Genomic DNA, 72,089 nt, shown 5'->3' on the forward strand with positions numbered 1-72,089 from the left:
ATTGGAGCTTCCAATATTGATTTGTAATGAAAGATCTGACTGCTAAAGAATCAAGAAAGCATACACACTACCATAGACACAGGGTATGTCATTGACACGAACACAGTGATGGAACCAAATTTGATATGTTGAGTTCTAACTTATAGTGTCATATAGTGATAATGCCATGTTGTGTATAACACGAGCGTCCGTATATTGATCCTGGGCAGGGCACTGTTTTCTATTGGCTGTACTTCATAGCAAAGAGATAAGGGGGTTTAAGAAGTGTGAACATTTTAGAGTGATTCTTTAGTGGACATGAATTGTCTCAGGACCTATCTAAGCGTGAATGGAAGGAATTATGTGAAGACTGATTCAAAAGATATTTAGTGCATAGCTGAATATGATGCTGAAGAAGAGACTGGAGAAGAGCGTCTGAAGGTGGGGGGTAAGAGCTTGTTCTAACATGTAAAAGAACTTGGTGAGCATTGATGTTAGTCACTAGCAAGCAGATTCTGCAATGTGTGGGAAAGAATACACAACAGACATAAATTGGCTGCTTTTCCTAAAACAACGCTACGACAGGGAAAGAGGTTGCATGATAAACTTCATTTCAGATGGTAAACCAAAATCCTTTATCATGAGATTTATATTGATACGTAGGGTTTTGCTCCTGGGGCTCCTTTCTAGTGTTCCTTGAAGTAGAGAATGTTATCTAAGGCATTAAGTTGGCCATTTTATGCTTCTTTGGCATGCATCTTCCCCTAAAGGCAAACATTTCTAAGAACTGTCTTAATTGGAAATGGGGATAGAAAAGTATTATCTTCTTGTTTAGATCAAAAGTTAGATTAGGTTGCTAATTGATGTATGATGATAATTCTGACTGATAGAGATTAGGAAAGAATAGAAGGAATTGAGAGAAGAACAGGGAAGGCAGGGGAGACAGAGAGAAATTAAGAGGAATAGGAATTAGAGAGATAGAAGAGAGGATATGCTGAATAGTGGGCAAGCTTCTACATTGATCAATCATAGAGTTCACTATTTGAGTTGTAGGGTATTTATTGGAATAGGAATAATACCCAACGGCTACTGATGGCCACACATATTAATGGTTATACAACTAACCAATGTCATTATTATAAAATCATAACACTAATGTTCTTTCTGTCTATTATTATCTCTAAAATTATGCTATTGTTCTGGCACTTTTAATTTTATGGGCATGAACAAAATCTAATCTAGAACACAATGAGGATTAGTCTGTAACCAAGAGCAGAGGTTATGTGAATGGAAATTGTCATTGAGGATTATAAGAAAAGCACCCAGCAACTAGTTGACGAGACGCTAGAGACTACAATAAACTTGTATAAAATTGAAAGTAGATCATGATATTTCCAGTTCAAATTTTTGTGTTCTTTCAAGGAACTTTAATTTTGGGCAAACTTATTATGAATATATCAATGATGCTGCATTTTAACTGTATGATCTATATTTTTTGCTTTCCCTCTTTTTATCATGTAAAGACATTTAGCCTTGATAGGAAAAAGATATTTGGAAAATGTGTGATTTCTTTTTGGCCAAGAAAAATGTGTGATGGCTAAAGTCACTATACCCTGAAATTGTGTTATGGATGACTTTGGAAAATGTTTAGGAAGGAGTTTGGTGATCATGACTGATGCAATACTCTGAAAATACTGCAATTCCGATCAACCAATCCCTACCATGATTTAATATTGTTGGACAGTATAGTGATGCTCTTTAGTCTGTTTGCCGTTTCCTGGTCATGTGGCTTTCCACTTCAGAAAGTTCTGATTCTATTAGGTTGATGATTCTTGCAGGTGTTTTAACATATTCATTGGGAGCAGATTTAGGTTTTTAGGAAATTGTGAAATGGAGAGAGAATTGTTCTGTTTTCTGAAAGAAACTATTTCTCATTCTGGTCTGATTTTTTTTTTATTTAATTAAACTGTCTCAATTAAATATTTTAATTTGTTAGGTATTCCTTATGCTTCTAGAGTCTTGTTCTTGTAGCAAGGTATGCTGAATAACTGATGGATTAAATTGAATCACATACATTTCCAAACTAAAAGAACTGAATCTGGCAAAAACCAGCCTATTTGTTTTTTTGGTGATTGAATTCACATACACACATTGTGGCATTCATATTCTATATGATTGTGGCATTCACATTTTGGAACATTTGTCTGGGTGGATTCGTTGATGGATTTGCTAGGCGTTAGCATCCTGGACTATGATGCTTCTGATGATTCACTGGGGCTTTTGTGGGATCTTTTAGCTTCTTGCTTTCTGATGCAATGATTGATCTTGGTTTGTTGCTTGCTTTCATGATTAGTCCATTCATACTTTGGGGCTTCTTTGCCACTCATTAATATACACTTTACTTATATTTCCTAACGTTTAAATAGTAGTTAAGCAATACTTGTTGGTTGCCTGATATCATTATAGGCTTCACATATTATTTGGCTTTAGGGTCTGTGATCAATGAAACTTATTTGTAGAGATAAAGGTTCCTTAGACTTAAGGCAAATTTTGAGTAGTACTTAGATATTTGCTATCAAGTCCTTAAATAGAAGCAAGACACGTGGAGGAACTCTGTTGAATATGTTGATAGAGGGATAATAAATTGTAAAGATGGAAAAATGTTAGTTTTTAGGAAAAATTAATCAGTTGGTCCTTATAGTTTTGACTCAATTATAGTTCAATTCCTAAACTTTGATTCGTTGTAACTCAATCCTTATAGTTTTAACTCGGTTGTAACTTAGTCCCTTAACTTTGCCTTTTACAATTTAGTCCCTATAGTTTCAACAACTTAAATATTGATCCCTAAAATATTAAAAATAAAATTATAAAAATTAAAAATATTTTGAACTTTTAATATTTATAAAGATTAAAAGGCTTTAATAATTTAAAAATTTAGTACTAATATTATAAATATTAAAAGTTCAAAATATTATAATTTTAATCTTTTAATCTTTAAATATTATAAGTATAAATATTAAAACTTCAAAATATTTTTAATCTTTATAATTTTTTTTAAATATAAGGACTAATATTTAAGTAGTTGAAACAATAGGGACTAAATTACAAGAGGTAGTTTAGAAACTAAGTTACAGCCAAGTTAAAACTATAAGAATTGAGTTACAACGAGTCAAAGTTCAGGGATTAAGTCACAACTTGGTCAAAACTATGGGGACCAAATGATTAATTTTTCCTATTTTTTATTAAACTTGATAACAGAGAGCTAATTAACTTCATAGGATAAGTCTTGTCCCAATCAAAATGCTCTTGAAAGCAATCCTTTAACTTAAACATAGATCTATAACATAGAAAATGGGGAAATGAAAAGCCTAGAAGAAAATCCTATTTTCATCCTTGATAAACTGGTGGACTTTCAATTCGGTACCCGACAAATTTTTGTTCTGGAATGTTTGCTTGTTGCCCTTCCAACCAAAATTTATCATCAGACCATGGTCTATTGACTTAAAAATTATTAGGAGGAAATTATTACCCCGGAGAAGATGGGAGGAGGATAACATAGCGGATTTTGGACGAAAATAGACTGGAAGGGCAATATTAAAACTGTTATAATAATTGAGAGACTAAATTAAAATAAATATATTTGGAAGTTTAGCCATACGTCAGGGGATTAAAAATTGGACTTCTTAAGTTTAAAGTTCCTTAATAAAGCATAGAAACACAAAGTTAGAAAACCAAATAAAAGAAAATGGGTCCAATATAAAAAACAGAAGAATTTATTCAAGAGAATATGGGAAGTCAGTGAAATTCCAGACAAGCATCCTTTAAGTGGATAGCAAGTTCAAGTCTTAATGGTAGCAACCTAGCACAGAAACATGGGTGCTCCTAAACTGCAATTGATAACACAGCAAAAATAACAGGTTGGCAATAATCGCAAATTCTGTAACAAAAGTTTTATGAAGTTGTATGTTTATCTGGCTTTATCTTAAGGAACAAAAAAGTTGTTTATGTTCTTGTATATGGTATCCTTGCTTTCAAGCTTTTATTAAGGTCTTATTATTTCTGATATTCCTAGTTTTAAAGCGTTTAATTGTGATAACAGACATGAAATGCATTGTGTTTCTTGGATTATTTTGATGGACCAAATATCTGTTGACTAGGAACAAGGAGTACGGAATCTGTTTGCTGTGAGATGCTTTGTATAAAGGGGCTTCCTATCAATCTCAATGCATCATATATAACAAAATGGTAGAAGCCAAATCTGAAAGATGGCTCATGGTGGCTCCTCACTTATTTCACTGTTCATAAAGCCATATTTACTGTTTATAGAGCCATGGCTCAGAGAAAATTTCAGGCTGCGTGCTACATGTTTGACTCCAGGAAAATTTTCCTCTTCTTTCTTCTTTTAAATTTCTAAACTGCATATTTTTAAAATTTCTTTTAAAAAAATAACACTGGCTGAGGTCAGTGTCTACATCTCACCTCTGCTTTCCCGTTTTTCCAGAGGACAGGAACATTTTTCCTCTCTCCTTTTTTCTCTTCCTCCCACCCCCTCTGTTCTCTCCTGCAGCTCTGCATTCAGCATTCCCAGCTTCATCTATTATGCTTTCACATCTTTTACTCCAATCATTGCTTCCTCCTCCATTTGTATTCAGATGCAAACACCATTGCTTGTGCTGTTGGCCAGCTTCTGGTGACTCTAGATCTACCAAGTGATTTTGATTTTTGGCTTCTTCGATTTTATGAGAATGTGTTTGTAGGAACAGCGTCATTGAGTGAAGACAAGCAGGTCACAGTGGAGAGATACGCATAAGTTTGTAGAGGCATTGTCAAGGATTTACAAGGCAAACAGAAATTGGGGGACTTGAGGGAGCTCGATGTGGAGGAGAAGAAGCTGCTGTTGGAAAGATTGATGAAGTGGCCGTATCTTACCTGATTGAAAGAAAAATTGTGTAGTTATAAGGTGAATTTCAGCAGAGTTTGATTTTATGTCAAATAATGGCTTCAATTTACTGAAAGTTATACATTTAATCGGGTGTTATGCCCTCTTTCTGTTTTGATCTCCTTCGCTTAGTTGAGTTTTTATTTGAGTTTGTTCTTTTTGTATTCTTTGGTAATTCATTTGTTTTGGTTGATTTCAACAAGAAACTAGCATCTTCTGAGTGATCCAGGTGTTCTTAGTTCCTGTTCTTCTGTACCAATGAAATATGAATATCCCCTGCTGAAGTGCTGCAGAATCTCACTCTATCTTTAAAGGGCCTTTTTGTCAAATTCATTTATTTAGTGATGATATGAATTTCATCTAGCCTAATATTTGTAAAATCAAAATTATCCTTTTTTTTTTCTTTCTTTTATTCCTCTTGCCAAGTTTGTGTGTTAGATATGGATTCTATTTTTTATTATGGGGCTTGCTTGTGCAGCGCTAGAAATTAGCGCTTTGCCTTCAGAAGACAACATGCGATATTTCAATGTGATGATCCTTTCCTCAGCACAGTCACGTTATAAAGGTAGTGATATATTCCTATATATATGCACTGCACTACAAGGCAATAATTTTTGATGGGCTAGAAATATGGAATGCATCTCTATATAATTTTGGTCTTTTTGGCGTTACATTGAAAACTGCTACAAACGTTTATGTTATATAATCAAATCTTATTAAGGAATGATCCTCCCAAAACCCTACTTTCTGTTTTTGCTTTGAAATATCCATTTTATCACTGCATTTATGGCTTAGTTGCATTTTGAATGTTTTAAGCTTTTAGACTCTTGATGAATTTCCAGTCAGAGTTTCAATCACACGTATTTTGAGCAATAGTGATCCTCTTTTATATTGTCCAGGCAAGAGAAGGTTGCAATCATCAATGGAAGAAACAACAAAAACATTGCGTAAGAAGAGGATGTTTATCTGCTACTGCTGATGGTTTTTTCGGTTGGCAAGTATGAGCTTCCAAAAGTAATCCTCTCAAACAGTTGTACAATGGTTTTCATATCATTCTTAATTACATAATTAGTTTATTCTCTTCCTCCCTCTCTCTTTTCTATTTACTTCCCACTTTCTCCTTTCCCCGTTTGCTCTATTGGTTCTAAATCAAGAAGCCTCTATAGCTTTCCATTGAATCCTAGAGAGTTTTTCTTTCTTTCTTTGTTTTTTCCCCCCTTTTGTCTTAGCCACATGCCATCCCGCATTGGTTTTATCAAAATCTATATAGTTAAACATAGCACCCTGACTTGGGTGTTGTCTTAGTGCATGCAGATTTAATTCATATTGCACTCATCAAAGGTTTGTGCCCATATGATCAGCATTCACTGGAAAGTAGTATTTTATGGTTTCTGCCATTGTCCTTGTATGCCCTCAAACTTAGGTTTTTCCTTTGGCAATATAGGCTCTTCATGAGTAAAAGTAAAACATTGAAACTGGGCTTAGATTGATACCTTATGTTATTTTGATATTCCTAGGAGTAATGCGATAGAAATAAGGTGCTGGGGTTGCAATATGAACTTTGATGTATGGGCTTCTCATTTTGCAAGATTGTCCAAGAACAAATTCTTATTGCATGCCGATTTAATTAGTATTGTACTCATCAAAGGTTTTGCCCATATGATTAGCATTCACTACAAAGCAGTATTTTATGGTTTGTGCCATTGTCCTTGTATGCCCTCAAACTTAAATTTTTTTCTTTGGCAATATAGGCTCTTCATGAGGGAAAGTAATATTGAAGCTGGGCTATGATTGATACTTTGTTATTTTAATGTTCCCAGTAATAATAGTATGATGGAAATAAGATGCTGGGGTTGCAATATGAACTTTGATGTATGGGCTTCTCATCTTGCAAGATTGTCCAAGAACAAAGGGAACTTTCTCAAGTTGCACTAAGGCAATCCTATATGAACAAATGCGTTTTTAGTGAATGCTTTGTTTTGGATGTTCATATGATAATTTTTCATGTGAGTTATGGCTTATAGAGTGCCATAATTTTTTCCTAATGATTATTAGTTGGCTTCACAGAACATAAATTGAAATTTGGCATAATATGCTGTAGCATAGGAATTATATGTTTCTTCAATGTCTAATGTATGATGGAAATAAGGTGCTGGGGCTGCAATATGAACTTAAAATTTGCAAGAACATTATGGATATAATGAACCTTAGATTTTATCATGCAGAATTGTTGACTTTATGAAGTAGCAGCAGAAATTGTTCTTAACTGCTCAGAGGTGTACATATTGGAATGCCTAGCTGCGGGGGTAAGTTGCCCATTTTCTATATTAATATAATTCTTTTTTTGTCTCATGCATGAGGCACTATGTTTACAAGTGTCTGTACTTGTATGAATTATTCTCTCTCTTTCCATGATTGATATTATTGGATATGGCACTTTGTTTTCTCTTATATAATATTGATGTAGGACTTACCAAAAAAATATTGATGTATCAAAATATGAAAATGGATCATCTACACAAGCTATCATGATTTCGGTGAAAGAGTATGTAGTTATGTATTAAGTCCTAATTCTCTAGCCCGGTGAAGTTAGATGATTTTTTTAAAAGGATTTTCTAATCTTGGTCGTGTTAGAGGGCTTGTGAGGTTTGCCATATCAGAACCACTTTGAGCTATAATGACTTGAGGTGAATTATTGAGTCTGTACGGTACCCATGGCCTAAAGATTTGTGTAGTATATTTTTTTTTCCCCCCTGTAATCTGCCATTTTTCAAGAGATTCAAGTTTCATTAGCTATGTATCTGCTACACATGTATTCTGGAATCCTACCTTTTATGAGATCCTTCTTACAAGGAGCGCTTTCTTTCAGCTTCCCGGGAGGCAAGAGTGTAAGGCCAATAGCTTGGAGTGTCCTGTGTGACTGTGTCTGTTGTTTTAGGTCATTATGTTTGTCTTAAATTATGGAACTACCTTTAGGTAGGAATTTTTTTGTATTTTATGTGGCTATGTAGTGCAAGAGCATGGGTTGTCCCCAATGGATGTAGAACTTTGGCACTCCAACCTTTTGAACAGTATGTATTAGGTGCACGAGCACCAGTGAAAATATTAATATAAGTTAACTTTAGTTATGTTTCCATATATCTTCTCTTTATCAGTCTTTATGTTATGTTTAAGTCATTTAAAATGGTATGTATGTGACTGCTTATTCTATCTCTTATGTGCCACAAAGGGCAATTGAATGGTCAACTATGATCTCTTGATTACAAATTCAATGGTAATTTGCATATTAGTTATTTTAACTTGTCTCACAGTTATTTATGCAAATCATTGTCTGCATGTAATTAAAGTTATCAGCTCCATCTTGGGTGTGTTTTTGTCTTGAATGAGGTAATCCAACTGTGTGGGTTTATCACTTTATCTTTTGTCATGTTGCTTTTTTATTTTTGTTTACTGTCAGAACAATGTTCAAAAGTGAATATTTCGACCAATGGGTGTTAAATTTTACATATATCCAGAATTTATGAGTAATTAAATATTTGCAGGGAACTGGAGTCGGTTTCCCTCAGCTCAGCGGAGGTGTAGAATCTGGACCCAGGCTTTTTTTTTTTTTTTTAACATTTCGTAAAATAGAAAATTACATAAATTGTAAAAAATTTTAATAAATTTCACCAATCTAGTTAGTTCAAAATTTATATGAATGATTCACATTTAATTTATAAAAATTATAAAAAAATTAATATTTAACCCACACTGTTCAGAGTACATCTAAAAAAGTCAATTTATGAAAAAATTAATACTAAATATAAATTATTTATATTAAATTTAAATTTTTTTGTAATTTATATAATTTTTTATTTTAAAAAAATATAAAATAAAATAATAAAAAATGTTAAATTTGAATGACTCAAAATAAATTTCCTTAAAAGGAAGCCGACTCCAACTATTCCTCAATAAATTATCAATTTACTAGACTGGTTGCAGTCGTTTATTGTCCTATCACATCAATCAAAGGGTCAACTTTGAAGAATTTTTTTGCAAGGATCATTTAATGTAGTTACATCAATTTTAGCCATAATATTTTTACACTCATCTATCTATGTTTTTCTGAATTTTATGAGTAGAGATCTTTATAAAAAGTTACGACAGTATGTTGAAGTCTGATAGTCTAGATAAAGTTGAAGACTTGATTAAAAAAAAAAATAATAGGCGGCAATTTAAAAGACTCCACATCTTTTGATTTATTATAACTTTTAATTCCTTAAAAAAAATGTTAAATCCTATTGTGGGGTCTAAATATTAAGTATGAATCTTAGTTTTAATCCTTTGGAATCCATTTTATATATTCTGTATCTTAATTGTGTTTCATTTAAGTATTGATTAAGATGTGGGAAAAATTTTGCCTTCTTATTTATGTTAGCATTATAAATTGTTTCCTCTGTTTCAAAAATTGCTTATATGTGAATTTTTAATACATCATTTTATCCTTTTTTTATCAGAAATAGAGTAATTATTTGGTCCATTAGTAGATCAGATCGATAATGAAATGTCATGTTAATATAGCATGTTTTGGGTGTCAGTTATCAATTCTACTACAGTTTTTGTTTAAAATTCAACTGCCACATTAAGAAAGAATACCAGAACATGTTTGATAGTTATTTGAATAACTGTCAAATATGCATATTATAATATACTAGAAATGGTCTTGGTACAAAGTTTGAAGGGCATATTAGATAATCATTTTATATAATTGTCAAATATACCATTATGTAAAATGTATAAAAAATGGTTCTAGTACAAAGTTTGAAGGGCATATTAGATAGCCATTTCATGTAACTGTCAAGTATGCCATTTTAGATAGCCATGAATGGCTATCTAAAATGGCATACTTGACAGTTACATGAAATGGCTATCTAATATGCCCTTCAAACTTTGTACTAGGATCATTTCTAATACATTATACTTGACATTTATTAATAACTATAATGGCATATTTGACAATTACATGAAATGACTATCTAATATACCCTTCAAATTTTGTTCTAGGATCATTTCTGATACATTATACTTGACATTTATTAATAACTATTAAGTATAGGGTCATATATTTGACACTTGTTTAATTGTCAAGTATATGATCATTGTATAAATGCCGGAAGTTTATTTGACTAACCATCAATATAGGAAAAAAATTACTGTCAAATATGCTCAATTTTGTAATAGTGATTCCTTTGAGCATTGGCTTAGTGTATGTTTTCTTAGTTTTAAAATGGACTATGGTGTATTTTGAGGAAAATGGTGATAACAGAGTTTCAATTATTCTTGTAGGAGGGAAGCATATCTCCCTCCTGAGCTAGACAAACATACCCTTACCTTGGATAATATTGAATATGTATCATTTTCGCATGATATTAATGGCTTTTTTAGTTTTGCAAGATATAATTTTATTTTAGGCAACCTAGGAGTATTATTTTTATCTCTTTATAATATTATCTAATCAAGTATTACACAACATACTTCTATAACTATTTTGGTTTGTTATAAAACAATTTTATGATTGCTTGCATAACTTGATGTCAGATTTTTTAAATATCATTTCCTTATTGATGGCTCTTTTAATTTCCCATTGTTCACATCTAAAGAAGCTATTTTTTAAATTTAATTCTTCATCTTTAACAACATTGTAAATATGTACGATAATATAATTTAGATGCCTGTTGGTGATGATTATTAAAAAAATTTCAATGATATTTAACTGTAAATGATGTTCTCTTAAATTGATTACAATGAAAGCATATGCTTCCTATGCACGAGAAAGTAAATGATATTTATGACAATAAGAGACACGATCTTCTATATGATGTTGTGTCAACAAATATGCTTCCCGTCCAATGCACGGAAGAATTGGTGCTAGTTGTGAATAAGAATAAGAAATACAAAAGCATGCATTAATATATTATCCTTCAAATTTTCGTGTATAAGATGGGAATTATATATAGATATATATGGTTCAATGTGCATGCCAAAAGTTATTTTCATAAACTACTTATTGCAAGTAAATATTCTAGAAAAAGATCTACTGTGACCTTTGCGGCACCATTAGGTGCAAAAATTGACATTTTCTTAAACAATTTTATTGAAAGGTCAGTAATGAAGGGGTTGCATTTTTTTTTACATAAAATAATTAATGGATTTTCACACAGAGACAGATTGATGAATAAAACAATTTTCTGGAGGAGATTGGAGTAAAGGAAAGATAATTTACAAATGTATTCCCAATTTGATTGTATCTAATTTAATTTTTTAAATTTTGTTGTCTTGATAATAACTTTTTTTTTTTTTGTTACAAGAGAGTTTGAATCGTGATTAGTAAATAACACACAATATTAATAATAATTCTAAATAATGCATCATTTTACTTCTAAACTCAGGATTACATGGCAATAAAAATAATTGAATTAGAACTAAATTAATGGTCAATTCAATTGCCTCACTGCCAAGTTGAACCCAAGACCTGAAAGATGAGAACAAAATGCTCCCACCAACAAGTCACTGAGCAACTATGCTAATAATAAATTGATTGTAATAAAATGTACAGAATTAAATCATTGTAGTATTAGCCATGTGAGTTTACTCCTAAAGAAAATCATCAATGCTTTTCTTGTTGCCCCTTCGTTCTTGTGAGCAGGATGCATTAAAATATTCCTTGGGGTCAAAATTACAAACCAAACCTCCGGATACCTTTTTAAATACATAAAACCCCTTGAACTTCCTGTCAGTCTCTGGCCCAACCTCTTCCTCCTTCCTCTCCTTTCTTTGTTGATTCACACTCTCCCACATGGCTTCCCATGGACCTTGTGTTCATGTCTCACTGAACCAGGTAGGAGCAGTTCCAAACCATGCAGATGAAAAAGGTCATGGTGAAGAGGCTGGAAGTAACAATTTTGATTACTCTCAAAGGGGACAATGGCTTCGAGCTGCAGTTTTGGGAGCCAACGACGGGCTGGTCTCGATTGCTTCATTGATGATGGGTGTAGGAGCTGTGAAGGAAGATGTGAGAGCCATGCTTCTTGCTGGTTTTGCAGGTACAGTTGCCGGAGCCTGCAGTATGGCCATAGGAGAGTTTGTGTCTGTGTACACTCAATATGACGTTGAGATTATGCAGATGGAGAGAGATCAGAATGATGTGAAAGAAAAGGGGTTGACAGAGAAGAAGAAGAAGAAATTACCAAATCCATTTCAGGCTGCTTTGGCTTCTGCATTCTCATTCTTTGTGGGAGCACTGGTGCCTTTGCTTGCTGCTGCATTCATCACAAACTACAAAGTGAGGCTCATGGTGATTGTGTTGGTGTCAAGCTCGGCTCTTGTGGTGTTTGGAGGGTTGGGTTCTATTCTGGGAAAGACTCCTGTGGTTAGGTCTTGTTTGAGGGTTCTGGTTGGAGGATGGATAGCCATGGCTATCACTTTTGGGTTAACCAAATCATTGGATTCTGGGGGAGTGCATTTATGAGCATGAACCTTGTACTGCTTTCTCTATACTCTCTTTTCATCCTCTCACAAATAATATTTTATAGTGTAACAGTGCAATTTCTTTGAGAATGTGAGTGAATAATACCCCCCCCCTCTTTCACTGAGAAATTTGTGATCATCTTAAGTTTACTGGCTCTTGGTTTCTCTGCTTCTACAATTTATTTTTTCCCCCCATGAAACAAAGCCTGGAATCGTTGACTAAGTGTGATTATATTGTGAGGAAATAATTACTAGTCAATACTCAAATTATCATCATTGATTACTGTTCTGTTCTGGCCAGTAAAATAACATGCAACACATATACTCTCGATCTATATAATATAAGTCTTTTTCTCTCTGTTTTACTTGGTTTAAAATATAAGTTGTTAGATGATATCTAGAGTATTTAATATTTTTCCCTATTTTGCCCTCCTGTACAATTAAATACTCTAAGTTATTAATTCATCATAATTAATGCAGTATTGACTTTTGATATGGGTAAAATTTATTAGATATTTTTTGAGGACATTTGGCATACCAAAATACAATATATTTAATAAAGATAAAGTTTAATTAATGATTTTTTCAATGTTACCCTTTCTATTATAGTCTTTCTCTTTTTAATATTCTTTTACAAATAAAAGATTAAATAAATGTCATTTTAAAAATTTATATTTTTATTTAAAAAATAGAGTTATAAAATATATTTAATAAACTTTATTGATATGCATTATTTTGTTTAAAATTATCTTATACATTGGGATGGATGAAGGGAGGGAATATTATAATTCCTTTACATTTGATGATGTAACTTCCATTTAGTTATCATTGAGCTATATCATATTTAATAGTTTTTGTTTCAAAGATTTCTTCTTGCAAATAAAGAGTAATGATTATGCAATGATAGAGGAAATTTTCTCAGTGAAGAAGGATCTTAGAAGTGTATGCAGTAACAAGGGAATCTCATGTTATGATCTTTCTGCTAATGAAGACGTTAATCAAAACACTGGTTGGTAGGGACGTGGTTTCTCTGTACTTCACATCTCAACTCTTGTATTTATTTTTAAATGGTTGAAATTTAACATTTTATGAAATTAATTTTTTTTATTTTTTTAATTATATTCCTAATTCTTGAATTGTAGTTTAAATGATATTAGTTATCTTTTAAATTTATTTATTTATTTTTCATGAATTTCACATTTTAATAGTGATTTTACAAAACATTAAATTTTAACTATCCAAAAATAAATTTAAAGGCTGAGATGAAAAGTGGAGAGAGGGGAAAGATAAAGAAGCCAAGTTTGATTGGTAGCTGCATCATATTTAATACTATCTTTGTTTTAAATTATAAAGCCCTTTTAGGAAATATTTGATATTCCAAAATATAATACATTTTCATAAAAATAAGATTTTATCAATGATGCTTTTTTAATATTAACCTTCATATTATATTCTCTTTAATATTTTTTTCATAAATAGAATATTAAATGGATGATATTTTTGGATGTTTATATTTTTATTTTTAAAAAAATAAAATTATAAGGTATATTTAATAAATTTTATTGGATGAAGGGAGTATTTATTTGGAGCAAAAATGAACATCAAAGCAATTTGTAGACCATTTTAATAATGTAATAGATTCTTGTGAAGTTATTCTTCAAACACAACGACGCACAGGAATTGATTAACATGCAGATCGAATAATGATTGTGCTTTTTATTCTAATTTTTTTCTCCGTAAATGATCCCAAGACATCAAGTCTTGAATTACACTTCCTTGAACATTTGGATTGTTGATTTCAAAATGGAAAAGGAAAAGGCAAGGAAAGTGGAGAAAGAAGACCCAAAATATACAATTCCTTGTAAATTCCATTAGTTTTTAACACTTTTCAAAAACCCCTTTACTCATTTATAAAGCAGTCAAACAATATCTTAAACCTTAAAATGAGACGCTACTTTTCAAAAGTTAAAGATAGAAATTTTAAGTAGATCTTTTATCTTTTACATTCACCAAATCCAGTTTCACTAACAGTTGGGATGTAATTTTTTAAAATTAATTTAGCTAAACTTAAATATTCAATCAACATCAAGCACTTCCCAAATGTTGGAGGTGACAAGACCAAACAAGCTTTCAGATTTTCTTGTAACTTAATTATTGATCGTTGTATCCTTTTACAAGTGTTTTATTTCCCATCTTGGATACATCTAGGTGGGATCTATCCTAGATATATCAGAGGGTTGTGATTTAAGTTAAGAAAAAAAAGGTTGTCCAAAAAGACGTAAAAAATATTAATATTTACTAAGATAAGATGTCTGCTAGCATTTTGTAAAAGCATTAGTCATGTCGGAGTTTGAGATCCAAAACAACAAAAGTTAGCTTAGATATCATCTTCACAGTTTCAGGCTTTCAGCACAAAAGAAACTCTGCGTGTCACGGTGAGATTGAGACATTTAGCTCTGAAAATCTGACACGTACACGAAAGCTCCATTCGTTGTTATTGGTAGTTTTGTTATGTCTCATAAGTCACAAGTCATTATCACTATCCAATAAGTAAAATGCCGTGAAATCAAATGTTACGGTTGATGCAGGGGAGGTGTTAGAAGACAATTTTATAAATATTTCTTCAAGTGTTTATTGAACTTGAAGACAATATCCAGATTTTGGTTAGTTTTTGAAACCTAATTCATCTAAATTTTTTTATACCAAATAATAATAATAATAATAAATCTATTCAGTGCTTACTCATGTTTTTATTAAAAAAAATAAAATTTTCTCAAATTATATAAATAACAATCTAATTTTTTAAAATGCTATAATTTTCTTGAAATCCTTAAAAATTTATGAGTCAATAAATTTTAAAGTAAAAAAATTATTTACCCTTGTTGAAAATAACTATCCCAAATCACAACTTTTATTTAAGAAATAATAATTTTTGTTCTATACATTGTAAGAGTTGAACAAAAAATTACAACTTGTGAAATATAATTTTTGTTATTGAAAAACAAGCTCCAATCACAACTTTTACTTAAAAAATAATAACTTTTATTTTATGAATTGTAAAAGTTGAATAAAAAATTAAAACTTATTAAATGTAATTTCTGTTATTGAAAAACAAACTCTCAAAATAACAAGCCACAAACATAACTTTTATTTAAAGAATAATAACTTTTATTTAAAGAATCGTATGAATTAAACAAGAAACTATAACTTATTAATAAAAGTAAAATAATTTTTTTAATTTAAAATTTATTGACATATAAGTTCCTAGAGACTTCAGTGAAATTATGATATTTTTAGAAATTAAATTATTATTTATATAATTTAAAATATTTTATTCTCATTTTCCCTTCTTATTATTACTCCATTTGTTAAAAAAAAATAAGATACCTTTTTTTTTAGGTTCAATCTCTAAAAATTTAAGATATTTTTAATTTTCAGTGTATAATACCTTTAATAAATAAAATAAAAGAGAGAATCATATTTAAAGACCTTTCAAAAGAATTATTCATATATAAAGATCAATACAGAATTTTTTATTGTTAAAATGATAATAGCCATTTGTTTATTTTTCAATGGTGACTTGTAATTGATCCTTATTTGTAAATAATTCTCTTAGGAGGTTTATTGATATAATTCTCCCATATATAAATAAACCACTCAACCATTCACCTTTAAGTGAGATATTCTATTAAATAAAGATAAACATAAAAAAGTAATATTAGTTTAAAGATAATTAACTAACTTATTAGAAGATCTAATTTGCTTTAAAAATATTTTTTAAACAGGAAAAGTATAAGTTACTTACAACTAACTCACAAATCTTAAAAAAAAAAATAGTTATATCATTGAAATTGTCTAAAAATTACTTTAATTTTTATTATTCATCCTAATTAATAGTTCCATAAATTTTAAAATCAAACGTGGTCTATTTTCTCGTTGGAAATTGAGATGAACAGGAATATATTCAGGAAAAATAATAATTAATGCTACATAAATTTTTTGCAAAGTAACTTACATTTAATACTGCTCCTTTTGGTTAAAAAATATAATATATTTTTTAAAAGGTTGAATATTAAAAAATATAAGATATTTTAAATATTTTTAAATATAAATATAAAATTTGGCCCAAAAAAAATGTAAATATGGAAACACCCTATTAAATTATTTTATATTTATTTTAAAGTAAAACAATTTATTAAATGAGGGTAAATATAAAAAGATGGTGTTAATTTAAAAATAATTAATAAATTTATTAAAATTAAGATTTAATTAAAAATATTTTATATTTTTAAATAAAAATAGTACAAATTTTCTAGAAGGCTATTAATATGGAGAACTAGACGGAGCATGTGGCAGTATCCCAATTAATAAGTCAGATGTACTATTATTGGGCCCATGTGAATAGCAACATGATTTTTTAATGTTATTATCCATAAAGTTTAAGGGATTAATTTTTTGTATCATGGTTTCCTCACTTGATTAAGCCATTATAAATTTACAGTTTTTTTTTCCTTTTCATTTTTTGGTGTGAAACAGGGAGGCAACCAAGTCAATAGATTAATTAGAATTCTTTTTTTTATGATGCTCAAAGTATCTCAATACAACTAGGAAACAAGCGCTCTAGAGGGACTTGTAGCTCGATTTATATTAGTTTAAATCCTCTCTATATTTCGATAAAGATTTCATAAACTCATATTGGACCTGATCTATTAAGAGTGGATTATTCAACAATGATCAAACACTTGCCATCTCCTTCAACAAGTTGAAATTTGGTACTTTCTAAGTATGATTTGACAAAATATCTACAACCATTCAATGAATCAAATGGTTATTTTCATCAACACTTATGGAGTGAGTAGACTTAAACTAGTCACTGAATTCAAATCGCCAATTGCATCATTGATCATAGTAATAAATCTTTCAAATTGCATAACACTCTTGTTCCCTAATTAATCCACCCATATTTTCTTTGGCTGGAGGAAATGGATAGAAAGAAGGAAAAATTTTAGTAATTTTGATTTAAAAAAAAAGATAAATGATAAAATTTCAATAAGGAGAAGATGCAAGATAAAAAAAGTAATGAAACTTAATCACAAGGTTTGATCACTTCTCCAACTTTTTTAAACTAAACTCGTAAAAATCTCTCATCTCTTGCTCATCCATTTCCCTCTAACCAAATACACCTAAGGCCTCGTTTGGTATGATTGAATAGTTTTTGATGGAATTGGAATCAGAATCGAAATTAGAATTGAAATCAAAATTGAAATAGAATTGAATTACAAAAATATGTTTGGTATGTTAGAAAAATTAGATGAAATTCTTACATTATTTTTGTTTGGTACATAAGACATGGAAATAGAATTATACTTAAAAGACAAAAATACCCCTATATAAAAATTAAAATAAAACATAATAAAAGCTTAATTGTGTTTCAATTTCCTTATGTATTTTATATGTTAATGAAATATTATATAGATGATAAATATTATATATAAGTAAAATATTTTATAAAAAATATTTTAATTTCCTCACATGTTTAGTATATAAATAAAATATTAGATAGATGATAAATATTATATATAAGTAAAATATTTCATAAAAGAAATATTATAAATACATATATCGTATTATATTTTACACATACACACATATATTATAATTGGGTGTGGTCATTTTTGGGTGTGGTTAGGGTTATATGTTTTTAGGGCAAAATTATCTTTCTATAATTTTTATGAAGGTAAAAATGTCTTAAAAGTCACAATTCTATAGAATTGCCCTTGATTCCATAGCTTTAAACAAAGAATTCAATTCAACCTATTTTCATGGAATTGGGATTCTTAGAAATTATGATTCATGTCTACCAAACATCACTTTATTCAGATTCTTTTTTCAATTCTATTTCCATCTCTACAATTCTAGTCTACCAAACATGGCCTAAGAGTATGACCTGTTGGCTTACCTTGCAAGAAATCTCTTCTGAGCCATGCAAAAAGAAACTGTTCTTGATAGCAATTTCAGCATAGTTGTCAAAGCTTTTTAAAATTAAGCAGAACCCTCATGTAAAATAAGGTGACATAGTAGTAAAAATACTGAATAACCAAGGAAAAGCATGAGGGAAAAGGAGAGAAGAGTGCGCAAAAGCTCAAGACAGTGCAGTAAAACTGAGACAATTGCTACCTTTTTTGTGCCAAAAAAAATATTCAATACTTATCGTGTTCTTATTGCTCTATTTGTTAAAAAATATAAGACATTATTTTATATTAAATGTCTAAAAATATAAAATATTTTTAGTTTTTCAATGTATAACTTTAATATATAAACTACTCAATTATTTACATTAAAGTGAGACATCTCGTTAAATAAAAACAAACATAGAAAAATAGTATTAATTTGAAGACAATTAACTAATTTATTGGGAGATGTAATTTGATTAAAAATACTTTTTATTTTTTTAACAAAGAAAGTATAAGTTACTTATAACTAACTCACAGAAATTAAGAGAAATTAGTTACATGATTAATTTGTCTAAAAATTACTTTTGATATTTATTGTTTATCCTAATTAATAGTTACCATAAATTTTAGAAGAAAACATGCTCTATTTTCTCACTGGAAATTGAGAACAAGGCTGCCACACAAATTTTTGCAAAATGACTTATATTTAGCACTATTCAATTTTTCTTAAAAGTTAGTAATATATATAGGACTATACGAAGTATGTGGCAGATTTACTATTATTGGGCCCATGTGAATAGCTTTTTTTAACATGATTTTTTAATTTTCCTATCGATAAAGTTCAAGTGATTGATTTTCTTTTGTAATGTTTTTTTCATCACTTGATTGATCAAACCATTATAGATTTACAATTATTTTCTTTTTTTTTTCCCCTTTGGTAAAGCAGGGGAAACACCCAAGTCAATATATTAATTAGAAATTAAAATTTTTTCTGAAACTCAAAGTATCTCAATACAACCAGGAAACAAGCTCTCGGGGCTTATTGCATCATTGATCATAACAATAAATCTTTTAAACTGCATAATACGCCTTGTTCTCTAACCAATTCACACATTTTTGCTTCTCGGGCTCCCTATTTGGTCGGAGGAGAATGGAAGGTGAGAGGAGAAAAATTTTTAACGAGTTCGATTTTATAAAATTTTAATAAAGAGAAAATGTAAGATGAAAGAGTAGTAGTTTTGAAATGGGTCTCTGTTGTTATGCTGATAGTTTTTTTTTTTTTTAGGGTATTTTAGTATTTATATATTTTACATGTATCTATTGATTAAAAATTAAATTAGATTTCCATTTCCCTACAAAACAAGTTTTAAATTCCCATTTCCATTTTCATCAATATATCCATCTCCATTGCTATTTCTATCAAAATCCCTTTTATCATATCAAATAAGTTTTTAATTATCGATTTATTCCTTAAATTTTAATTCAATATAATTCAGTCATTATAATTTATTAAGTTATGTAATTATAGAAGCTGAATAGTACCGAATCAAAAAACTAAATTGTTTTTAGTCAAGAAACTATGAGAATCAAATTGTAAAGAGTAGATGTTCCGGAATTGTATCGATAATTGAGACAAAATTCAAGTGCCAAAAATTACATTTTTTTTCCCTTGAAAATTTTACTATTTTTTTTTCCTTCCAAAAAGCCACACCAAAAGGCAGAAGTTATATGCCACAACACACAGAATATGAGCATCTTCACGTCAAGATTACTTTGAAACCTTTCCTTCAATTCCACCTGGATTATTTACAATTCTCATTTAAGATAACATCTCTGTATTTCGATTAGAAAAAAGGTTGATAAATAGAATTTTCTTTTACCATAAATTTGTGCTAATACTTCCAACTGTTTTATGTCAATAGACTCTGCAGAGATGGAAAACTATATCCTGTTAGAATTTGTCAATTGGACTCTCAAATTCAAAAACCCAAATGCATTTAATAAATCCATTAATTGAAGACTTTTTTTGGCCAATTAATTGAAGACTCATTAATTGATAAGATTGCAGTTGATTAATCAATATATATATATATATATTGCCAAACACACACACACAGACACACATTTTTTCAAAATTTTAGTCAAATTATATAAAATTCTTCTCTATTTTTAAAAATCTACACAGATTTCCCTTAAAAATGAGGGAAATTTAATTTTTTTTTCAAATATTCAAAGGATATCCGTTTTTTTTTACTTTCAAGTAAAATCTGTATTAATCTTGAAAATCTAAAAAGTTAGTTTTCGGGTCAAAAATTTTTATTTTTTATTTGTTTATTTTTTTATCACGATAGTCCACTCTAGGTGAGGATTGCTAATAAATTTTAAAAACCCCATAATCTTTCTTTTAAAAAAATATAATTTTAAGAAAAATTAGATGCATTTTATAACGAAATTATTCAATAAAAGACCCAATCATATAATGCTGAATTATAAAACTATAAGAGTGTAATTATTTTCATAAGCAGGCAACTACCTTGTTTATTTCTAAAAATTGAAAGTTAAATTACAATTATATAATAACATATTTTTATATATAAATTATTCAAAATTTGAAACAGAAGGTGGAAAATTAATAAGAGAAAAATGCACCTAGCTTGATGATAAAATTAAATTTTAAAATATTGAAACAAAGACCAGTAATCTCCGGAAGAAAATTCCAGGAAAATGTATAACCATAAATTAGTAAAATCACCTTAAATTACAATATGTTGATTTCTACTCATATTAGAATCGCCTAAATTTAATTATCATCAAGCAATTATCTCATCACTTAAGCAAATAGTTGGGTTTCAAATCCCATCCTTGATGGATATAGTAATTTAGCTGAAAAATGACTATTTCTTGTTGCGATTAGTGCCTCGGGGAAGTATTTTCAACTTTCAGCGGAGCCTATTCTTTAATATATTTTTTTAAAAAATGAATCGCCTAAATAATTTCAACTCTTATTATAATTTTGTGAAGTGCTTTCATTATTTACTTATTATGTGCAACTCACCATACTTTGAACACGTCCAGAGTTATTTCAGCTACTTGTTTCTTTTTGTGTGCATGTATAGCAGAGGACAGGATAGAAACGAGCACCAAAAAATTTACATGGATGATAAAACTTTAGTCGCTCAAGTTTACTTTAATTATAAATCTAGTTCCTTAAATTTAATTTTTATCAATTTGGCCTCTTATATTTTTTTAAATTATTATATTAGTCTTTTAAGTTTTAAAACACAAATTAACTATCAAATTAATATAATTTTCAAAGTAAATCATGACTTGATTTGTGCGTGTAGCTAACGAGAACAAATTGGCTCACAAATCAATTTCATTTTTATTAAATATAATATTTTATACTGCATTTTGTTCTTTTGTTTTAAAAATGTGAGTCTTTTTTTATCTAAATAATTACACTTCTTTTTATTAATTTATATGACTACCAACAATATTCTTATCCATATCAGTAAATTTTAACCGTATTACCTTTTATTTAAATGATAAAGACCAAATCCATAATTGAGATATTTAAGAGATTGAATCGATAAAAATTAAACTTAAGAAAATAAATCAATAACTAAGACAAACTTAAAAAACTAAAGGTTTGATGCATTATCCACTTAAAACATAATTATAAAGGATATATATATATATATATATAAAGGAAAGAAGATACTTACAACCCTAAAATCCCCAAGAAATAGCACAAGGCACACTCTTTTAAAAAGATCAAGTATTAAAAATCAGATCGGTTATTGAAGCGACAAAGTTCTAATTTAAATTAATGATTAAACTCTTAGTCAAATTATGATTAGATCGATCATAAATAAAGTATTTTATTTAATCAATCAAAACATTAGTTTAATGATTCAACCAGGCAAGTTAACCCAGATTTCCATACTATATATAACACACACTTGAATTCATCATTTTACAAAGCACCCAATATTGAAAGCACTCAAGCGATTTGTTATACATGATTAACAACAACATCAAAACAGAGAACACAACCATATCAATATAATATTAAAAGCTTCCTAGTTTAGACACTCATTCTTTCGTTATTATTATTAATAAAAGTTTACACACTCATTCTAATTATAACCTCACACACTTGCCTTCATGCAATATATATGATCACAGGCACGGTTCGTCTCTAGGATTTTTTTCGGCCTTAAAGACAAGTTGGACCCCATATGAATTGCGCATTTATTATCTTGAACTTGATGGTCGGCATAGAGCTATCAGATTTAAACCTAGTTGTTACTTGTTACTGATATATATATATATATATATATTCAAAGTCCAGTGGCTCCGATCAACTTGGTGAGGCCGAAAGTTATGGCCATGGCGGTCCAACCTCCGATAAGAACCCTAATGCATGATTTCTTAACAGAAGTGTTACCAAGAACAGCTCCTACGCCCCCGAACACGAGCAAGGCCAAGCTCACCACTGCGGCAACCACGCCTAACCTAACCCTATAATTCCTTATGAACACAGCTCCCAGCAATGGAACCACAGCTCCGACCGAAAATGCTAGTGCTGATGCTAATGCTGCTTGATAAGGACTTGGAAGCTTTTCCAGCTCCTTCTTCTCTTCATCTTCTTCTTCTTCGTTTTTTGATTCTCTTTTGAGCTGTTCTTTCTCTATGTCGTACTGTGTGTACACGGACACGAACTCTCCTATCGCCATACTGCAAGCTCCGGCGACTAGCCCTGCGAATCCGGAGAGAAGCATCGCTGCGATGTCTTCCTTCACGGCTCCGACGCCCATCATGATGGAGGCGACGGAGACGAGCCCGTCGTTGGCTCCCAGCACGGCGGCGCGAAGCCATTGACCCCTCTGAGAGTAGTCTGTGTCGTCGTCCTTGTTAGGATTTTCTCCAATGGTGGGTAGGCTGGGCTTAGGGTTTGGCAGAGTTGTTCCATTTGTGTGGTTGGGAATCTCGACGACCATTTCGTTTTGTGATGTTCCAATGTTATGAGCAGTAGTGGAAGCCATGAGAGAATGATGAAGGTTGTGAAGAGAATGTTCAGTGCTGGAAAATGGGATTAATATTGTGAAAGTTAACAGAGAGCTTGTGGAGAGCACACGCTTGTAATGGAGGATATTTATGGAGGAAGCCAGCATGATCGATAAGTGAGTGTTAGTGAACCTAATTTGTTTTTGTTTTCTTTTTTTAATTTGAAAAAGGACACAGATTGTGTGGAGGGCATTAGCAAAAAGTGGAGGATTCAATTAATGAATGATGAGGATATAAGGGTATGGAAATTTGAGTCACCCCACCGGATTGAACCAGTAAACCGTTAAATTAATGTCTTAATTAGTTTAATAAAATATTTTATTTATGATCAGTTTAATCACAATTCAATTACAGTTTTAATCATTAGTCATTAAACTAGTACATTGACTAGTTGAATAATTAATCAGTTCTATTTTCAATGCCTTGACAAAGGGTTTATTGTTAAGGTTGATTTGTATCTTGAATCATCTATGTTCAACATTCATATGTAAGAAGAGAACTAAGTTTTTTTCAGGACTGAATAAAAGAATTCAATATGAAGCTTATTTATTGTTTTGGTATATTTTTTTGTTTCTTTCTCTTATATTGCATATTCACTTTAGGGAAAAATTTCTATACTCAACTTTATATACTTAAAGTGTTTTTTTTTTAATTAGGACATGTGAATCCTTTATATATTATATAATTGTTCTATAACAAACTCTTCTTATTAATATATATTATTAACCCATTAAAATTTATTAACAAACTCTTCCTTTATATATTATACATTCATTGGATAAATGTACACTAAATATATGTGGCAAAATACATAAATCTTTCTCTTGACTTTGTCATGATTAAAAATGTTTGGATTGATGAATTAATTTGACTTCAGTTTGTGTTATTAAAAATAGTACAGTTTCAAATAATTTATGTGTGGGAAGCTTTGTTTTATGATTCTAGGTCGTGCGCCATCGTATGGCAGGATTGATATTTACTGCTCCACGATGTATCAAATAAAATTGTTTTCAACGAGATACCTATGAGAAATCTAAAGGGAGAATATCAATAAAAGATCGTTGAAAGAATTTAATATCAAATAAACTGGACATATTAGATACTTAATAAAAAATATGTTCTCTTGGTAATTTATTAATATTTAATTTTACAAATGCTCTTTCATGAGTCCTTTATTGATATTTTTTCAAAAAAAGGTAAAAAAATTCATTAAAGGTGCATTGTATAGATAGAAAATGTTAGTCATGCACAATCAGCATGAGCTGTATTCTACTACCGGTATATTCCTTTTGCTAATTAAATAATTGAACATTTCACAACCATGAAATTAATCCCTCAAAAAATATGAGTGTTATTCAAGGGGTTGTTCTTTCCCAATCAATGCTTTCCATGTATATCTCCAAGAATTAAATTTGAAATACTCCTCTAGTCTTATTTATAAATCACTTCCAACATATTTCATTAGTACTAAGAAAAATATTAAAGCTCATTAACTCTATCTTAAAATTTAATAAATTTTCAACTTTGCCTCTATTAAATATACATACTTCAATAATAATTTTCTCTCTCTAACTTTTAATAAAGGGTAAAAGAAAAAATTTATGATGAAAATTTAATGATGTAACTTATAAATAGAACTAAAAAAACTCTTCTCTTTCTGCTCTATAAATAAGAACAGAGGGAGTAATGTTTAAAGGGTCAAACCGTTATCATCTATGTCATATCCACTTGGTTAAGCAAATATTATTAGGCTACTACGCACTCCAGTGGATAGTGGCACATTAATAAAAAAAAAATTAATGAAAGGAATTATTTAGATGATGTGGAATGCGTGTCATAGCATATTAAATTGAAAGGGATGTGCAATCCACACGAAAGCCACAGGTTGCTTAAATTTAATATAGTTCAATTATGAGCGTATAAATCCAGAACTTGTTCCCTTTACGCAATTCTTTTTCATACAGAATCTTTCTTTTCTTTCGTTTATTTAATTTTTCAAACCAAAGTGGTCGATCCTTTAATATTTGTTGGTTTTCTTTCCCTGCATTAATTTCTTTGATTAGTTCTTTGTTTGGATTTTTTTTTCAGCCCCGTGTTTGGAGAGAGAGAAGTGAGGATGTTTAATTTATATACTAAAGAAGAAGCAGTATCATTGTACTCTCCCTTTTTTTCAAATATAAAAGAAAACAAAAAATTCACACAACCTAAAAAATTGATTAAATATAATAATTATCTTTGAAATTAAAATATTTGAATTAAATTATCCCTATAATTAATGAAACAAATTTGTCAAACGAAAGTAAACATTTTTGTGAGGAACAATTTGGAGAAAATGCAATAAATATTTTTTTTTGAAATTTGTAGTTTAATTTTACTTATCAATAAAAATAAAGAGACACATGATAATTTATTTTATATTTAAAAATGGAGGGAGTAAGCATTATCATTGTGCTTTTTTATAACAAATATATGCTGATTCCTTTCAATATTATAAGGCATTTTTTAAAAAAATATTAAAAAATATAAGGCATTTTAAGTTTTTCAATATGTAATTTATAAGGTTTTTCTGAAAATACATTTGGGCATTATTAATAAAAAATTTTAATTGAGATATTACTTTTTCTAGTAAGTGTATGGAGTAGGCTCAGTCAAGTGGGGAAAATATCTCTTCTAAGGTATTGAGAGTAATGGGTAGATCTTTCTACTAGCAAAATTGCTACATATACAAGGATTAGGGTTGGAATTCACAATCATTTGGAATTCACAATCATTTATTTAAGTTATGAGACCCTCCATCACTCACGCCAACTTTAGTTGTTATTGAGATATTACTAAATAAGGTAAATATGGAATAATTTACAAACGCATTGAATGTATAATTCAATTAAAAGTATTCTATAATGCTTAACGAAGGGAGTATTAGGAAAATGCAAGTTTTGGTCCTTTTAATTTTCCCCAATTATCAATTCAATCATTTAATTTTGACCCAGAAAAACTCACTCCCTAAATTTTCTTGACTCATGACAATTCATTCTTCATAAGTTTTCAGCTCCATACAACATCATTCCTATTATTTCTTGTCTAAATGACCTATAAGAATTGAGTTATTCCCAATCAAAATTCAAAGACTACATTGATAATTGGGAACAAAAAAAAAGTAAGGACTAAAAGTTATATTATTCTAATATAGGTCATTAACATTTAATGAAGGTCTATAACTTTGAGAAAGCTTTGAATCACACAAATTTAAATTATAAATTAGAAAACAAATCGCAGAAAGTTTTGATTGTCAAAGTGGCGTGTGCCCGCCACACCCTTGAATAAATTATTGCATCATATTATCCAAACCACAGATCCATATGAAGTTAACTTCCATTATAGATCATAGTTTATTGATTTAGGTTTCCTAACCTAATTAGTGGAAAGAGACTTCCATGTTCCATCTTCAATTTCGTAATCACGTTATTATTTCTACCATAGACTACATAATAATCTAATCTCTCGTCTCATTTGAAACCTTTCAATTTGCATGATATAGTTAAATAAAACAAATAAAGCTCGATTTTAATTTGCTATGTAAATAAATCACAATAATTATAGAAGACATACTTGGGAACATTGATGGATTCATTTGTTTTGTTCAACCACCATTGACCAAAAAACATGTTCAAGAACCAATTAAGTGGCTAGGGCAAATGTTTAAGAAGAATTTACAAGATTCATGCATAATAGTAGTCAATCACATAAATATTCTTGATAAATTTAAATAGGATCACTGACTTTAGAGTTGGTCTATAAGTTGAGATCTCTTTCAAAATACATAAATTGAATATTCTAATCGATGACGATTTATTTAATTAGATCCCATTCATTTTAATCAAGTGTTGAACACAATTACTCAATATTTCATACGAAACCTACCAATATCCCATAAATTTGTCACCCTTGAAGCATTGATTCAACCGCTGGTAGCCAAGCTCTAACAGCCAACAGTGATGGCTCCAGCGACAGTGAGAAGGTTCTGACAGCCGCCGACAATGGCTCCGATGAATACATCGGAGGAAGGGTTTTTTCACAGGGAAAAAAAAGGGAAAGGGAAAGGAATTTCATTTGAATCCACTGGGTCTCAAATGAAATTTCTCTTCTTCAAAAGACTTTAGCGGACTAAGATCCGTTCCATGTGACTATGGTGTCATTCACCCAAAAAGATTTTGGGCCTAACCCTTCAAGGACTAGCCCATTATGATCAGGCCTATCCTTATTGTCAACTTTAGTGGAATACAATACAAATGTATAATACCCAACTCCTCTTCATATTAACATTATTTCAGGGGGGAAAAAATTCACTATAAGAACGTCTTTAAAGGGTTGCAGTATGTTTCACCAATGACGAGGCATCACTCGCTGCCTAAAATTGTTACCCAGGTTGTTTTGAGAATTTGGAGTGTCTGTTACCCCCTCTAATGTCCAAACTCTCAGCCTTTCATTTGAGAAGAATTGGATAAAATTTCTGCGACCATTAGTTGAAATGAAGATATGAGATTTTTGGCATCAGAAATAACAACACACTGCAAATCCCTGTTTAGATACCATTGTTAAAATAGCCATCTCATATCATTTGGCAGCCATATACACAATTGACGAGACATGACATTTTTAAGTCAACCTGACTAGCTTCATGATTGAGCCTCTCAAGCCAATCCAAGTTATCTACATTAACAGGTAAGTAATGCATAAAATCCATATACAGGAAGAGATAGAAAAGAGATAATGAGCATGAAAAGGGATATAATCCCCACACAAGTTTATTTCTTCTATATATCATCCATGCTTGAATAAAGAGATCCAATTTGTAGGCCTCTTGAACGTCCTTATACTATCCAAACAAAAATATTACCAAGTCGTTTCATTCTTCTACCAAATTTCCTCTTCAGATCATGGATTATCCATTTACATTTCATTCTTTCCAATAGTGTTGGGTACAATTTAAATAGGAATGATCCTAACAGCTTAGTTCGAACTAAATCTTACTACCATGCTCTAATCACTTTATGTGGCACATCAAACACTAGGGACGAGGCAATGCAACAAACATATTCCTCACACTTGATACAATATAAGAGAAAAAATGTGTCTAGTTAATCATAAAACAAAACTGAATGGATGCTAATCCCTACAGTGTTCAGTTAGTCAGAACACAATCTCTCACCTTCAACTCCATGATTTGAGTATCATTTATATGTTCTCTGGACATACACACGAACAGTATAAATGAGAGAACAAAGGTTACCAGGACAGAGAGAGATAATATTCCGGGCGACCACAAAACTTCCTTTCAGAATCACTGTATGGAGGTCAATTTAAAGGCAGCGCTCGCAAATAACATTAGACCATGAGCCCATCTTGCAGAACAGAACGGAAATTTGGGACCACAAAGGGACTAAAGGACAAGAGGCAGTAATCTCAAATCTCAACAGAACATGAGCCCGTCTTGCAGAACAGAATGGAAATTTGGGACCATAACACAGGTTTGGAGTAAGACCACTTAACTGAATCTCAGCAAACAAGCTCAACAAACCACATGCATGAAGGTAAAATGCATGCTCAGCACACCTTTCCATCAGGGCCCATGCAGAAAACAAAGGTAGCATGATTACTGAATGAAACTGCGGATGGCTTGTTGAAGCTGAAAAGTTTTAAGTTTAGAAAATCATGCATATCCAATTAGCAACAAAGGACCACAAGGATGAATCCAGAAAGACCACATTAAGCCAAGCACCCTGCCAAAATTTAATTACATTAACAAAGCTGACCAAAAACTGAAATCAAACCAATTAGAAGGTAGGAGTATGAGTAAAATATATTAATAATTTACCCACTGGACTATTTAATTCAATGATCCAGAAATTGTATGGCCAAACGGAAACTCTAAGCAAACTCCCAGATCCAGACTTCCAGCTTGGCCCTCCCAAAAATCCATCCACAACCAAATAACTTTCCAATATACTGAAACTGGGAATCCGGTAGCAAATATGCCATATTCAATTTCCCATGCATGAAAGTCACAACTCACAAGGTACCCAGCAGCATTTATCAATAGCATAGAGCACAACACCAATTCGGATAGCAAGTCAATCATGCATAAGATTTCAACGGACCAAATGGTCAGCATGTTAGGAACATAAATGAGTTTTGATGTATGTGCCGAGTAAAGCATATCAAAACAGTGTCATCATTGATCCACCCAAACAAGTTTCCCAGAGCATGGCCATTACAAAAGGAAGTTGAGGCAGCAACAGCAACACATCCCATTTTGCAGCTGCAAAAATAATATTGAAATTTCTATTAGCACAATGCATTGCACCATAAGGAAATAAAAATCACCCAGAAAACGGAGAGTTCATTCATGTTGCATACCTCAATGAAGACTAAATACTATCCAGAACGAGAGCCTCCTGGTCCTCGACGTTCATAAGGTCCAGCACGATCACGAGGGTACCGATCATTTCCAGAATCTCCATGAGTACCTGAATCCCTGTTGCGACCACCAGAATAACGATCTGCATTCCTATCGGGACCATAGTGACTACCACCACCACTACTCTTACCACCATATCTACTTTCCTTGCCACCATACCTGCTTCCCCGTGCTCCTTCATTGGGGCATTCCCTAGCAAAATGACCAGGTTTGCCGCATTTAAAACACTCACCACCGTTGGAGCTTCGACCACCTCCATAATCTCGGTTACGATCACGATCCCGATCACGACCCCTTTCACGATAACGATCACCATCATCTCTAGATCCTTGTTGAGGCTGAGCTTTATCGACAGTGATAGTTCGACCATCTAGATCCATCCCATTCATAGCGTCAATAGCATCTTCCATTGCTTTCTTTTCATCAAATGTGACAAATCCAAAACCACGAGAGCGCCCAGAGAATTTGTCAACAACCACCTATATCAAGGATATATTTAAAACCATAACCGTAAGAAATTGACAACTAGAAAAATGATGAAAAACAACAACCACCCCCACCCCAATGTTCAAAGAAATAGTTACTAAAACAGATATAATTATTCAATCAAGCCAGACCAAATCCTTGTTCCTGCTATAGCCGCTAAAGAATGAATAAATAAACTTTACAGATAATACAACTTCCCTACTATGTTAATAAAGAATGAAAGTAGAAATAGAGATCTCAGCCCAAAGCACAACACAGCACATTATACATGCAGCATCATAATTGCAATATTGCAGCAAAAATAAACATAGAAGCACGAGCATGGAATGTGGCTGTAAAAGCAACAGAAATTAGAATAACAGAAAACTGTGATATGGTAATGTGATAGAATTCAATACCTTTGCCTCAAGAAGGTTGCCAAACTTTTCAAATGTATCCTTCAGCTTTCTATCAGATGTTGACCATGCAAGGCCACCAATAAAGCAACGGTACTCATCCGCTTCCGACATTTCAAACTACACATTTAGCAGGAATCAAGTATTGAAATAGATTTTTTTGAATTAGTTACCTCCTCTAATCCTATTTATAAATCACTTACAGCATGTTTTACCAAAATTAAGGAAAACCTTAAAACTCATTAACTTTAACTTCAAACTTAACAAGTTTCCACCTTTACCCATAATAAATATTTTTAAATCTCATTAGTGGTATTTTTATTCAAGGCATTTAAGAAGGGGAAAAATGTAAACATGAACATTGGGAATTAACAAGTGCCCTATCTTTGCCTTATAAATAGGACCAAAGGAGTATTTGATTACATGAGTGGAAGAAACCCACTTCACATGAGTAAATCCTATCATCTTCAAACAAGAAGAAACAGGAAAATGACAGTCCCCATGAACAAGAGGGAGCACAGTTATAATTTATTATTACAAGATATACCATTCAATTTCACCATTTTGGACTGCAACCTAAGAGACCTTGAGAAGATTCCACTTATATGGAAAGAAATGAGAGAAAATGCACATTATACAAAAAACCAGTGCAAATTAAAAAGTAATTTCCCTTGTTGACAAATCTCATAAGAAATAGTATGTTGCAAGCTACTACAAAAAGTTGGCAGAAAAAGGCACAATTAAATTTAGGGAGGGGGGAAATGCAATTCCACAACAAACAGCCATACTTCCCTGACTATTGTTGTTGTTGTTCTTATTTATGCTAAAACATGATATATTTACTACATTTTATCATGCTTCACAAAAAGTTGCATCACATCTGAACTCTGAATATTATAGTTCTCAAAGACCTGAAACTTCAGGTACCACAGATTACGATAGCCAAGACACAGAGAAGCTCCTGATATTTAATGTCAAGATGGGAGACTAAACAACTAGACAACTATACAAGCCTCATGAACCAAAGATATCAATAGCTTAGATAGAAGAAGATCCTAAGCTTCTAAGATAACAGCTTCCATTTGTCAATATGATAAGTTAAAAGGCTCTAGAGTTTATAGTTATGCTTCAGTTAAGCTATTACCTTATGGGATCAAATAGTTCGAGCCAGACAATATTGCCAAAGGTTAAAATCCAAATTAAACATTACAGTTGCTAGATTTTTTTTAAGGGGAGGAATTTTTAGGTGTGTTATCGACTGAACCATAGAGGTGGGGGGACAAGGAAAGAACTGATACAAATCTGCAATTTGACATGATCCGACCAGCAAGAATTGGCATAAAGGAATTATATAATATGACGAATACCAAGTTAGAAACTACTATTTTCACTCAGATGAATGACCCTAGGACTCTATAAGTTTCTAGTAGCTTGAAATTGCTTCTCAGATTTATGGGAAGATTTCATTTTATAAAAAAAATAGACTATCAGTTATTAATGTTGATAGAGATGGAAATTGAACAGAGGAAACAGAAAGAAGTAGGAAATCAAGGAATCAAAATGACGTAATGCAACACCTAACCAGAGTCTCTATGCTAAATGAGATTTGCTGACATATCATCAAGTAAAACTCCCTAGACGTTTTACAGGGACCTCCGAGGGATGAAATATTCTTCATACAAGAACCAAAGATCATATAGGTGCAGAAATGAATTTGATAAGCACGTTGCAAAGGCACAACAAGACTGTCCAAAAATGATAATAATTGATTTTTATTTCTAGGTAACTGAGCATAAACATCACTAATACAAATAAGAAGTATCTCAGTGCCTATCCATACTGCAGTAAATATTCAAGTTATAAATATGAAGAAATTTCTAACACATTCGAATAGCCTACCTTGGATTTCAATTATACTCATTATACAAGGCTTATTAGTCATTAGCTGATTTCCATCAAATACAACGATTTTAAACAAAAAAACAAAATACACGCTTATCCCGCTGCTCCACGCATGCTTGCTACCCATGCTATTTCTCATCAGAATTAAGCACCATAGAGCTCAGTTAAAACAACTTTCTCCCGAAAGTATCAGATTGGATAACAAAACAGAGAGAAGGGGGAAAACCAGCACCTTCACCACATTCTGACTTTTGGGGGCCCACTCAAGCAAAATCAATAACCCACGATTTTCGTGCATAATTTAAACAAAACCCAGCAAAGTCTTTACCTTCTAATTGATGTTTTGATACAAAAGGTTGCAGTAAACCATGTCCAAAAAAAAAAAACAATTGGAACACAAGAAAACAAAAATAATAATATATCTATTCCCGTAAAGGGAAGGAAATTGAAAGTATGTAAGGGAAGTACAGAAACATACCAGTGGCGCAATGATCCGCTCACGATAACCTCTTCGCTTATCGTCCGGGAATTGGCGGAAAACCTAGCGGAGCAGGTGAAGCTGAAGCAGGTAAGTACGATTTACTTTGATGGAAGGAAATTCCACAGCGTATTTACCGAATCAGGCCCGACGCCTTAGGATTCTATCCATCCATCCTAGTTGTCGGCTTGTCGCACGCGCAATTCCACACGTGCTCATTGACGCAAGTGCTATCATCGCGTTTAGATCCGTTCGCTTTGCCTCCTTCATATCATCTTGTCCGTTGCTGATTGCCTTAAACGACATCGTTTAGTTGGTGTCGGAAAATCTCCAACGTTCATTATTTTACTGAAATTATTTTGCCAAGTGCAATACAATAACAGCAGGTCTGGTCTTATTGGTTAGAATTAATTAAATGTATCTCATCATAAATATACTTGGTCTCAAATCTTGATAAATGAAGAGAATTGCATTAAGCTTTTGACATTAATATAAAAGTTGAGATGCCAATAAATATCCCATGTAACGGAAATTCAAATTATTTTGAGTGGGAGATGATAATATTCAAGGTTTTTAGAGATACCTAGTGCTGGACTAAAAAAAAAAACATAAATTTTGGCCAAATCTCTTCTATTTCAATATGTTATGTAAAAATAAATTGGATAAGTATTTTTAATGGTCCTGTATCATTTATTTGCCCTTTACTAAGAAGACTTTAAGTTTAAAATATATACATTTTGTAAAAATTAGATTGATAGCCCGTCGTGCTTTATACATATTAAAAAAAAAAATGACAACAGGTAATAATTAATTATTCTAGTGACAGCGTTAGAGTACTATCTTCCTAATTTGGAAGCGGTCTTGAATTTAAACTTAATATTAACATATTTTTGTATGTGCCTTTTCCTTTATTACGGGAAGGGTTAGATTAAAGGGTAAAAAAATAAATAATAAATAAATAAGAAAGCAGCAACGTTCATGATGTATTTCAAGAGATGCAAATGAAGCTGTTGATTTTCTGGCCAAGATGGCGTTATCATGTGATACTGGTTTTCATCCTCTACTTTTCCTTCCTTCTAGTTTAAGTGCCACTGCTTACTTGCTGTCCTTTTCTTATCAAAAAAAGAAATATATTTTCATGGTTTTTTATCAAACAGCATTGAAGCGAAGAAGGGCCAAGAAAATGAAGCACTGCCTAACTTCAGCAGTGGGCTTTGGCCACTTTTTGGGTAAATCATGGGCTTATAAGTTCTTAGTTGGCCCAAACCACTCAATGACAAGTTGTTTTTGGCAAAAACCACTTGGTGACAATTGACAATTACTTTCTCGAAAAAAATTAATTTTTTAATTCTTTAACTATAGCCACTACCAAAAGAAAATATTGCTCATTCGAATTATATCCCACTGCTATTAGCAATAGTTCACCATAAGGTTCCTTCAAAAAGCATTCATCTAAGCCAATGATTAGTTGACATGCTACTAAAAATCCTATCTCAATAGCATCCAAATAAAGATATAATTTTTTAAATCTTGGTAGTCTCTTTCAATAAAGGGATGTTTTGTGAAAATTTTAAATGTAGTCTTAAGACTTTTTTAGAGTATCTCATTATTGTAACCCCACAATCTCTTACACTCATCTATAAAATCACCTTCAATATCTAGTTTGCTCTTCTTTGCGCTTAATAAGCATTAGATATTGATACATCTGCCATATAATCCTCTCTAATTGTGAATATCACATCTCTAAGACTCATATTCTTATTTGTCTTCATTCTACCTTTGATCTTTTTTTACACTCATTTAGTTGAAACGTTTATAGAACTAAAAGTTACACCACAAATATGTTTTAAATTATAAGTCCTCAGATGATATATCACGGGATTCCTCTCCTTACATGCAAATTTTAGCCAATCACAACGCACACACTTTATACAACACCTCATACTATTATTTTTAATGTACATTGTTTTGTACACATTTTTAAGAGAATACTCCTTGACAGCTTCCTTAAATTCATCAATTGAGATGAACTCCATTTCACATTCAAAGATATAATCTTTGCACATTTCGTTTGGATTATACTTTTTGTAGCTACTAACTAGTCATAGCACCAGCCTCTTCCAAATCCAAATTAGATTCATCTATAGATTCTATTGAATTAGTTTTGTGATTAGATGATAGGGAGCTTACATCTTCATCAACCAGTGTCAAGGCATCCACATCATCTAATGGCATGTTATCTTCTTTGAAATAAGTATGATCATCATCCTCACCACTAAACTCATTATCTTTATAACTTGAACAATCATTACTTCGTTCATAACTCCCTATTTTTTTATCATATGGTTAGACATCACATAAATAACACAAATTATATTACAATATTACTATTAGTCAAAGATATATGCTTACCTATGCCAGTTGAGGCATCCATGTATTTGACACTTTATATACTCACGTTGGAAAAAAAAAAAAAAGACTAAAAACAAATTACATTGAACATTTAAAAGCCACCTACTACCACATATTATTAAATTCACACTCTTGGACTGCTAGATAAAGCCAAAGCCAAGAAACATAATATCTATAAGATATTAGGATGATACAAATACCCAAATGACTTGGTGGGACCACTAAAGCTTTTTGCCATATTCACTTGCAGTTGCCTAACTCGCACGTCAACGAACAAAGCTTCAAGTGGACCCTTGAGTTTAGAAAGCACATGGATACACTATTACAAAGAAAACCTTTTTCACTTACCAATATCCCTTCATTGCACTTGCTTATCTCTCTACTCTTGCTTCGTCTTCCTTATCTCTGTGCTCCTGTATTCTTCTTTGCATCTTCCTCTTCTTTGCTCTTGCTTACGTCTTTTCTTCATTGCGTCTGGTCTTCTTCTCTCCATGGCGTCTCCACTATTCTTCTTCATCGCCTCTAGTCTCCTTCTTCGGCGCCTCTTCAGTGCTAGTCTTCTCTTCTTCGTTGCCTTTATCCATTTTTCTCTTTGCAAACCCTACCCACTAATTCCTTTGGCCTGCCTTCGATTTTTCTTTGTTAATTTCATAAAAAATTCTCCACATACATGACGTGGCAGCTATAGTGGCAATTACTAACAGTATCAATAACGTTTTTCTACACATAGGATGGCTGAGGTGTGAGGTAGGATGACGTACAAATGATAAGGATAATTTTTTTAAAAAAAATTAATAAATAAGGATTGAATTATAAATGAATCAACAGTTAAAAAATTAAGTCATAATAAATTATAGTTAAGGGACTGAATTACAAATAAATTATAAAAATTAAAGAATTAAAAGATTAATTTTTTTATTTTTTGATGTAAAGTACTGAAATATAATAAATTAATAAGTTATCTAAATCTAATTTCTTTTTTGAAGGAAAGAAAAAAGAGTTATCTAGATCTACAATGTTCACAATAGAAAAACTCAACACGGCATATCGGCAAACCACTTGATCTGACCATAGAGCTTTTATGATTTGAAGAAGAAAAATAAATAAATTTCTAATTACAATGATATTGAGAGAAGAAATTTTGGTGTTATTCAGAAAGTTTTTACTAATATTCCAATAAAAAACAACTTGGCTTAATTTTTGTCATCAAATTGCCATTTTTTTTATTAGTTATGCTTTGGTATTCGGTACTATCAACATATTTAAATTCAATATTGCTTTGCTAAAAAAAAAAACAATCAATCTTGACTTAGTCTCAACATTAACATGAAATGAATTTTTTGGCCTGAAAAAAAATGAAATGAATTTAGATTCATTTAAGAGACAAATTCAATAATGAGAGACACTGAAAGTTCATCCTAATTATCCATTTACAGCTCCAGTTAATTTTAGTCAAGTTTCATTGAAAAAATATGTAGATTTTTTTTTTTTGAGTTTTGCAGTCATTTTCAACTCTGTAACATTACGTATCCATAATTTTTTTTAATTTAAAATGCTTTATAACTAAGACTCAAAATCTTGATGTCCATTTTATCATCCTTCTCTCTTACTATTTTTACTATCTCAGCTTACATACAAAACGAATAGAAATAAACATTTGATTAAAAAAAGGATATATTTCTTTCTTATACTTCTCAACCTCTTGACTATTCTGGATGCTAGCTAAACTATACAAGAGTAAATTCTAAAATTCATTTGTCACTTGCCCAAAAGAAAAAAAGCCGGTGAACTTTTAAAATAAAAAATAATATATTTCAATTATTTTTCACAATGTAAAAATTACATATTTATATCTATTTTCCCCTTGAATGTCATGTTATCCCAAATATGCTACATCAAATGTCTTTGATTAACATATTAAGTTTGAAAAGAAATAATTCTTATGACAAATTTGCATTCAAAACTCAAACGTAATTATTGGCTTTGAGTATGTTTAGTGGCTTAATCTTGCTTGATCACTTTGGTGGGGCCTACGCTGAAGAAGGCGTGGAATTGAGTGGGACCAGGTTCACCCTTGAGCAATAATTTATGCGTGCGACCTTGCAAATCTTTTGTTATGTGAAACAAGTTTTTGTTTTTTCAACTGACATGGCCAAGGTCAAAGCCGTGTGATTACAAATAAATCAGGATAAACCTAAACATAAAACATTCCTTCAGAGAGAAGGTGAGTCATACAAAGTTATGTTCCAATCCTTCTAATGGCACTGATAAGAGGATGATATTAGCTGTATTTCCTTTGTATGAGATGAATTGCTTCTCTAGAGTCATAATGAACATTAACATGGAAGTAATTTTCTTCCTAACATAGAGTGAGCCTTTGAAGAATTCTTAGGAGTTTCGCAACAATATTTAAATAATAATTAAAATTTTTAATGAAATATTTTTTTTCAAATTTCTAAAAAATCAGGTGTATTTGGTTTGAGGGGAGAGGAGATGAGGGGGTTTAATGTTACCTTATATGATTCAAGAGGGGAAGTAATAAAAAATAATTATACATAAACAACTTTACCTTCATCTTATGAGTGTTGACATATCGAATAACTATATCCGTATTTTTTGAACTTATTATAAAGGGTATATTGGTCAGGGTATGGCAAATTCTACCCCTCTTCTCTCAATCCTCCCAACTCCCTTTCCCCCTCCTCCAATTTTTCAAGCCAAACACCCCCTAAATGAATCTCTTGAAATAGCACCATTTGAATCTACCTAGTCATCCACATTCAATTTGACGCATCCTAAATATATGGGCAAAATCCATTTAGAGCAAATATCAATCTATCTTGTTATAAATGCTTTCATACAAGCTTTTGGGTTGATATCATTCATTATATTTTGAGAGCTAGCAAAAGCAATATTGTGATCAGATAGTTATTCATCGAAGCAGCGGCAGAGTTAAAATCTATATTCAAGGGTATAAGATTATTTAATTTAAAAATTAATATTTTTAAAATAATAATTATACTAGGATTAAAATTATAATAATATAATTAGATTGATCATCATTTTTCTTTTTCAAAAATTATTTGAACACATTAATATGATTTTTTACGTAAATATGTTCTTCATATTTTATTTTGATTATTATAATATTACATATTTAATAAGCTATTGAGTTCAAATATTTTTTATTTAGTTTAAGGAGTACAAAATATCAAGAATAGAAATTGTAAAGTTACAAAATTTACATACTATATTTATAATTTTTTTTTAAAGTAAAAGGTATATTTGCACATCCACACAAATGTGACTCAACCACTGCATTGAAGTGCAAGCCTTTGCACCTATCATTTTATATCTTCCAACAAATTGGAACAAATAATCTCTCAAAAGATTTTCCTTGATTCTAAGCCCCTTACTTCATATTCCATATAAACTGGTCCCGTAATTGGAGGGCAAAGAAAATATTAAGTTTGGAACACTTCACAAGTTTAATCCAAGGTACTTTAGAAGAAGCATCTAAAATTGGGTCGGATAAAAGGAAAAACAAGAAAAGCATCGTTAATAAGAAGAAGAAAAAAAATATTACAAAGAAGAAGAAGAAGAAGAAGAAACTTGTAATTAAGGAGGCGTGGTGCGGGCCCAAAAAAAAAAAAAAAACAGGTGTGGTGAAGTGAAGTACAGCTGGTAGAAGAAAACGACAATGTGCTACAAGTGGAAGTTGAAGTGCGTGTACGCAGCTGCTTCCCTCAGTCATTTAGTTTAAAGTAGACAGAATCGAAGGAATACTTTCACAAACCCAGCAAAGTTTTGACTTTCTACCAAAACAGTTAATTGTTAATATGGCAAATTTAAAAACAGGACATGCTTCCCCCTGACACCCTTCATAGTTCATACTTCATACTTCAATTTTATTAAAAAAAATTACATATAGAACCCTAATAAAAAAATTAATTGCCTAAAAAACTCGTTCATTTATAAATACTGAAATCTAACATGTAAATATAAAAATTTGACTTATAAATGGACAAATGAAATAATTTATTTATTGATTTGGGAGTTGATTATAATTAAAAAAAAAAGTGCCCGGATCAATGTACACGAAATACACTATATTTTTTTAATCTTAGCCTCTTAGGGCAGCGTAACTTGCTTTTATAATTTTTAAACATTAGGATTATATTGATGATTTAACATTAATTATAAGAAATCACATTATTTAATTATTTCATTGTTTAAAAATATAAGTCATTTTTAATCTTTTAAGATGTAATCATTATCTTTTTTTTAAAAGTGTCCCTATTGATAATAACTTTATGTTTATTGTAAAGCATTTAATAGAAGTGAATATGAAAAGATATGATTAATTTACAAATAGGTAACTATTTCATTAAGGAATAAAATTTAATTAAAAATTTTTATATTTTTTAACGGAGGTAATATATTTTATAAACAATGTCTCACCAATTCATGGTTCACATGAAAGTTCACAACTTTGGCTTTGCTCCATACAATTTTATTTAATTTTTACTTAAACTCTATAATTTAAAATTTCATACTTTATACAATTTTTAACGTCCCCCTTATTGTTTAAATTTTACAAGTATTTATTAAATATTGCAAATATAAATATTAAATAAATTAACTCTTTGTTTACTAAAAAAATTAAAATTAACTCACATATATATAAGTTAAAAATTTTATTTAATTATTTTCGATGCAATCATTAATTCATACATGCAATAAATGGATATTAATTGTTGAGTGTATCTAGATTCTAGACTTAATTCCCAGAAGAACTTTTCTTTTTCTCACGAGATGCGCTTGACACATTTCCATTTTACACTCAAAGGTGTCAGCACTCGAGTCGCCAAGATGTCGTTTGCAACTTTAATTGCCGTTTCTATATATTACACCCAAATTCAGGCTTTCGGTGCTTCTTATCATCACTTCTCACTGATCTCACTTATTCTCCTTCACGCTCCATCGTCTTCCTCTTCCTCCTCATCACCATCATTAGTACGTTGCGTTCTTCATTCTGCAATCAGAAGCACGGAGTGATGGATCCTCCATTGATGATGAAGACCTTCGTTCTTCAGGCACTCATCATGCTGGCCATCGTCTCAGTGACGATGCTGAGCTGTGAAGCGCAGAGTCTTCAGCTTCGAGTGGGTTTCTACTCAGAAACATGCCCAGACACAGAGGCCATTGTGAGAAGCGTGGTGAACGACGCCGTTTCTTCGGACCCGAACATGGCGGCCATCTTGCTCAGACTTCACTTCCATGACTGCTTCGTTGCGGTGTGGTGTATACTGTATACTGATCAGTTTTAATTTAAGATGTGTTTGGTTGGAGTGAATTGTTAATGAATGAATGTGTGTGTGTGTGTGTGTGTGATGTGTAGGGATGTGATGGGTCGATTCTGATAGAGAACGGGGAGGAATCGGAGAAGAATGCGTTCGGGCATCAAGGAGTGAGAGGATTTGATGTGATAGAGAGAGCCAAGACTGAATTGGAACAGACATGCCCTGGTGTCGTTTCGTGCGCTGACATTGTCGCTTTAGCTGCCAGAGACGCCGTCGTCTTGGTACTCTTCCCTTCATTCATTTCTTGCTACTTCCGCCGGGACGTCGTTAACATCTTACCACTAAATATTAATACATATTGATAATATTCCACCATTCTGGAAACAAAAATAATTACAAAAATAAATTAATTAATGCCGTATTATATATTTTGAATTAAGTAAAATTTTTAAAAGATGTCATTTATATTATAATTAGAACGGAGTGTATATGTACTATCATTGAAATTATTATCCCTCACTTACTTATTAGTATTAGGAGGAACTAAGAAAAATTAGTTATATCATTGGGATAATCTACAAATTGGATAATCTACAAATTATTTTGATTTTCATTTTTACCTCATAAATATTATAAATTTAAAAAATAAATATTTCTTAAATATACTTTTGAATGCAATTCTACATTCCACGATATAAGATACTTTAAAAAAATTAAAATTTATTAAATAGACTTATTATAATATTATCTATTTTCTCTCTTTAATAATTAGATGTAGATTTAAAGTTATTAAATGAATGATATTTTTAAATATTTATATTTATATTTAAAAAAAATAAAATTGTTGAGCGTATTTAATAATATTTATTGATTATTGGTATGTAAAATTTTATTCAAAAATATCTTATCCCTCCTGGAAAATTGAAAGAAATGTTGTATCTAAAATAAAGCAAATAATTTATATTTAGAACCATAAAACTCCCCTAAAAGAAGACTAATATCTAACACCAAAAAACACACCGTCGTGTGTTTGTCTTATCACAAGATATCATGGCACTTAGTTGAAGAAGAAAACTGATCAGCTCCACAAAAATGTACTATTAAAAAAAAAACGAAGGAATTATGGATAAACGTGCTGGTCAAATGAAAGTTACTAGTAATTTCTGCGGCCTGAAGCTGATATTCAGGCTATAACAATGATCCCAAATTTCTTTTAATACAAGAATTCTCATACTTCTATATAGATAATGTTATTATATTTAAATTTATTATTATTATTATTATTAAATTGAAAGTTGTTGAAATGAAGGCAAATGGGCCATCATATGGGGTCCCGACGGGTAGGAGAGATGGATTGGTATCCAACAAATCGCTGGCAAATGAAATGCCTGACGTGTCTGACTCTATATTCCAACTCAAATCCAAGTTCCAAAACAAAGGCCTCTCTCCTAAAGACCTTGTCCTTCTCAGTGGTATGTCTCTCTCTCTCTCTCTCTCTCTGATTATATATATATATATATATATATTGTGAAGAAAGATATCACATGTGAAATAGAATTGCGTTTAATAAATGATATATAAAAAAATTGTTATTAGAAAAATTCATCTCAAAATCATCTACAGATTTTAGCTAGTTAGTATCTCAGTTATTGAAAATGGTTTTAAGGAATAAAAGTTTCTTACTAAAAAAATAATGTAAACTTAAAAATTCATATTCATAAATTGGAATGTGTCCTTTTCTTGCCATTTCCATTTTTGACAAGCAAAGTTAGTAACATCATGGTTGTCTTAAGAAGGTAAAGTTATATGAATTTAGCCAAAATAAGAAAAATAGCACACATTAGCCAAGCAAAGACACATAGCCTAGTCCTAGTCACACTATTCTATATTTACTAATTGGAACAATTAATTACTTACATTCATCGAAACTTTGGAAATTTTAAGACATTGAATCTCATGTGAGACTTCATCATTTTAATAGGAAACGTATAAAATGAAACATTAATTTATGTGACGATGACAAGTTACTTGTCAACAACTTCATCTACTTATGGAGATTTTTTAATTAAATTCATTTTAGTTATAACAAGCAAATTACTTAAATTAATCGTATCTAGATATATCCATCAAAGTGAGTTTTGTTGCATAGCGTCTGCGTTCATGAACTAATAAATCATCTGGCGCCATAGATTTATTTATTATTTTATTTTTTTACATTGAGTAAGAAACGATATTCAAGAGTTTACTTTTTATTAAATGAAAATCACACTTTTAATTTTTATAGTTTTAGTCAAATTCTAATTTAGTCTTCATAGTATAAAAACATACTCTTCTGTTTAAAAATGTAAAGCATTTTTTGAAGAGTTGGATGTTAAAAAATGTAAAATATTTTTAGTCTTTCAAGGTATAATCATTTTTTTTTAAAAGTATCTTGATAATGACTTTATATTTATTGTAAGGTGTTTAACAAAAATAAATATAAAAAGATAGGGTTAGTTGAAAAGTAAGTAACTACTTTATTGAGAGTAAGATTCGGTTAAAAATATCTCATATTTTTGAACGGAGGAGTGTATTTAAGTACAGTAATATTTTGTCATGTGCGTAAGTTAATTTGATTTTGCATTAAGTTATTTTTTTTCATATTTTTGTCCACAATGTGCATATTTAAATGGTATATATAATGCAAAAATAATTGTATACATGAAATCTAATAAAATATTCACAGAATTTTAACATGAATCGAATTCCAAAATTAACAATTATGAGGACTTGCTTGTAATTTTTTAAAAAATTAGAAGGACTAAATCAATAATTGAATCAAACAATATATATTAAAAATATATTTTTCTTCTAATTTTATCTTTCTTTTCCCCCTAGATGTGTATTGTTCTCGCAATTACTTACATATCTTTGCATATATATTCATAATTATCTTGATTTATGTATGAAAATTAAACATTAGACAACAAAATTGTTACACGTTTAAACAATTGTTTAATTTAATTGCATTATTTTCTTCACATGTAATTAATTACTCACTAATTTTTTTTTTAAAAAAACAGCTGCTCATACAATAGGTACCACAGCCTGCTTCTTCATGACCAGAAGACTATACAATTTCATGCCGGGCGGCGGATCCGACCCATCGATCAGCCCAGAATTCCTGCCGGTGTTGAAGTCGAGGTGTCCGGAGAACGGTGATGTGAACGTCCGGCTGGCGATGGACGATGGGAGTGAAAGGGAATTCGACAAGCACATATTGCAGAACATAAGGGCAGGATTTGCAGTGCTGGAATCTGATGCAAGGTTAGCCGATGATGAAGACACAAGGACTGTCATAAACTCATACTTTGGTCCAATGTTTGTTCCATCTTTTGAATCTGAGTTTGTTGATTCTATTGTGAAGATGGGCCAAATTGGAGTCAAGACTGGTTCTCTTGGACAGATTAGGCGTACATGTTCTTCATTTAATTGAACTTCATTAAAGATGAAATCTATACAATTAGTGCTCGCCACTATATATATTACTCTCAAGTTTTCTAGGCTGAAGAGGGTATAAATAATTAAGTTGATGATTATGCTTTTTTTTAATTAATATTATTATATGTATAGTTTAAACGTTGTATTTTTTAAACATATGGTGTTTTAGTAATCATGAATTATTCTTGTACTATTTTGTGGTAGATTGTGGTTTTTGTGTTTTTTGGGCTTCCATAATACCGCCAAAAAAACAACTATTTGACAGAACTAATCTTGTTGATAATTTTTTTCATTACTGTATATTTATTAATGGCTGCATTGAATTTGGGCCTAACTTTGGTTCGATTTTGAAATACCATTTAAATTTAAAGTTAAGTAGTATATAGTCCAACATTGGGAACTTTTTTATATAAAAAAAATTGATACTTTTGTTTATGTTTAACATAATCTGTAAAATGTTCAAAATAATCGTTATAAAAAGTTATTTCCTATTGTACCAAAAAAATTTATAGGCTTAAAAAAAGCTCAATACTTGTAATCATTGGTATTTTCTAGACATAGCAAGAGGCTGATTAGGGTTTAGTCTTATTATCTTCGCGAATAAGAAATAACTTTTCTCAATTTCTTTTTTTTTAACAAAATTTAAGTTAGTTGGGTATGGGAATTAATATAGCTGTGCTTGTGTACCTTTCAAATTTGATGTCAAAGATCTTTGAGAGGTGCAACACTTATTGGACTTCAAGGAAATGGAGCAAAGAAGACAAACAAGGGAGAAAATGGAGCAAAGGCAGAATTGAAGGCACAAGAAAAAAAATGAAAACATGAAATTAAAATCGGTTTATCACAATTCGACCTGTTTATTTTCAACGGTGGCTAACTGAAGTTGTACATGTCTCTGACAAAAATTATTACACACTATAATCTCACATGCAGATCATTTTCACACATATAAGAATCTGATTCTTTTTCGTCTACTAGTTTACGAAGTTGCGAAGAATATATTCTCTTGTGTATGCTAAGACTTGGCGTTGCATGTATTCTCTTGGGCAAATGCAATGTCAAGTCTAAATTGCTAGAGCTACAGCGGTGTCACGTCCACAATGTAGCTACAACAAATTTTTTTAAAAAAAATTAAAGTGAAATCAAATTGACAAAGGTCGATTTGACTTTATGACATTTTATTCTTTGAAATTGGTTTCCATGAAGCCAAGTTCAATATATATATATATATATATATATTAATAAAAAACATTTTTGACAAACTAAAATTGGGTTGGCAGAAGGCAATTGGCTTATTTGTAGTATCTTGAGAAAAAATGTTCAAATTATAACATAAAAAGAATTTCTTTTTTTTTTCCGTAGCGTTTCAGTAAAAAAGCTAAAAGAAATTATACTTTTGTTATGTACAATATAACATATATAAAAGGTCCAAAATAATTGACATAAAAGGTCATTTTTTGTTGTACCAAAAGCAATCCATAGGCTTAAAAAAACTCAATACCTATAATCGCTGGTATTTTCCAGACACAGCAGCATGTTGATTAGGGTTTGTACTCTTACTATCTTCGGTATTAAGAAATAACTGTTCTCAATTTATTTTTTTAAATAAAATTTGAGTGAATTGGGTATCCAGAATTTATCAGGATGATGACATATCATGTATCTGAAATTAGTATTTATAACTCATCCACTAATAAAGTTATCATATTAACAGTGAAATTTGAATCCACAATTTTAATTTATTATATGCCAAATCCTAAAAAACTGAACCAATATTTGCTGACAACTTTTCTCAGTTTCTATTTAGCACACATATATAAGAATTTGTGAATATTTTATATTTTAAATATTTTGGGAAAAAATGACATAAAAGTTAATTTTTTAATTAATTCACTCTTAAATTTGATTGTTCTGATATTTAACATAATTATGTAACATAGAAAATAATAAAGAACTAGAGAGATATCATTTTGAGCGATATTGACCATGAATTAGAAAGGGGGGAAAAACTAAAGACTCTTTAGCTTGAAGCATTTGAAAAGGTCAGAAGGGAAACAAAAAATGTCTCTCCCAAGTGCTAAATATAGAAGAACAAGACAAGAATATCTCACAAAATTCCCAAATTTTAATGCTGAAAAAGAGGGTCATATGGTTGGATAATCTGAAATTAACGAGAAGGAAAAAATAATAATGCTTTGACCCGATAAGTAAAAAAAAAACAGAGGAAAGGAAAAAAGGGAAAGAGCTGTGAATATCGAAACAATTCGATTCTCTTTCCTTCTTCTTTCTTTCCTCTAAGGTTTGAAATTAACAGAAAGGGAGGAAAAAAAAAACTTGGGAATTGCTCTGAGTTTGGGTCTTTGCATGCAAAACGATTCATGAATAATACAGGAGTGATTTTCATGGCACCTTAGTCCTTTTACATTAATTCAGGTATCTTATCTATTTTCTGCACTTTGAATTCGAATTAGAGCGAGTCTCTTGCATTTGCATGGAGTTTAAGATGACACGTACCGAGTTCATCACGGCTTCGTACAATTGATTTGTTCTGTAATTTGTTCATAGCTTCTGACTAAAGGGTAAAATCTGTGAATGCCTTGGCTCTGTAAGTTATGTAATGTTTGTTTCAAGGAGACAAATAAGTTTTAAGAAATAATAATTATTGCTTAATTAGAATGAGAATCGTGCATGGGCATGAAATTTGCGAGAAACTTGTTGTTCATGGCTTGTGAATAATGTGATTTTTCACGGTAATTATTATTTATTCAACCAGGATCATATCTCTTTTCATTAGATGAATGTCATTTTTATTCTTAAATAAATTTTTTGTTGTTTGATCTAATAAAGAATGGGAGCCTTGCTATCATCTTTTTTTTTTTTTTTTTTGGGTGTAAGCATTTGCACCCTCCGCAAGATGACTTTCGAGTCATTTGCAAGAGATGATTTGCCTCTATAATGTAAAATTCTTATGACTTCGGACATTTTATGATTTTGTCTTACTGCACAGTTTTCTGTGAACTTGTATTATGAGAAATGCAAAAAAGTCATCCTGTCTCAGTTAACGAATTTTTCAAATTTAAAATAATTATTTTCATATCAATTTTTATTTCATTTGAAAATTATTATTTTTGATATGTTAATGAAAATATTGTTTGAATATTTATTGAATTGATTTGAAAGTCCATTTGAGATTCAATTAAAAGTTCATTTAACACATGCAGCTTTACTTTTAACTTTTAAAACATGAATTGAAGTTAATTTCAACTCATTCTTCTATTATCTAAAAAAATTTTCAGCTTCTCAAACTAATTTTTCTAAACCAAATATAAATGAAGTTTTAACAAATCAACTTTTAATATGTAAGAGGATTTTTACCAAACTGAAAATTAAACACACGCTGAACCCAAGATAACTTTTTATGTTCAAAATTATCTTTTCATTTCATTTTGCAATCGAAGAACACACTGTTTCGTTTCCTTGATAGTTGATAAGATTTTTTTTTTTGGGTTGCAGGAGACGTCTCTACGAAATCCAGAAGCCACCATAGCCCGTATATATAGATCGTGACCACGTTAACAAATGACGAGCAAGATCTGGAAAGAGGCACTAGGAGCAGTGAAGGATCAAACAAGCATCGGCTTGGCCAAGGTCGGAAGCACCACCTCCGTCGCCGATCTCGACGTCGCCATAGTCAAGGCCACCAAGCACAACGAGACTCCCGCCGACGAGAAGCACATCAGAGAGATCCTCAGCTTAACAAGCTATTCCCGCTCCAACATCAGTGCCTGCATCTCCGCCATCTCCCGCCGTCTCAGCCGCACTCGGAGCTGGACCGTTGCCTTGAAGACCCTCGTCCTCATCCAACGTCTTCTCCAAGAAGGCGATCCCGCCTATGAGCAGGAGATCTTCTTCGCCACCCGCCGTGGCACTCGCCTCCTCAACATGTCGGACTTCCGCGACAGCTCTACGGCCAACTCGTGGGACTTCTCGGCATTCGTGAGGATGTATGCGTTGTACTTGGATGAGAGGTTGGAGTACAAGATGCAGAACAAGAGAGGAAGGAGAAGCTCATTTGGGTACGAGGATGAAGACGAGGATGTAAGGGACAACAGGGATAGATATATAGTTACCTATAGGGACAGAGACATAGAGAAGAATAGATCAGAAAGCTTGGGGAGGTCTACGCCACTGCAGGAGATGAGGACAGAGGCAATGTTCTCTAAGATGCAACATTTACAGTTATTGCTCGAGCGATTCTTGGCCTGTCGTCCCACAGGTTCAGTTTGTTTGTATTTCATATTACATTTTGCAACTTTGCCTCACCATGCATTTGATATGTGTATGTATGACTGCTGCTTATTATTCTTCTTCTTGCTATCACAGGTGAAGCAAAGAACCATCGAATTGTGATGGTGGCTCTCTACCCTATATTGAAGGAGAGTTTCCTAATATATTATGATATGACAGAAATTTTGGGTATAATGATCGATCGTTTCGAGGACTTGGAGGTTCAAGATTGCAGCAAGGTTTATGACATTTTTTGTCGTGTCGGAAAGCAGTATGACGAGCTAGATCTCTTCTATGCATGGAACAAGAGTATGGGAATCGCGCGCTCTTCGGAGTTCCCGGACATCGAAAGGATTACCTCGAAGAAACTCGAGGTCATGGATGATTTCATCAGAGAGAAATCCGATACGGCACAGTCTAGAAGGAATGCTAAACATCAGGAAGAGAAGATTGAAGAACCAGAAAAGCCAGAGCCACCACAAGAGGATATGGATGCAATCAAAGCACTACCACCACCAGAGACAATAGTGGAACCAGTAGAAGAACCCAAAATGGAGGAACCAAAAGTTGTGCAAACAGAAGGTGACTTGTTGCACTTAGGAGATGATGACACGGTGACAAGAGAAGAACATGAGGATAAACTAGCCTTGGCTTTGTTCGACGGTGCAGGGCCGACGACTGCCGGGGCTTCCGGTACCACACTAGCTCTTCCATGGCATGCTTTTGAGGATGGTTCAGATTGGGAAACAACATTGGTGGAATCAGCTAGCAAATTGTCAAACCAGAAGCCAGCATTAGCAGGTGGACTTGATACACTATTGTTGGATGGGATGTACAACCAAGCAGCTACAAATGCAGCCATTCAAGGGTATAACTACGGAGCCGGAAGTGCCAGCAGCATGGCTCAAGGTTCAACTGGAAGGCCGGCGATGCTTGCCTTGCCCGCACCACCGTCAGATTCTTCAGGATGGGTTAATAATGCAGACCCATTTGCTGCTTCAATGGCTGTGGCACCTCCAGCATACGTTCAGATGTCAGAGATGGAGAAGAAACAGAGATTGTTGATGGAGGAACAACTATTGTGGCAACAATATGCAAGAGATGGCATGCAAGGACATGGGATGACAAGGATGCAACCTAGTAATTACATGGGAGGTTACCCAACAAGCTTTGGAAACTACTATCACTAACTAGGATGAATTTTCTCTAGTTTGTACCATATTAACACCACTCTCCTGCTTCCTAAGTGTCTGAAAACTTTCCAGCGGACTAAACAAGATGAAGGTCAGTGTAATTAAATAGTGCCACTAAATGATCACTCCAAAAAAAATTTCAATTGGCGCTTGTTCACTCTTTTTTTCCCCTGGTGTATGCCAATTTACATTAGTGACAGAAACCCTCCATCTTAAATAAATGACTCAGAAAACAAGATAATGAAAACCGAACGAGTCACTTAATCGATCAACACACTAGTTTTAAGAGTTGACGATCAAAACTGAAGTCTGACCGTGATCAAAACTACTTCATCCGAATAGATTAACTCTCATCTCCATACTATGCTTAAAACAAGCAATTGAGTCTAATTATAAATGCATCAGAACACTCCCAAATTATATGGAGCATCTTGAACACTTTGAACACTTTCTTTATGAGCAGAAAGTAATAGACCACTCAAACCCGCAAATATAAGAAATGTAGTGACAAAAGTAAGCAGGACTTCAATTAAGCTAAAGTGTAAACAACTTTCAGCTTCAATTATCATGAAACTTGTTTAGGCTTGGAATAATTTACGTATATCACATTGGATTTTAATTCTAACCATTCTGGTACGAAATAGACCCAGAGACCGTTTCATTTAAGACCAAAATAAAGGAAAATACATCTTCCATTCAAAACCTCAAATTTTAAGAGGAACAGTATCAAAATTGACTGCAGATTTGACCGAGGTTCAGTTAAGTGAACCCAAAAAATCTAGTGAAAACACTACGTTACATGTAAGAAATGTAAGCGAAGACAATGTCCCATACTTTAAAAGAAAAAAAAAAAAAGAAAAGCCAAACATAATAGCAAAAGCCAGCAGATCCTATTTCTCCACCTAAAACAGAGAGGTTCCCTTCCCCTTCTTATCACCACCAATCTCAAAATGCTTACATCTCTGCAAAATATAATACTGAATTAGCCATCACTGACGAATTCTGACTCATAACAAAAACATAATCATCCTATGATCTACTAACCTTGATTGGGTGTTGGGATACATGTTTGCACGCCTGACACTGCAGCCTCAAGACGATTTTCTTGGTGGTTTTTGCCTAAGTAATAAAAAGCAATGAGAACCACATTAAATTAGGAACAAGTCACAGATAACTAACTCACGAACCACTGTGGGACGCAAATTATATGAAAAAAGGGCATTTAGCATGCCTCAACAATTTGTCACAGAAACAGCAACTTGACTATACCTTCTTGTGGAAGACAGGCTTTGTCTGGCCACCATATCCAGACTGTTTGCGGTCATAACGGCGCTTACCCTGAGCTGCAAGGCTGTCTTTCCCTTTCTTGTATTGTGTTACCTTGTGTAAGGTGTGCTTCCTGCATTCTTTACTCTTGCAGTAAGTCTTTTTGGTCTTTGGAACGTTCACCTGCAGGAAAATTGTCTCATTGCATGTTCTTATATATGCATAAATCAGTAACACTATCAACAGAAGTAAAAAATTCTTAACTCCTGATTCATATCTGAACTAAAGTCTTTCCCACACACGCAATACCTTATGGTGATTATAATGAAATAACAGGGTAAACAACTAAAACGTTTCAACATGCTAGTAGGGCACTAATTTCCAATTGATGTCAAAAAAAATTGAAAAGGATCAACCCTAAACAAGCATTGCAAAGTGAGCTTCAGGCACTGAAATCCCAATAAAGGACAAGTAGCAGCAACACCACTACTGATAGGGAACAGTTTAATAACAGATTGAAAAGGAAAAAAGCTCACCACATAATAAATGCCAAGATAAATTTTCAGCTAAAGGTAAGTGGATAAACAATAAAATGATGCATAATAAATATTTCAGGACTTCTTGCATAAACAGAACGGCACAAAAAAAGAAGACAATGTTCATACTTCTTGTTAATCGATTGAGGTTATCAAATTGAGCTAAACGGAAATCAAAGATGAAAAACTCCAGGCTACTGTGACTTCATGGCATTTGAGAGACCGATTTTTCATGGTGTCAGAGATAACCAATTGTCAATTTTTATCTGGTAGTTCGAAATTATAGATCCATTTTTATTAGGCATTGAATTTGAACCTCTGAACTTCGGGCACAAACCAATGATTTTTCCTTTCAGTCGATACCTTGCCACTAGCGAACTTATACAACCAGTACAAAAACATGGTAAATCTAAAATGCCTTCAATCACATCCATCGTCAGCTACGACGAGACAACACAATATATTCAATCACTTGACGAATGAATTATTCCAAATGAACCCCACTTGGCATTTTGATAAGTAAAACGAAACAGGATGAAGTCAATAATACAGAAATTGAGAGTCGACGGAGATAGAGAAGGTTACCATGTCGACGGGAGGAAGGGGAGAGCTTAGCGGCCAAGAATATCAGAAATTTCAAGAATCAAACCGATGTGGAGGCGCCCGGCTATTATGTATTAGGGTTTGCTTCAGCGCTCCCCGCCCCCGCCCCCCCCCCCCTTTTTTTTAAGGAGGTTCAAAAACAAGATTGGGCTACATTTGGGCTTCGGAGTAAAGCATTGACAGCCAATAACTCGATGGAATAAACCACGTGAGTGTAGCGTAGTAACTATCTCACTTCATCTCTTAAGTATGTGGTGGGAGGTTCAATTCCTCACTCATGTGAATGGAAAGCACTCTATGGCCAGCCGTTACCCCGTGATGAAAGAATTAGTCACTGCTATTGACGGTGAATACCTTGAGCAATCGAAAAAAAAAGGCTCGACCGAATAAGTAATAAAGATAATTATTTCCATAAGTTTAAACTAATATGATTTTTTTATATTATTATTGATATTGATATTGAATCACGCAATTTGGAATATTTCTTAAAGTTAAAGCAGTCGTGCGAAATAATTCACAATATTCACAGTTTGTGAATAATTCTGATGCAATCTCTTTATCTTTTTATATATAGTTTCCTTTTTTTTATATTAGTGTGTGTATTAATTTTTCATAAAATTATTTTAAAAAATTTTAATTAATTTTATTTTTGTTTATATATGATCTATTAAATTTTCTTATATTATGTTTTGATTAATCAGGACTTTAATTTAAATAAAGTCTCTCATTTGGATACATAAAAATCTATGAATTTAAATTTGATATAAATCCAAATAAATTTTTATTATAATTTTTTATGATTCTAAATTATTTATATATCTTAGTCATTTGAAATTTTATTTTATTTGAAATTTAAGCCACTCCAGTACTCACATTCTCTTCATATTTTTATCATTGATATTTGATACCTTCGTCTCTCCCCCTCTTTTCTCACCTCTTGTTTCTTTTTATTGCCAATTAAATAATAAATTTAAACTTGTTATTCTCAATTTTTTTGTTTTTACTTCAAAGGTCATCCCATCTCTATTTTTCTTTTAAGATTTTTACACTATCTAAATGAATAATTTTAAATACTGAATTTTAAATATAATATTTAAATTATGCTTAGTTTTCCCTACTATAAAAACTGAGATTTAAAATTTAAAATTTAAATCTAAATCTATCATTTTAAATATTACGTTATATAAAACTAATATAATAATCCCATGTAAAAATGATAGATATTGAGTTGGTAAGATGTCCGTAATTTACTCTTTTTCAGCAAAGTTTTTTTTTTCCTTATTAAAAAGACAAATTAAATTGATTAAAGAGTTAGGGCACAAAAAGGTGGCCAATTCCAGAATCTTCCATTTGGGAATTCGCCAGAAGTAAACACTGATAAGAAAGATTTTAGAAAAGTTACAACCATAAAAGAAAATATCCTGCTCAATAGGATTTAAGAAAAAAATAAAAAGAAAATTTATATAATTTAAGCAATTTTTTTTAAAAAAACTAATGCAGTTTATTTTTCTTTTTATTAAAAATTTATTTTAAACATCTTTCTTAATTCTTATGAGTTAATTAGTGTTTTTTTAAAATATGAGACCAGAGTAAGTAAATTATCAAACTAGATGCAAACGCTTGAGGCTTCTAAGTCTTGAAAGTGGGTTTCAACAATTGTAATCCAAATAATGATTTCAAATATTCAGATCAAGATTTGGTTGAGTTTCAAGTGAAGATAACAATTTCAGTAATAATTAGTTAATGTTGTTCGTGATGCATGTAATTTGATGAAACTACACAAGGTATTTGTAAAAGGTTTCACAAGGGATGTGGAATCTCTCCATTTTTCTTTTATCATTTTCTCTCCTCTTCCCTAATCATAACCATTTATTAAATCTATAATTAAAATAGATTCACTACTTAATGTAGTGATGTCAATGGTGTTAAGATATTTAAGTTTAAATAGATTTAAAACGATGTGAAAAGTTCTATAACAAAAAAAATTATGCTTAATAAATAATATAAAATAAAAAAAATGACTCATAAATATCAGTTTTAAAGTTTTAAGTTAATATATGACATGCTTATGCTAATTTTGCTTATTTCTTGTCTCACCTATTCTTGAGTGATCACTCCCACAAATAGTTATAAATATATAAATATAGATAGATTTGAGGGGGCTAGCCCCACACTTTCCTCTTACCTCGTGTTTTATTTTTAATTTGACCCCTTTTATTTAGAGTTGAAAAAACAGCTCGGCTCAGCCTTTATAAGCCCAGCCATTGAGCTCAATTTTTTATTTTTCACCCATTTTCTGAAACCCTTATTTGAAAGGCTCAGGATCGAGCCTGTAAGCCATCTTCTGAAAAAAAATAAAAAATTAAAATAAAATTAAGCACTATAAATTAATTAAAATATTTTAAAATTAAAAAAATAAAAATTCTCATAATCTTTTAGAAATTAAACAATACACATTTAAAAGTCTAGTAAGAAAATTTAAATCTTGGTTAAAAAAAGTTTATTTTTTATAAATACACAAACATAATAATTATAAAAAAATAAAAAATATTAGAAATTTTATACTGTATAGTAATATTTATTAAATTATATCAAATCAATTTTAGAATAAATTAAAATTAATAATAATATAACATGTATAGGATCAGGGCTTTAGGGAAGCAGGTCATTCTTGACTTCAAACACGTGTTCTATTAAAAAAAATTAATAATAATATAATAGGGCTTGAAGGGCATTTCAAGCTCGATTTTACAAGACTTATCAAGGCCAGGTCCTCAAGGCTAGTTATTTTAAAAAAAAATTAATTCTTAAAGCTTGAATCCTTATTTAAACAAGATCTCTAAACCTAGCTCTACTTTCATTACATCATCCATCTGTCCTTGCAGAAGGTCTGGATTCTTGATGATCATGGAAATTTATTGCTGTTATTGAACATGTGTTTAATTAGAATTTGGATTTTTTCCCCAAAGTTTGTATACCTTTTATAATGTACTAATATAAAATATAATTTTAACTACATATTTTTCACCACAATTTATAAAAAAACTATGGTAAAATAAGGTAAAGTGGCAAAAATGTAACTAAGATAAAAAATGTAAGATTTATGGCTACAGACATACAATTCACTTGTCACCGTAAATGATTTGACAAGCCATTAAACAAATAACGTAATTAAAATAAATTATTAATTTAAATTTTAAATTTATATTATTAAGAAATATATATATTTAAATTTAAATTATTAGGAAATATATATATATATATATATATTTAACATGTCTCAGTTTATAATTCAAACATATAAATTTTAATTATTTTTAAAACAAAGATTATTTTTATTTTTATAAATATTTTATTATAAATATATAAATAAATTTAATTTTTCTAATTTCAGGCATAATTAATATGCCTAAAATCAGAAACCTGCATCTTAACGTCTGTCGCCGTAAGTATGTCTGATTTCAAGCATATTTAATATGCCTGAAATCAGGCAAACTTACGGCAACAAGCGTGATAAATGCCTGTCATTGTATGTCTGATTCAGGCATTAAATATGCCTCAATTTCATAAAAAATAATAATTAATTAATAATTAAAAAATTTACATAAATTTTTTTAGTTATTTAAATTTTTAATATGCTTGAATTCAGATATATTAAATGTGTCTAAATTTAGACATATTAAATTTAAACTATTAATTAAATTAGGATTATTTTAATTTTTATAAATATTTCTTCATTATATATATATATATATATATAAGTATATATGTCTAATTTCAGGCATAATTAATATGCCTGAAATTTGAAACCTAACGTCTGTTGCCATAAGTATATCTAATTTCAAACATATTGATTATGCCTGAAATCAGGCAAACTTACAGCAACAGGCGTGATAAATGCCTATCGCCGTATGTCTGACTCAGGCATTAAATATACCTCAATTTCATAAAAAATAATAATTAATTAATAATTAAAAATTTCACATAAAATTTTTTAGTTATTTAAATTTTTAATATGCCTGAATCTAAATATATTAAACGTGTCTGAATTTAGACATATTAAATTTAAACTATTAATAAAATTAGGATTATTTTAATTTTTATATAATATTTATTCATTATATATATATAAATTAAATATGTCTAATTTCAGGCATATTGATTATGCCTGAAATGAGGCAAACTTACGGCGACAGGTGTGATAAAGGCCTGTCGCTGTATGTCTGATTCAAGCATTAAATATACCTCAATTTTGTAAAAAATAATAATTAATTAATAATTAAAAATTTTACATAAATTTTTTTAGTTATTTAAATTTTTAATATGCCTGAATCCAGACATATTAAATGTGTCTGAATTTAGACATATTAAATTTAAACTATTAATAAAATTAGGATTATTTTAATTTTTACAAATATTTATTCATTATATATATATATATAAATTAAATATGTTTAATTTCAGGCATATTGATTATGCCTAAAATCAGGCAAACTTACAGTGACAGGCGTGATAAATGCCTGTCGCTGTAAGTCCATTATTACATATGGTGAAGGCGTTATTAACGCCTGTCGCCGTATGTGTTTAATAAATTCGTTTACCGCCAACCCTCAGCTTCCTCACTTGACCTCAGTTCCCAAAACGTTCATCGCAGCTTCCATTCCCATAAATCCCTCAACCGCTACAGCTCCAGCCCTCATTCCCCTAGCTCCTTTGTCCGCTGCAGCTCATCCCCTTTTCCCCCAGCTCTTTTGTCCGCTATCAGCTCATTTGCCCACAACTCGTTCGCCCACAGCTCCAACTCCAGCTCGTCTAGGTGCACATAGCTCCGTCGCCGCCTGCTGTCTTATTCGGCGCCAGTTAAAGGTCTTCCCCTCCTTTTTTTGCAGTTTATTATTATTTTTTGCAATTTATTTTTTTTGCAATTTATGTCATTTTTTAGCTTAATTTTCATCCTTTTTTTTAGTTTATTTTTTTTGCAATTTATTATTAATTTTTTTTGCAATTTATGTCATTTTTTAGCTTAATTTTTATCCTTTTTTGTAGTTTATTTTTTTTACAATTTATTTTTTTTTTTGCAATTTATGTCATTTTTTAGCTTAATTTTCATCCTTTTGTCTGGAATTTTTCATTTTTAATTTTGAAACTTAATTTTTATTTTTCTAATTATAATTATGCATATTTTTTTAATTTTAGTTTTGTTAAATTTAATTATAATCCATCATGCCTTGAGTTTAATTAGTTTAAATTTTGTTTTAAATCTTGGAGAATCTCTATTTATTGAGTTGTTGTGCAAGCAATTTTTTTTTAAATTACAAAATGTAAATTATTTGGGTGATACATTATTATTATTTTTTAATTGTGTGGATACTTAATTAGTAGATAATATCGTGCATTGCATTTAATTAATTGAAATTAGTGATTTATTAGAAATTAATAGGCTTAATTGGAGGGTTTAGTGCCCAGGGAATCTTAATTTATAAGTCGTTATGTTGCCAAATTTTTTAAAATTTCAAATCATAAATTATTTGTTAATATTTTAATTAGGTAATGATGAATCGTAGTTGGATAGATTCTGTGCAGACAAGTGATGAATATGAGAGAAGGGTAGATTAATTTTTGGAATTTGTAAAGAATAATGCTCCTAATGATAAAGGATTGTTCTATTATCCTTGTGCTAAATGTTTGAATGGGTTGTGATGAAGTCTTGTTAAGATTAAAGATCACCTAATTTGTTTTGGGTTCTATAAAGCGCACACACAGTGGGTGTTGCACGGTGAATCTAGAAAACGTAGTGTGCCACAAGAGGTGGATGATGATATGGATAATTTTGGTGTTCAAATATAGGATATGTTATGTGATATTAACGTTGAAGTTGTTGAGAAGGTGCATAAATATGATAACTTGTGCAATGATTTAGAAACTCTTTTGTATTCAGGGTGCACAAAATATACATGACTAACAGCAGTATTGAAGTTGTTTAACTTGAAAGCAAGATATGGGTTGAGTAATAAGAGTTTCATAGAGTTGCTCAGATTGTTGAAATAGATGCTTCCAAAGGGTAATACACTTTCTAGTAGTTATTATGAGGCCAAAAAAATATTGTGTCCAATGAATTTGGGGTACCAAAAGATACATGCTTGCCCCAATAATTGTATATTATACATAAATGATTTTGAAGAATTGGATGCATGTCTAGTCTGTAAGGTATCACGCTACAAAGTAAAAGAAATGGATGGTAGTGATGATTCCATTACTGAGAGGCCTCTAGCGAAGGTGTTGTGGCATCTTCCTATAATACCAATGTTTAAACGTTTGTTTGCTAATTCAAGTAAGGCAAAGAACTTAAGATGGCATGCTGATGAGAGAAAAATGGATGGCATGCTTCAACATCCAGTTGATTCTCCACAGTGCACCACCAACCGATACAACATAACCAAGTAAAGGTCGCGGTTGAAGAGGTTGTGGATGTCAATGCTCTTATGTTATTCCCTACTGAGAAGGTGCAAACAGTAGGATAAGCTGAGCATAATTTTATTATTTGGTTGAAGAGGCTAGCACAACAGGTTACCGATAAGGTATTTCTATATTTCTTAATTAACATTATAGGTATTTCTAATTTTTATTATATATTAATTGTAGGAACTCCTACAGTCAAAAGAATCTCTGGGTTCTAATCCCCAACAGGTGCAAGATTATTTAAAACAGTTGGCTTCGGTAGTGGTTGATATGGATGAATTTTCTGATAAAATAAAAGAAAGCAAAATGATTGTTGGGAAGCCTATTACTTTCAGAGTCACCAAAAAAGATATTAATGATCTCATTATTTTTTACTGGTTGGACTTAGTAATAATTCAAGTGTTTATTATGTAAGTGTTCATTTTTATTTCTAGATTAATATTTAATATTTTTATTTTCTTGCTAACATATTTTTTATTATCAAAGGTACCTCCATAAGATAAGCACCGAACTCGGTGTTAATTATAATTATGAGTTCTTGTCTCTACTTTTAACTGTAATTGGCAAAGTGAATCAAAGAGCTTCTTATATTGAAAAGATAATGTGTAGGTAAAAAAAGATGTGCTGGTTTTTCCCAATTATTGAAAGGTATTAAATTTTAAATTCATCCCTCAATTTAATAAAAATTTGCTTAATGATGTGATATTAATATAAATTAATATGTTGTAGTCATCATTGAATGCTTCCTGTCATTTGCTTGTATGAAAATACTATATACTGGTTTTGTTCACTACGAAGGGAAATAAGGATGATATGAAGTCTTTGATTGAATTGTAAGTCTTTAAATAATTCTATTTTGTGTTATTAATAATATATATTTAATATTTTCTAAGTGTGTATATTTGGTAAATAGATTATTAGCAACATATTGAAAATCAGCGGGAATGGTTGACAAGAAAAAGACTGAAATTAAGTGGGTGTAAATGCAAGTAAATATCTTAAATTTATTCTCTTATTAGAATGAAGATTATAATATTGATTTAATACATTTTATTATTTTTATTATCTTTATAGTGTCCTCAACAACTAGGAAGTGTAAAGTGTGGTTATTATGTAATGATTTTTATGTATGAAATCATCACTCAAGGTATTATTCACTCATTTGATTAGGTAATAATTTGCTAATAATGATTTATATTATGAAATTTGTCATATACTTGAGTTATTATTTATATATATTGTTATTAAAATTGTAGTACTTCTAAAATTTAGAGTCATATTCTAAGCGAGAGTTGAGACATATACGAAATCTTTAGTCTCATTTTTTCTTAGAATTAACAGGGCTAGAACAGAAATATTTTAGATATATGTATTGAAAATGAAGATTTTAGTTGAAATGTTTGTAATATATATATATATATATATATATTTGTATTGGCTTCTAGAGTTGCTATTTATGTATCAATGCAAGTTTTGTAAAAGTAAGGGATGTATATTTGTAATGAGCGTCCTAATTTAGGACTTAATCATTACACTAATCATAGTTAATCAAGAACTAACTCAAATGGATTATTCATTACGAGATTAATCTAAATAAATTCTTAACATGTATTTTTTTTACAAACTATTTAATACAAAGGAATCCCAAGTCTTTAAAATATTTTAAAAATTTATATCATTTAATTAAACATATGCGGAAGCATGATAATAACTATTTTTACTTGCACAAATATTTTGACCTATTACTATAATACAAATATCAAAACACATTCTCAATGGCCCAAAATGTCTTTTTATCCAACACAAAACCCATAGTGCAAGTGGATTAAGAATATATTATACTAATTGGCAATATCATAAACTAAATACACATATCAACATAAAAGGAGAGAGGCCTACAGAAGTGATTATTATCACTCGGCCTAATGCTCCTTTCCTCTGTTTTTCTCAAATGAGCTAGCTCCTGTAATATGTTAAAAGAGACGGATGAGTACAACCACTCAGTAATCAAGGTACATCTAAGTTATACAAATGCATGATAATTAATCATGATTGCAAGTGGCCAATAAATTAATTAAAGTGACCATTCAAACAATCACATTAATAACATGTTAATCATATTAACATTTAACTCATGTAAATAATTTTAAGAATAAAGTCAAGTACAAAATTTGCACAAATAACCACATATACATTATTCGCATAATTACTACATGTTCTCATTTCTACAATTACAATCATATTCTCAACATAGCCATCAATCACTCAAATGGCATGATAATAATAATATGCATGATCGATCTCTTCCTTATATCCCCCCTTATTTCCTCTGACATGAAATTCGTGAGCCAACAACCGAAAGAGATCGTCCATGTGGTGAGACTACCCTAAGGCCTTAATCATATCATGAGGGACTACCGGGCCAGGGTTACCTTACTCACTTATGAATACGGTTTCCCCCAAATCACACACTATGAGATGTCATACACAAAACTAGCTCTACCCAAAACTTCAGGTAGGCCAGTAGGGTCAAGTCCCTTAATAGGAACAATGCTACAGTATCTTACAAGGTAAGTAGTGGCTATAACCCCTAGGATTATTAGTTAATAGCCAAGTACCATATGGATTTTGCATAACCGCTAACTCCTTCACTAAGACGAACTCTCGCCATATGATCATGCTCATGAGAAAATACATTTCAAAAACTCATATATATATATATATATATATATTTCAAAATTATCCCACATGCTCATCAACTTTCATCACTGTGCATAATCCACAACTTATAACCAAGAGTGTACACATAATCATCAACCATCAATCTCATTACTCACAAGTCATAATTAACTTGGTCACAAATCATAAGGTCTCAACAAAGCCACATGCATTACAAACAATTATTTTAAATTTAGATATATATATATATATATATATTCTTTTGTTTCACCAATATAATTAATTAATTAACATACAAATGCATAAAATAAATTTTCCTCGGTTACCTCAACCTTTGAGAGGTCAAAGGTTACCCCTCAAGTTACAACACTTCCAAAGCTTTTCAAAGCTTGAATGGTGTCAAAAGAAAATTAATCTATAATTGATCATATCCCAATGTGTCAATAATATTATTAACACAATTTTCACTCATACTCTAACACCTAAGAATTTAATTTAATTTAATTTATATTTATTTATTTATTTTTTTAAGAAATTAGTCTTAGTCTCTTGAATTCTAAAATTTAATTTCATGTATTTGAACCTATTTACTTAGTTCAATAGTCTCCTTCACAATAATTTCATTCAAATATTTTTCTAATATCAAAATTTCTCTTTTTATTCCAAAAATTCACACATAAAAATACCCAAAAATTGCAAACTTGATTTCAAGTCTAAAATCATTATTCTATAGCCATAATAATTTATTTCTCATCTCAAATAATCATATAAATATTAACAAATTAATTTATATTTTCAGATTTAACCAAAAAATCTACCCATAAGAATCTAGGGATAAACTCAAATGACTCAAATTTTAATTCTATCAACAAAATAATACTCTAGAATATTTATTACACTACTAACAACCTCAAAAATCATATTTATTCAACATAGATTCATCCCTCTTCTAAATCCTAAATTTTTTACCACCACAAAATCAGAAACCAAAGAGAAAAGATGATTAAGAAAAATGTTTAGAACACTTACCTAATCTTAGAATACTTAAAATCTCATATGAAGTATCCTATTATGGAGCTTCACCTTCTAAATCAGTCAACCTCTCCGTCAGTGTCGCTCACTATCTGCCTTAGCTCGCGTATAGGGATGAAATGAAGAAATGAAGGAAAGAGGGTGGTTTTATAAAAAAATACTGCGGGTTCCACATGTTTTTTTTATTGTTTCCTCTTTCCTCTCTCTTCTTTTTTTATTATAATATATATATGTCATGATTGCCGTGGGAGCGCGCTGAAAGCAGCCATTTCTTCTTCTTTTTCTTTTTTTTATACATTTTCTTTTCTTTTTTTAATAATAATAATAATAATTTAATATTTTTTTAATTAATTAATTAATTAATTTTTTAAATTTTAATTTAGAATTATATCCTAATTAGATTTAACAATCATCTCCTACTAATTTGCTTACCTCTAAATATTTTTTAAAATTTCTATTAACTTAAATTAATTATTAAAATTTAAATTGGGATGTTACATATATAATTATAAGTGATTCTATAAAAAAACATAGCATTTACGGCTACAGTTATAATTGTAAATGTGGTAAAAAATGAATCTATGGTGCTAGTTGTAATCACAACTGCCGCCAAAGATGCACCGCTCAACCATCGTTTGCCACAAGTCCAAGAAAGACTTGTGGCGAAAGATGATATCTTTCGCCACATGTAAAGATTGGACCTGTGGTGAAAGAAATCTTCTTTCGCCACAGGTATCCATCTTTCGCCACATGTGAAGGTTGAACCTCTTCTTTCACCACAAGTGTCTCTAGGACCTGTGGCGAAAGATGACATCTTTCGCCACAGGTCTGAAATACACCTGTGGCGAAAGATGCTATGTTTTACCATAGGTCTCAACTTCACTTGAGATGAAAAGTAGCATTTTTCATCACAATTACATTATATCTGTCGTAAAAAATATATATTTACTATCACACTATTTTCTACCACAAAGCATCTTCTGTTGTCAAAAATACATTTTAACTGTGACGAAAAGTGCTTTTTGCACTAGTGATGGCTAGCCTATACAAAGGTTTTCTTTTTTTAATTACAAATGGAGGCAAAAGCTTAAAAATTGAAAAAGGAACAAGACATTAATTAACCCACATATGCCTAGAACTGAATCTTAGGTTTAAGCCCATAATGTGGCTAAACAACGAGGGAGTGGTTCTATAATAATGTGTTGTTGGTGACCTGAGTTGAGTACATTGTGTGCTAATCAAACGGGCAAGTAGTTGCTTTCCTAAACATGTAATCATAAAAGACCTCTTAATCTTACATAAACATTTAATTTTCCTCATATTGTCAAAAACACCAAAAGCTAGGTGAAACCAATCCGAGATCTTTTGAATGTTCTCTTTGGCTTTCATTGAATAAAAAAAAAAGCAAATTAACTTTTTTGAAGCCAAGAGTCAAGTAAAGATTTAAACCTTCCTTGATGCTTATCATAATGAAAGTAAACCAACTTCAACATGATTTAAACCTTCCTTGATACTTATCATAATGAAAGTAACACAATTTTGACATGAATCCACTTCTCTAGTAACCATCTCCATCTCCATCTCGAATAAGTATTTAATTAAAACTTCAACCTCCATTGACCTAATACAGTAGTCACGATATGATTGAACTCTGGTTAAATTAGTATTTTAATCATATATGCTAGCCATTTCGAATGAGGTAAAAATAATATATATAAAATTAATTTCAATTAAAAATTAAAATATAATAAGAATTTTTATAAATATTTTATAAATAAAATAATCATGAAATGTAAGATTTATAATGCATATTTCTTATACCCCTTTTCCTACTAGTTTTTAATTTCTTTCATAATGCTTGTAATGTATAAGTATGTATATATGAAATGAAACATACTAACAGAACACGCATGCATGGTTCAATCTAGTTTTTCCCCCCTTATTGGTATATGAATAAGAAAATAAGTAAATTATGTATATTTTTTTCAATTTTATGTGTATTATTATTATTAATTATTACTTGCAGCATACAATAAAAGCTGTTATGTTGCATTCTAGAATGTCACTGATAATTTGTCAACAAAGACATAAATAATGACTCATGTGATACATCATAGTCCACCAGGCTTCATGCTGTGCTTAAAAAGAAAAACATAAAATTGACCTTCTAAGAAAATGTCTGCTTTATAATATGTTTAAAGAAGCAACATGTTATTATATGTGCACAATAATCAAACACAAAGTCACACTACTTACTTAATGCTTTTCAACTTTAATACTTTATAGCTTTAATTTGTTTAGTAACATATTCTGCGCTTTTGTGGTCCTTTAACAGCACCGTGTTGTGTGCATTAATTAGACGCTGTTTGATTGCACCACAGAAAAATTATCACTTTTCTATATTATATTATATTCAAAAGATGACATGTGTAAAATTACATATATTATTTATGTTGAGAGGTTGACTAATATTGAAATTTTGGGTTGACCTTTAAGGAGTAGTTGCATGAGGAGTAAGAAATAACTTCACTTAAAAGCTACACATTGGCCTCACAATCATGTATTCTTGCACCACATAACAGTTTCACTTTTGCCTTTGACAAAAGTCAAAACCCATCATCATGTAACAAAGCTAGCCGTGAGGATTTTGTTTTTCTTCCTTTGCGCGCGCGCGCACACACAGAGACAAACTCTGACAATCTTGCATTATGTATGATAATAAAAATTGAAATTTGTGCATGATGGGTCAGAATACTAATTCATTATTTGACAATTGGACTGTGATAAATAAGTCATAATGATTAAATTAACATTCTACCGGCATTATAAGAAATTTGATAAATGAGTTGTGTAATTTAGGCATGAAACGCATGTCAAACTCATCGCATTATGTATCATGTAAAATATAAAATTCATAACTTGGTGTATTATTTATAAATATGATACAATAAATAATACAACTTATCTCAAACTCTATATAATGCAAAGAAAAATATTTTTAATTTATTTAAATATTGTTGAGTTCAATTCAGAATAATTATTTTTTCAAAGATGATGATTTTCCATTCACACAATCTCAAATTTGATCGCGCTTAAGCAGCCAGTAATCCCTTCTATTAGGATTAGATGCTTGCAATGTTTGACAGGTAAAAAAAATGTTTTTAAGAAAGGAAATGAAGAAGATATATTTATCTCATTTTCTTTTTAGATACATTTCAAATTTCCTTTTTTTTTAAATACTTTTTAATCTATGAAATATTGAGTGTTAAATAGTCCTTTCGGGCTATTTTTTGGGACCTAAAATGAACCATTTAGATTTTTGTCGCAAATGAAGTGTGCAAATGATTCAAAGTTCTGATTTTACTTCACTATATCTGGGAATTGAATTTACATGTGAAGCCAACCAAAAATACATGTATAGAAATAATTTAAAAGTGAATTTTTCTAAATTTAATTTCCCCTATCTTCCCTAGTCTCCAAAAAAAAAAGGTGGAACAAAATCGTGGAAACAGAGATAAGAAAAAAGGTGGAACAAAATCGTGGAAACAAAGATAAGGGTTAGTGAGGAACAAGTTCGCATTTAACTTTTGTAATGATTAGAGATTCCATTTTGCTTTGGCATTTTCACCTTTTGAGATTCAAGATGTTTTTTTTTTTAATTAATGTTGTTTAAATTCTGAGAGAGAGCCGCAAAGCATAATCATGTTCTCTCTAATCTCTCATGATCACTAGCAAAATTATATATTTAATGTTTGCTTTCACATAGGTTTTGTGAAAATAGATATACAACTATACTTTCTTTCACCAAAACTATAATTTTGATAATTTTTAACTTAGAACTATAAGATTGTGTTTGAAATCATGTTTAGATTAATGGTAATTATTAAAGTGGTTCCAAAACCATGATTTGCTCCAAAAACAAATGTGGTTTCACGGTACTATTCTCACCATGAAACTAATTAAACATACAATAACAGGTTTTATTATCTTATATAATAAGAATAGTTTTATTATTTGCCAAAAAAAAGGATAGTTTTATTACAGAGTTAAGTCCTTAGAAATACGCATGTTAAATGCTTTTAATAAATAAAGACTACACACACACAAATGACTTAATTAAATCGAGCAATCACTTATCTTAAATAAGTAGGCTGCAATAAGCATATAAGAAATTAAACCTTCATACAAAAAAGCATAAATAAGAACGTCTATATAGAACTTTATAATGTTCTTGTTATTACAATGTAATGGCAAATAATTGACTAGTTGAAGTAAATATTCTTATATCTCCTCAATTATTAACCCGTAAATATATGTGCCTTTTAGGCAGAAAATACTGAATATAATGTTACACATATATGGAATGATTCAAAATTAATATTATCTATTATCATAATATTATAATCTCTCTTTAATTTCTTTCTAGCAGAAATAGCATTGATGTTTATTTTCATATGGCTAGTGACTATTATTTAATAAAGAAACACACACAGAGTACGTAGTTTTCTTGTTTGCCATTTGGATCATTGTTGGGAATACACGTAATGAAATCAGTGGAACCTCACCAAGGCATGTAAATCTCTCTTATAGTCTATGGACAATTTTCAATAAAACTGAGAATTTATTATAGAAGAACAATCATTCGACTACTTGAACTAAATGTCATCGCCAAAATATGTTAATATTTTCTTTCAAAAATAATATCATTTTTACTAAGTGTCATTGTGTAAAATAAAAATACCACTATTGAGTATAATCACATGGACATTATAAGATGAGTGACAATTTTATCAATTAGACTACTCTTTAATTATTTGCAATAATATCTCTTCATTAATTAATATTAGGGTAAAAAATGTAATTTGGCTTTTTTTTTTGCCTGAGTTATTTGGCTTCTAAAGTATACATTCATGAAAGTTTGAGACTTTAAATTTGTTTTTGGCACAATGTTTTCTCTCAACTTTTGAAAAAGTGATGCTGCTTCTATAGTTAACAAAAGTTAATTTAGAGAATAACATAAAATGATAGAAAAATTGTAGAAAATAACTCTAAAAATACAAACAATATTCTAAAAAAATTACAGAAAAGAATCAAAAAAATTTTCTTAGTCTTGCCCTATTATTTTTTTTGATCAATTACTAATCAAAACTACTCCCTCCATTCAAAAATATAAAGCATTTTTAGTAGAATCTGATCCCTAATAAAGTAGTTACCTACTTTTCAACTAATTTTATTTTTTCATATTTACTCCTATTAAATATCCTACAATAAATATAAAACCATTATCAATAGGGCCACTTTTAAAAAAAAGACAACGATTACATTTCAAAAAACTAAAATGCCTTACATTTTTAAACATATAACACATAAAATACCTTACATTTTTAAACGAATTGAGTAATTTTTAATAACTATAAAGACTACATTACATTACTTTTAAAAGTTGAGGGGTGACATTATGTCAACAATAAGTTCAGAATTTTACATACTTTTGAACCTCTAATTCAGGGGGCCAAGTTATTAATTTACCCTTAATATCAAATTGATGGTAGCCTTACATGAAAGATAAGTCATATATATATATATATATGATATATGACTTATTTTTCATATATGACTTTTTTTAAAAAGTTGAGGAGTAACATTATGTCAAAAATAAGTTTAAAATTTTACACACTTTTAAACTCATAATTTAAGGGTCAAATTATTACTTTACCCTTAATATGGTAGTCTTGTATGATAAATAAGTCATATACATGATATAATATATATATATATATATATATATGTATGTATGTATGTATGCGGGCGCGTGTGTGTGTGTGAGAGTGAGAATAGAGCCCTACTGAATAGGTGCTTGCATCACGCATGACTTGATGCTGGCCTAAGCATTCACCAATTATGAAAAGAAGAGGGAAAAGAAATAGATGTTTCGTTAGCAGTGTGACACAAGACAAGTACCAAATAGCATCCAAGTAGACAAAAGGCTACAAAAAGCTTAATAACAACAATAGAAATTTAAATTATTGTTATAATTCTCAGTTCCAAAAAGCTTCCTCCCGTGCTCTATGGGCTCCACTAAGGCCCTTCTCTCTTGAAAATGTTATATTTTTATCAAAAAACTTTTACAGGTTCAATGTAATCTTAAAATTTTTAATATTCAATTCTATTTAAAAGAACTTGTGCTATTTATTTTAATTAATAGTCTATTACCATGTCAATGTCATCGGCTTCATCAGATAATTAAATGATGCCATTTAAATGATCGAATCAAATAACAACACAAGAAGACATATATTCAATGAATCAAAATGAATGATGTAAATCTTTTTAATCGATTTTAAGCATGTCTCCACTGAAAATAAGTTGAATCTAATAATTCATATCCAAAATTTTTAACTAAAAAAAATAATTATTCAATTTTTATAATTTTAACTCGACTATAATTCATTCCATACAATTTAGCTCATCCAACATATACAGTTCCTCAATTTTTAGCCATTTAATCTATTTATCGTTATATTTTCAGAAAATTATCTAGTTCTTCAAAAATTGAGTTAAATTTTAAGGACTTAGTTATAATTAAATCATTAAAACTAGATGATTAACTTTTTTTTTCCTAAAATTTACCATCAAATTTGCATACAACATACTTTCTTTATCTTAAATTACAAGATAGGCGTCCCAAAATATATGACACTAAGACAATAATAAGATATTACTAATGATACTTTTTTAATTTTACCCTTCTTATATATTATATTTCTTTAATATTCTTTCATAAATGTAATATTAAATGAATGACACATTTGAAGTTTTATATTTTTATTTTAAAAAAGTAAATTTATAAAATATATTTAACAAATTTTATTGATATATATATATATATATATTTATTTATTTATTTAAAAATATCTTATAAAGTGGGACGGAGAAAGTAATACTTATACTTCTCAGGGAATTCAATGAATGAGTATAAATTATTATAACCTTTTTGGTAAACAGATTGTTATAAATTTTGATACATACATACATATAGGGGTCTGTGTGTGAATGGTCCCATGCTTGACATGAGTCTGACAAAAACCACATTATATTTTTATATTAATCATATTAATATTGATAGCTTTTTAGTGCATCAACGTTGGCAAGTGTACCAAACTTTCATGCAATACTACCTAACTGTATATATATGCTCGGAGCCTCGGATACAGAAGATTTTTTCAAGAAAAAAAAGTTAAAATGTAAATGGGGGGAAAAGTATATCAATGCATCTTAACCAAAATTTAAATATTATTTTTTTTTTCAATTTGAATGTGTGGTGTTACTAATGACTTCAATAAGTTGGAGTATATAATCTTTATATGGAATTAAAAAGTATATTAAGGTGTAAATTTTGGATACGAAGGTAATTTTTTTTTTTGTAATGTTAGTAAAAAAAAGTGTCAAGCAGAAAAATGCCAGTATATTTCAGCAAAACAATAATCTTAAAATTCTAACTAATGCGTTAGTTTGATGGTGCCAAACATACAGGATAATAAAGTTTGGAAGTGATTGTGTGTGGATAGTGAAACGGATCTTTAATTTCGAAAGCATAAAGACATGAAAGGGCACATTGTTTGGCTCTGAATCCCACGTAGTGCCCCACTTCAAGGCTTCTTTCCTCAGATCATTAACCTATCTCATCCACCAATGCCACCTACGCCTAGCTCCATGTTTTTTCTCAATTCTTCGTGCATAAAATATTTTTAATTCAATCACATAAAATAATAAAAGTTAATTACATCTTTCATTTAAAAATTTAAAGTATTTTTTTAAAAATTAAATATAAAAAAATTTAAAATATTTTTTTAAAAATTAAATATAAAAAAATTTAAAATATTTTTAATTTTTTTTAAATATAATTATTACCTTTTTAAAAAAAAGTATTTATATTCAATAAATTATTTTATATTTATTTTAAGGTCAAACATTCTATTAAATAAGAATTAATATAGAAATAAAATATTAATTTAAAGATAAGTAATTACTTTTATTAAGAGATAAAATTTAATTAAAAATACTTTACACTTTTAAATGGAGGGAGTATCTACTTAAAAGTATGGCAATTTCAATTTTTTTCTTAATTATTGTAAATAAAAAATAATTATATTTTAAAAAAAATTTATGAGTACTTTTCTTTTTTTTCCAATGTAATAAGAATATAATGATTTATTTATTAAATAATATACTGATAACTTCTTATATTTAGGGACAAAAAAATACTCTCCCCCTCCTATCCAAAGTGTAAATATTTTCTCTTAACTAATCTTGATTTAAAATATAAATAATCTAGTACATTTAATTGTTTTTCATTTTATCTTTTATATTTATTAACATATATGTAAATGTATCTCTCATTCACCCTGAAGTGTATTGGTAATTGGGACTAGAGAGTACATATATATATATATATATATATTTATTTATTTATGAGAATAAACACTTTATTGATATGTAAATTTTTTCTAAAAATTGATTATATTTTGAACTAGATGGGTATCTCTTAGAGGAAAGGTAATTAAGTCATTAATTTTTTTTTGGAACAAAATAACTCTCAATTGTACTCTTATTGAAATGGAATTTTTTTTTTAAAATTTGTATTAAAATCTCTCTTATAGTTATTAATTTTAAATAAAAGTAGTATTGGAAAAACATACAATCCTTCTAGAAAGCATTCCATAATAAGAATCAGAAGAAGTATACATTGTGATCTTTCAATTAACGCCACAAAATTAACCTAATTTAATTGCCCACTTGGTCAATACAACTTACATGGCTAGATAATTAATTAGATAAGTATAAAACTTTTAAGTCCTTTTTTTGTTGGAGAAAATTTAGGGAGTTGGTTTTCACTTGTCGAGACTCATTAGCACTGAGACATATTTTTAAATTCAAAGAGTACTTATAAAGGTATATAGTTTTATAATTATAAGAGAAAATAGTCCCTCCTTTCTATACATAATCTCTTCTATTTATTTAATTGTCCACTTGATTCAACAGTGAAAAATCACTAATTGTGACATTAAATTAAATATATTATTCATTTGATTACTATTATAAAGAAACTCTATTATCTTATTTTGAAAACAATACGTTTAAGTGAAAATAAAAAATGTATTGTCCTTATTAAATCTATAGTAGACACAATTAACTAAACATAAGTGATTATATATGAAAAGATGTAGTTGCGTTTGCATACGTGTGAAATATCAAATATGATTAACTATATTTTGCCCCAAAAAAATATGATTAACTATATTATGTATATGTATAATTATCATTGAAGATAGGCAGGATAAAAAGTTAAGGGACACTAATTGAGCGAGTAAATTTAGGCTACTCATCAAGTCTGAATTTTTAAAAGAGAGTCATACATAGCATGAGGTTTAATATCTCTCTCCCCAAATTGTAATATTGGAATTTTTCAAAGAGCTATAGAATCTGGACCCATAAATTCAGTTATTGCATGTGCGCTAACTAATTGGTAAGCTTATTTCTTCAAGATCATCCATGGACAAGAACACTTCATCTAAACTTGACAGCTCTATTCCATTACCACCATCACCATCACCATCACCATCACCATCATTGCGTTCATAAACTCGACAAA

The 72,089-nt window shown here is 30.5% G+C and overlaps 7 protein-coding genes and 1 long non-coding RNA gene across 9 annotated transcripts in view; 4 read left to right on the forward strand and 4 right to left on the reverse strand.

The window, feature by feature from the left end:
• Positions 1–8,046, forward strand: part of LOC129305423 (uncharacterized) — a 9,089-nt gene extending 1,043 nt beyond the window's left edge. Inside the window, exons 2-8 of one of the 2 annotated variants that reach the window (XR_008591987.1) lie at positions 1–599; positions 4,137–4,224; positions 4,737–4,939; positions 5,397–5,483; positions 5,818–5,932; positions 7,144–7,224; positions 7,788–8,046. The exon at positions 1–599 is cut by the window's left edge and continues 555 nt beyond it. This is a non-coding gene — a long non-coding RNA (uncharacterized LOC129305423). Of the gene's footprint in view, positions 600–4,136; positions 4,940–5,396; positions 5,484–5,817; positions 5,933–7,143; positions 7,225–7,787 lie in introns of both variants that reach the window. The other variant, XR_008591986.1, reaches the window with a different exon arrangement.
• A 3,616-nt stretch (positions 8,047–11,662) lies between these two features.
• LOC129304523 (vacuolar iron transporter homolog 4-like) lies at positions 11,663–12,553 on the forward strand. Its single transcript, XM_054944209.1, has one exon. It carries the CDS (start codon positions 11,754–11,756, stop codon positions 12,423–12,425), a length of 672 nt encoding a protein of 223 aa, XP_054800184.1. The 5' UTR covers positions 11,663–11,753; the 3' UTR covers positions 12,426–12,553.
• A 9,730-nt stretch (positions 12,554–22,283) lies between these two features.
• On the reverse strand, positions 22,284–23,490 carry LOC129307279 (vacuolar iron transporter homolog 4-like). The gene has a single exon (XM_054948203.1). It carries the CDS (start codon positions 23,424–23,426, stop codon positions 22,722–22,724), a length of 705 nt encoding a protein of 234 aa, XP_054804178.1. The 5' UTR covers positions 23,427–23,490; the 3' UTR covers positions 22,284–22,721.
• Positions 23,491–29,570: 6,080 nt separating this feature from the next.
• LOC129306198 (glycine-rich RNA-binding protein RZ1A-like) lies at positions 29,571–33,345 on the reverse strand. Its single transcript, XM_054946650.1, has 4 exons — positions 33,188–33,345; positions 30,811–30,927; positions 29,866–30,405; positions 29,571–29,767 (listed from the first exon to the last, which is right to left on the reverse strand). Exons 2-3 carry the CDS (start codon positions 30,919–30,921, stop codon positions 29,884–29,886), a joined length of 633 nt encoding a protein of 210 aa, XP_054802625.1. The 5' UTR covers positions 30,922–30,927; positions 33,188–33,345; the 3' UTR covers positions 29,571–29,767; positions 29,866–29,883.
• Positions 33,346–40,458: 7,113 nt separating this feature from the next.
• LOC129307077 (peroxidase 43) lies at positions 40,459–44,576 on the forward strand. Its single transcript, XM_054947942.1, has 4 exons — positions 40,459–40,896; positions 41,001–41,183; positions 42,212–42,374; positions 43,965–44,576. The coding sequence occupies exons 1-4, from the start codon at positions 40,657–40,659 to the stop codon at positions 44,375–44,377; spliced, it is 999 nt and encodes a 332-aa protein (XP_054803917.1). The 5' UTR covers positions 40,459–40,656; the 3' UTR covers positions 44,378–44,576.
• Positions 44,577–46,616: 2,040 nt separating this feature from the next.
• Positions 46,617–50,083, forward strand: LOC129307091 (putative clathrin assembly protein At1g03050). The gene is made up of 3 exons (XM_054947956.1): positions 46,617–46,815; positions 47,896–48,658; positions 48,766–50,083. The coding sequence occupies exons 2-3, from the start codon at positions 47,962–47,964 to the stop codon at positions 49,857–49,859; spliced, it is 1,791 nt and encodes a 596-aa protein (XP_054803931.1). The 5' UTR covers positions 46,617–46,815; positions 47,896–47,961; the 3' UTR covers positions 49,860–50,083.
• Positions 50,084–50,455: 372 nt separating this feature from the next.
• Positions 50,456–52,380, reverse strand: LOC129306924 (60S ribosomal protein L44-like). The gene is made up of 4 exons (XM_054947740.1): positions 52,250–52,380; positions 51,132–51,311; positions 50,907–50,981; positions 50,456–50,824 (listed from the first exon to the last, which is right to left on the reverse strand). The coding sequence occupies exons 1-4, from the start codon at positions 52,250–52,252 to the stop codon at positions 50,765–50,767; spliced, it is 318 nt and encodes a 105-aa protein (XP_054803715.1). The 5' UTR covers positions 52,253–52,380; the 3' UTR covers positions 50,456–50,764.
• A 19,416-nt stretch (positions 52,381–71,796) lies between these two features.
• LOC129307320 (NAC domain-containing protein 104-like) overlaps positions 71,797–72,089 on the reverse strand; it is a 1,086-nt gene continuing 793 nt past the window's right edge. The window contains exon 3 of the mRNA XM_054948255.1: positions 71,797–72,089. This exon is cut by the window's right edge and continues 19 nt beyond it. Within this exon, the coding sequence (XP_054804230.1) occupies positions 71,953–72,089 (137 nt within the window). The 3' untranslated portion in view covers positions 71,797–71,952.

Source organism: Prosopis cineraria, unplaced genomic scaffold (genome assembly GCF_029017545.1).
Source record: "Prosopis cineraria cultivar Desert tree isolate PC_DT_omini unplaced genomic scaffold, ASM2901754v1 PC3, whole genome shotgun sequence".
NCBI lineage: Eukaryota > Viridiplantae > Streptophyta > Magnoliopsida > Fabales > Fabaceae > Prosopis > Prosopis cineraria.

What these genes read in the sequence shown, in the direction of transcription:
- LOC129307091 (XM_054947956.1), top strand. Translation starts at nt 47,962, where the DNA reads ATGACGAGCAAGATCTGGAAAGAGGCACTAGGAGCAGTGAAGGATCAA. An exon ending in CTTGGCCTGTCGTCCCACAG is followed by an intron (nt 48,659 to 48,765) that starts GTTCAGTTTGTT and finishes TTGCTATCACAG; the next exon opens with GTGAAGCAAAGAACCATCGA.
- LOC129307279 (XM_054948203.1), bottom strand. Translation starts at nt 23,426, where the DNA reads ATGGCTTCCACTACTGCTCATAACATTGGAACATCACAAAACGAAATG.
- LOC129307077 (XM_054947942.1), top strand. Translation starts at nt 40,657, where the DNA reads ATGGATCCTCCATTGATGATGAAGACCTTCGTTCTTCAGGCACTCATC. An exon ending in TCCATGACTGCTTCGTTGCG is followed by an intron (nt 40,897 to 41,000) that starts GTGTGGTGTATA and finishes TGTGATGTGTAG; the next exon opens with GGATGTGATGGGTCGATTCT. An exon ending in CCAGAGACGCCGTCGTCTTG is followed by an intron (nt 41,184 to 42,211) that starts GTACTCTTCCCT and finishes GTTGAAATGAAG; the next exon opens with GCAAATGGGCCATCATATGG.
- LOC129306924 (XM_054947740.1), bottom strand. An exon ending in AGCCTGTCTTCCACAAGAAG is followed by an intron (nt 50,982 to 51,131) that starts GTATAGTCAAGT and finishes TTTATTACTTAG; the next exon opens with GCAAAAACCACCAAGAAAAT. An exon ending in TATCCCAACACCCAATCAAG is followed by an intron (nt 50,825 to 50,906) that starts GTTAGTAGATCA and finishes TATATTTTGCAG; the next exon opens with AGATGTAAGCATTTTGAGAT.
- LOC129304523 (XM_054944209.1), top strand. Translation starts at nt 11,754, where the DNA reads ATGGCTTCCCATGGACCTTGTGTTCATGTCTCACTGAACCAGGTAGGA.
- LOC129306198 (XM_054946650.1), bottom strand. Translation starts at nt 30,921, where the DNA reads ATGTCGGAAGCGGATGAGTACCGTTGCTTTATTGGTGGCCTTGCATGG. An exon ending in GCAACCTTCTTGAGGCAAAG is followed by an intron (nt 30,406 to 30,810) that starts GTATTGAATTCT and finishes TCCTTGATATAG; the next exon opens with GTGGTTGTTGACAAATTCTC.